Source organism: Miscanthus floridulus, chromosome 14 (assembly GCF_019320115.1).
Source record: "Miscanthus floridulus cultivar M001 chromosome 14, ASM1932011v1, whole genome shotgun sequence".
NCBI lineage: Eukaryota > Viridiplantae > Streptophyta > Magnoliopsida > Poales > Poaceae > Miscanthus > Miscanthus floridulus.
Genome location: NC_089593.1, coordinates 73191341 through 73263086, shown reverse-complemented (window position 1 = coordinate 73263086; position 71746 = coordinate 73191341). Strand labels below are relative to the sequence as shown.

Below are 71746 nucleotides of genomic sequence, written 5' to 3'. Positions count from 1 at the left end.
TTCTTGATTTGCTCAAATGTTCTCTCATCAATTGCATCATGAATGGCACTTAGAGCAATGTTATTATTTTGGAGAAGCACTTCTTCGGCCATGGTGGGATTTTCTGGATCACCATTCTCAATTTTGGTTTCTACCACCTTCCACACTTTTCTATTGATTGACTTGATATGTGTGGTCATCTTTGATTTCCAATACGGATAATTTGTGCCATCAAATTGGGGTGGCTTCTTGGTGTTGTTGATTTGAGCCATTTTTACACCAAAGGTTGTTAAGCCTCAAATCACGGTGACCTCGGCTCCGATTCCACTTGAAAGGTCCTAATTGCTAGAGGGGGGGGTGAATAGCCTATTAAAAATTTCTACAACAATACTTAACAAACCGGTTAGACAATTATGAGGCGAAGCAAGTGTTGCGCTAGCCTACTAAAATAGCAAGCCACCTACCACAATTCTAGTTTATATAGTTTCTATCCACACAATAGCTATGACACTACACTAAGTTAGTGTGCTCTCAAAAGCTAACTAAAGAGCCACACTAACCAAACTAACAAGCTCTCACAACTAGCTACACTAAAGAGCTTGATAACTAGTTTGCGGTAATGTAATGAGAGTGAGCAAGAAGGTTATACCGCCATGTCGAGGAAGGAGCCAATCAATCACAAGAATGAATAACAATGAAGACCAATCACCTCGGAATCAAATGATGAACACAATGATTTTTTACCGAGGTTCACTTGCTTGCCAGCAAGCTAGTCCTCGTTGTGGCGATTCACTCGCTTGGAGGTTCACGAGCTAATTGGCATCACACGCCAAACCCTCAATAGGGTGCCGCACAACCAATACAAGATGAGGATCACACAAGCCACGAGCAATCCACTAGAGTACCTTTTGGCTGTCCGCCGGGGAAAAGGTCAAGAAACCCTCACAATCACCACGATCGGAGCCAAAGACAATCACCACTCTCCACTCGATGATCCTCGCTGCTCCAAGCCATCTAGGTGATGGCAACCACCAAGAGTAACAAGTGAATCCCGCAGCAAAACATGAACACCAAGTGCCTCTAGATGTAGACACTCAAGCAATGCACTTGGATTCTCTCCCAATCTCACAAAGATGATGAATCAATGATGGAGATGAGTGGGAGGGCTTTGGCTAAGCTCACAAGGTTGCTATGTCAATGCAAATGGCCAAGAGAGGGAGCTTGAGCCGGCCATGGGGCTTAAATAGAAGCCCCCCATGAAATAGAGCTGTTGTACCCCTTCACTGGGCACAACACGGGGTGACCGGACGCTCTGGTCATATCGACCGAACGCTGGACCTCAGCGTCTGGTCATGCGATGCGTGCCACGTGTCCCCTCTCTTCAAATGTTTATTGCCCGATCTCAACGGTCAAGTGATGACTGGACGCTGTGGCTCAAAGTGACCGGACGCTGAACCCCAGCGTCCGGTAATTTCTAGTAAGCATCCAGAGATGACTTTTCACGACCGGACGCGTTTGGTCATGCTCGACCGGACACACCCAGCGTTCGGTCACTTGGTGACTCCTCTGTGCATGACCATGTCAGTGTGACTAGGCGCAGCCAGCCAGCGTCCAGTCGTTTCAGCGCCAGTGTCCGATCAATGACCGACGCTGCGCTTCTTCAGCTGCTACTGACTAGACACGCTGGTCCTACAGAGACTAGCATTCAGTCACTTACAGTGACCTCCGTCTTTTCTATCTAGGGTGCTGGTGGCACTATCAGACTATCCGCACTCTATGGGTGGAGACTCCGCCAGTGAAGTTCCTAACCCTTGCTCAAATGTGCCAACCACCAAGTGTATCACCTTGTGCACATATGTTAGCATATTTTCATAAACATTTTCAAGGGTGTTAGCACTCCACTAGATCCTAAATGCATATGCAATGAGTTAGAGCATCTAGTGGCACTTTGATAATTGCATTTCGATATGAGTTTCACCCCTCTTAATAGTATGGCTATCAAACCTAAATGTGATCACACTCTCTAAGTGTCTTGATCACCAAAACAAAATAGCTCCTACTATTTATACCTTTGCCTTCAGCCTTTTGTTTTTCTCCTTCTTCTTTTCAAGTCCAAGCACTTGATCATCACCATGGCATCACCATCATCATGTCATGATCTTCATTTGCTTCACCACTTGGAATGTGCTACCTATCTCATGATCACTTGATAAACTAGGTTAGCACTTAGGGTTTCATCAATTCACCAAAACCAAACTAGAGCTTTCATCCACCCATGATTTAGAGCTGGCTGGTGTGGTCCACGCTCTAAAAATTTGGAGGCACTACCTGTTGGGAAACAAAGTACACATTTTTATAGATCATAAGAGCCTCAAATATATTTTTACTCAATCGGAGTTAAATATGAGGCAAAGGAGATGGTTGGAATTGATCAAGGATTATAACTTGGAGGTACATTATCACCCCAAAAAGGCCAACGTGGTAGCTGATGCCTTGAGCCGAAAGTCTTATCAGGTTGAAGAAATACCTTTGTCTCTCAACCATGCTGAGGTGCTAGCTCACATTGCCTTAGTCTTAGAATTGCTTGATTAGATTATTATGGAGCAAAGGCAAGATACTTTAGAAATTCCTCACATCAAGAAATTAATTGCCGAAGGGCATGGTGCTCAGTTTAGTATTGATGAGCAAGGTGTAGTGAGGTACAAGGATAGATTGGTGGTCCCATCAAATGAGGAGCTGAGAAGGAAGATTTTGAATGAAGCCCATCATTCCAAGTTGTCTATTCATCCTGGCAGTAACAAGATGTACCATGATTTGCACCACTTGTATTGGTGGTCCAACATGAAGCAAGACATCACCCAGTATGTCGCGGAGTGCGACACTTGTGGGAGAGTTAAAGCAGATCATATGCGTACCTTAGGATATTTGCAGCCCTTGCCCATTCCTATTTGGAAATGGGAAGATATGTCCATGAACTTTGTGGTGGGTTTGCCCCCACACATCCAAGGGCTATGATTCTATTTGGGTCATTGTGGGCTGTCTCACTAAGTCTGCTCATTTTATCCTGGTGGACACCAGATATGCAGCCAGGAAGTTTGCTCAGATATATTTTGACTAGATTGTAACCTTGCATGGAGTTCCCCTTACTATCATCTTTGATAGAGGGTCAGTTTTTATCTCTCGCTTCTAGGAGCAACTTCAGCAATGTCTTGGTACTTGTCTCCTTAGAAGCTCAGCATATCATCCACAAACTGATGGCCAAATAGAAAGGGTGAACCAGGTACTCAAGGACATGTTGAGAGCTTGTGCCATTTCTTTTCCTGAGAAGTGGGATGAATGCCTAAAGTTAGCTAAGTTTTCTTATAACAACAGCTATCAGGAGAGCATTCAAAAGGCACCATTTGAAGCTTTATATGGAAAGAAATGTAGGACACCAACTAACTGGGTTGAAGTAGGAGACCGTGGATACTTTGGGCCTGATTTCATCAAAGAGGTTGTGCATCAAAAAGGTGTCTCCTTTGAGAGGGGTGCATTGGTTTGGTGTCTGTGGCAAGCTAGCCCCTCGATATGTGGGTCCTTATAAGGTTTTGGAGCAGTGTGGCCCAGTGGTTTATCGTCTCTAGCTTCCTGATATTTTATCTATGGTACACGATGTGTTCCACGTATCTCAGTTGAAGAAATGTTTGCGGGTCCCTGATGAAGCCGTGGAAATTGAAGGACTTCCTCTCCAGCCTGATTTAACTTATATTGAGCACCCTGTCAAAATCCTAGATGAAAAGGAAAGACTGACAAGGAACAATGTGGTGAAGTTCTACAAAGTGTAGTGGCAGAACCACGCAGAGGATGAAGCAATGTGGGAACAAGAGAGCTATATATTGAAGCATTACCCCCATCTTCTTTCTGGTCATTGAGGTAGTTGCTTGCATTAAAATATATCCCTATCTCCTTTCCCACACTAGGCACAAGAAATCTCGGGTTGAGATTTTGTTTTGAGGGGGTATATTTGTAACACCTCGGTGTTACACTATAAATCTTTTGCTAAAACACTGTGTGTGCATCATGTTTATGTGATAGTGTATGAAATATAGTGTGTAAATCAATTTCTGTGACTCGAAACGTTCATCGGAAACGCGAAACGAATGTTATATTTCATGTCATGTTATATCACTTAGGGTTTTAAATGATTTTTTATGGAACAAAAATGTTATAGAACGCATGTACAAAACTTTAATATAGTTTGTGGTATAAGCTTCGTAGGTGCCGATGAAATACTTGAGGTCATGAAAGGAATTCACTAGCTAGCGTATCGAATAGCTTGGAAATCGAATTGAATGCAAAACCGATCAAGACGTAGTCACATTTCTTAAGTTAGAAAATGTTTGACAAAGCTAAGTTTGTCAATTTTCATAGAAGAATCGGGTTAAGTAGTGGTAGGGTCTTAGGGTTTGTTTTAGTAGCTTTACATGTCACCTCGAGTGTAAAATAGGTGGTTTAGCAATTGAAGCATTGAGTTGGATTTTTGGGGCACTTTAAAAATCATGCATGGCACGTTTCGGCCAGTGTCAGCGTCTGGACGCGGTCACTGTCTTGGATTAGCTCAGTGCTGCAGCACTAGTGAAAGCTCTAAGTTTGGTTTTGGTTAATTGATGAAACTCTAAGTGCTAACCTAGTTTATCAAAGTGGTTATGAGGTAGGTAGCACTATTCCAAGTGGTGAAGCAAATGAAGATCATGACATGACGATGGTGTTTCCATGGCGATGATCAAGTGCTTGGACTTGAAAAGAAGAAAGAGAAAAACAAAAGGCTCAAGGCAAAGGTATAAATTGTAGGAGCCATTTTGTTTTAGTGATTGAGACAATTAGTGAGTGTGATCACATTTAGGATCGATAGCCATACTATTAAGAGGGGTGAAACTCGTATCGAAATACGGTTATCAAAGTGCCACTAGATGCTCTAACTCATTGCATCTGCATTTAGGATCTAGTGGAGTGCTAACACCCTTGAAAACATTTTGTGAAAATATGCTAACACATGTGCACAAGGTGATACACTTGGTGGTTGGCACATTTAAGCAAGGGTTAGGAACTTCACCGGTGGAGTGTCTGGACGGTGCCACCGGCGCTCTATACAGAAAAGACAGAGGTCACTGTAAGTGACCGGACGCTGGTCTCGGTAGGACCGATGCGTCTGGTCAGTGGAAGCGTGAAGACGCTGATGTCAGTCTTCGACCGACCACTGGGTCACTTAGTGACCGGATGCTGAATGGGTGCGTCCGGTCCTGCTAATGTGGTAGCGCATAGAGGAGACGCCGAGTGACCGGACGCTGGGTGAGTCCAATCGAGCAGGACCGAACATGTCCGGTCGTGATTTTTTCGCAAATGGAAGCTTACTGGAAATGACCGGACGCTGAGGTCCTATGTCTAGTCACTTTTAAGTAGCACGTTCGGTCACAACTTAAATGTACTGATGACCATTGAGATCGGGCGATCAACATTTGAAGCAGGGGACACGTGGCACACATCATGTGACCGGACGCTGGGGTCCAGTGTCCGGTCGATCTAACCAGCGTGTCCGGTTGCCCCGTGTTCAGTGCAGTGAGGAGCCCAATGGCTCTATTCATGGGGGCTCTCTATTTAAGCCCCATGGCTGGCTCAAGCTCATTCTCTTGGCCATTTGCATTGACATAGCAACCTTGTGAGCTTAGCCAAAGCCCTCCCACTTATCTCCATCATTGATCTATCATCATTATGAGATTGGGAGAGAATCCAAGTGTATTGCTTGAGTGATTGCATCTAGAGGCACTTGGTATTCGTGTTTCGCTGCGGGATTCACTTGTTTCTCTTGGTGGTTGCCACCACCTAGATGGCTTGGAGCAGCGAGGATCATTGAGCGAAGGTTGGTGATTGTCTCTGGCTTCGATCATGGTGATTGTGAGGGGTCTTGTGCCTTCCCCAGCGGAGCACCAAAAGGTAACTCTAGTGGATTGCTCGTGTCATTGAGTTACCTCACTTGTGGATAGGATCTTGTGGTGTCCAATTGTGTGGACGAGGTTCGTGCAATACATCTTAGCCGCCAAACCACCAAGTGTTGGTCGACACAACGGGGACTAGCGTGCCGACAAGCACGTGAACCTTGGGAGAAAAATTGGTTGTCTCTTGCCCTTTGGTATTCTCCGGGTGATTGATTTAGTATTCATCTTGTGATTGGTTCACTCCTCTACACGGCGGTATAATCACCCTACTCACTCATTTATATTCTTGCAAACTAGTTGTAGCAAGCTCTTTAGTGTAATTAGAATTGAGAGCTTGCCTTATTGTTTTAAGTTCATCTAGTGGAGCTCTTTAGTGTACCAAGTGTGAGAGCTCTTAGTGAGTAGTGACATAGCAAATTGTGTGTCTAGAGTTCATAGCAACTAGAATTGTTGGATAGGTGGCTTGCAACCCTTGTAGAGCTAGAGCAAGTTTACATTTCGCTGTTTGTTGTACTAATCAAATTGCTCTAGTTGATTTGTAGATTCTTAAATAGGCTATTCACCCCCCCCTCTAGCCATATTAGGACCTTTTAATTGGCTTGCCCAAGCACGCATTGCCGTGTAGGCCACACCGCCGTTGCCATGCCCTAGCACGCGCTCGTGCACACGCACGCACGTGCACGCCATGCCCGACGAGCCTGGCCCCTCTGCCACCTTGCGCTCACCTACTTGGGACCGTGCACACATGGCCGAACTCGGCCTACTACGGCCGACACATGGCCCTGCCCGCATCGTCGCATTACTGCACGTGGGCTTGCCCCTCCTACCTTGCCATCACATATGTGCTCAATGTGACACTACGCTGCTGCCTCTCCCTTGGTCAGCGCCGTCCACTGCCGCACAAAGGGCTGAGCCACCGTTGGCTTGCTAATTATTGCAATGTGGCCAACCATCTAGAGCATGTTTCACTATTTCCCCATCGCCCTATAGCACGTGCATGATTGTGCACCGAGTTGATAACCACGTCCTGCCACGCCAGCAACGAGCCAAGCCATGCCTGCCTTCCCTTGTTCCTCTGTTCACCATGGTCGCCAGACCTGCACCTTTCAATTCAGCCTGGTGGAGCCACCTCGGTCCAATTAGCTTTGTCCATGGCTTCATGGTGTAGTTAGCCAGCCACCCGACCCCATCAGGGGGTGTTACTTGCTAAGCCATGCTCCAATTTGGAGCTTTCCTCCCACCGGGTCGTTAAGACCGTCGTGGCACACATCGATGGCAAGGTCCTATCGACACAGAATTTTGTCCTGTGCCTAGGACACACGAGCAAGCTAGAAGGGTCCGCTCGATGGAGCTGGAGATCCGTCTAGCTTCAGTGTAGGGATGGTCGATCCTACGCACTCCTCCCGAGACGTGCCAATCAATTTGACCCTACAATTGATAAGGAGAGAAAAGTTTATCAATAATTAAGGGCGGAACAAGTTGGTGTTGCCAGACAGTCCTGAATGTGTGGCACTAAGAGCCGATATGAAAGGAGATCGACTAAATAGTCAATTCCAGCATATTCATAAGAATAAATCGGTTAAAGCTCATGGGGTTGTGTAAGAAGAATCGGTTATCATTCAGGATGAATATCATTCTTTAAACAAGTATTGGTCAATGGCAATAAGATATTAACAATAATTAGTTTATACTGAGCCAATGACTGCAAGTAACTGAACTCCTTTATAAAAGAAATAGTTCATCATTATTCAATCATTTAATAGAGATAAATCTAATGAACATATTAGATCTCATCTATCGCTATAATCAATGGGGCATGAGGCAGAATCATGCAGGCCGTAGAAACAACAATAGACACGACGACCCTAACTTATTACTAATATCAGTGGGGCATGAGGCAGAATCATGCATGTCGTAATACAATAATAAGATCATGGGGCTAACACATCTTTCAACCTATCGCTACTTCAATGATCTTGTGATGCGAACTGTTCGTGAAAGCGCTCGATATCAGCTAAAATAGCCGATTTAGGCATAGCGCACAGTTAAGGTTATGTCCTCTCAAGAATAGATCTACCAAATAACGATCCCCACTCCACGGTGCTAATAGTGGGGTGTGAAGTAGAATCACACAAGCCATGATAACGGGCCATGGAACAGTTTTCGCTAGCCAATAGATCTACTCAAGATCAAACATGCCTTAACCGCACGCTATGCACGATCAAGATTGATATAAAACAGCCGATAAAACATAACTCATCGTTTAAAGTACAGATTAGATCAGTTTAGATTAACAAACGATGGGTTAAAAAAGATATAAGGCCGATCTAGATCAATCCCAATCGAGTGAAGTGATATTGCTATAATTAAATAAATAATGAAAACAATAAGCAATATCAGTAACCTAATGAATCTATCTGAAGGAGCGCCACCCTTAGATAGAGCTGATAACTTGATCTTGATCTAGTTCATGCAGTGGGGGTCGACCGGATCGATACAGCCATACTTGAACTAGGTAAGAATTGATAACTAACTTATACCAGAGTCGCAGTGGAGGTCGACCGGATCGATGCAGCCGTACGAACAGAGGTATAAGCCATGATGGTACTTACAAACAAACAGTGGAGGTCGACCGGATCGATGCAGTTGTACTTGCTGAAGAACTCGCCGAGATCTACTCTACTCCTACTCCTAAGGGGTGGCTAGAGCCAAAAAAAGTAAATAACTTGTATTGGATTGATTGTGTGTCTTTTACAATAGCCGGGGTTTGATATTTATACCTGGGACCTACACATGACTCCTATCTAAGCATGACTCATCACAATCTTTGGCCCTAAGAGAAAACATTCCTAATTTAAGATAACTTGGACTCTAATCTTTCCCTTTTTATAGAGTCCTACATGTCCTATCCCGGCGCCGATTGTAGCTTTTGTCGTTATCTGCAGGCGCTGCCTGAAGAAAGCCGATTCCAGTGCTACATTTGAATCCACTGGTTCTGATCTACACATAATTGATTCCTTGATGACATGATCTTAGGAGCTTTTGAGTCCCTACGACTCTTCTTCCAAATTTTGGTGTAAACAGGTCCCCACTCTAGTGTTGTTCGTGTTCATTTCGTTGCACTGCCAACTTTGCCTCCATCTACTCATCACCCTGTGCACCCTTGCCAAGTTGATACCACCACCTAGCCACCCCAAACATAGTCTTGCCACCATGGCGCACCACTGCACCATCCATGCACACGCGGCCAGCTTGGCTCGGGCTGCCTCCAGTCAAACCACCACCTCATTTGGGTCCATGGTGAGTGCTTGGAGCTCACTCGCTGCACTATTTACCCTGACGTTGTTGTAACTCACTGGAACGCCACCACCGTGTTGCAGGAGCTATGCTGCCGTGGTCTGGCTTTACTACAGCGTCCTGGCTCACAATTTCTTCGCCCAGTGCTTCGTGTTCGCACCTAGGCAGCTATCAACTCGCTATTAGGGGTGGGAAGGGGCTGGTCTGGCCGGCGTGACCGCCCTGTGCCAGCGCCGCCGTGCCGGTGCACATGCGGGTGCCTAAGGGTATCGCCGTTGCGAAGACAGAGTGTTTCGAGGGCTTATCTGCAAAGTAGATGACTATAGAAATAGTGCCGTAGGCCTTAGGATGATTCGTAAAATGGCCATAGCGCGCGGGCCTCCCCGTCATGGGTCGTCATCGTGCGTGGGGACCGTGATCGCGTGGGTCACACAGGCGCGTGCGCTACGCGGGAGTGGGCCGAGCCGCTCGCACGATGGGCCGCGTGGGTGGAATTCGGTTTTTCAATTTCAAGTGAATTAGTAAAGGTTTATTCAATTTGGTTTTAAGCAGAACTTTGAAAAAAATTATAGTAAATTCTATAGATGTCCAAAAATAGTGAAACAAAATTTGTTAGGTTCACAAAAATGCTATATATCTGTTGGTGTAGTTAGTTTACAGTTATTTGTGGTAATAATAGATTCATAAATTCAATTTAGAAAGCTTAGTATTAGTTAGCTTAATATTTGTAGGAATTTTTGTGGAAAATTGATGATAGCTTTAGTCATGAAATTTTAACAGTAGGCTCATTAGATTATTATGCACTCACTGTAATTTTTGTAGCCCTAGAGTAGGTTGATAAATAGAGTAGCTAGTACTCCTTGTTTTATCATATATAGAGTAAATCAGTATTAAGAGTAAGAATGCCTTTAGTTGCTAAGATAGTACATGCCATGTTTCATACTTGTTGGTGGTAACAATAGGTAGCGTAGCACCTTAGTCGGTAGAACTAGCTTATTAGATTACCAGATGTATTCATACTTGTTGTATTATTAAGTGTTGCATCATCATTTCATGCATGTAGATCACGAGTTGGTAGAGTTCGTGCATGTGGACAAACATGACTATGAGGAGATTATTTAGGAGTATGAGGAGGAGGTTCTCATATAGGAGGGCACCCTGGAGCCGTTCGTTGCTGACTTTGTTGACACACCGTCTACCCAAGGCAAGCCCCGGTGCATAACCCCTATTTTTGAATGATTATTGAATATATATGATGTGCATTTATGTTACAGGCATTTTATATAAACTACATATATAGATATATCTACCTATGAGTCCTACTAGTATAGGTCGAGTAGCTGCTATGCTCAGGATTTTGGTAGCGTGAGTAACCTGTCGTTACTCACAATAGGCGATTATTATCACTCATGGTAAAATGGTGGAAAGGAAAAATAGTAACCGGGCAGGGATATGGTTTGGATATTGGTGGATGTAAGAGGTTGTGTACTACGGCCAACAGGGCATAGCTTGGTTACACTTTTTCCTTGTATGTGTCGGTTAAGGACTGGCCGTTGCATTAGGTTCTAGGCAAGTCACAGACTTATTATCCCGAGCACATACTTGGGTATGGGTGCAGGGAAGACTTGTTGCTCTCTTGTCATGGGTTCTGGCTCTTTCTAGACCGACTGATTGGAGGCGGGGATGGTGGAAGTCTGTCGATGTTTTACCACCGATAGCCTGCCACGGGGGTCCCCGGGGCAGTATTGTTCGGGCTTCAGCGTATGCAGAACTCGATGGTGAACACAACACAAGAGACAAACGACTTATCCTGGTTCGGACCCTCGATCATTGATCGAGTAACAGTCCTACGTCCAGCCGGCGTTAGCCTCTACGTTGGATTGATTATGAAGCATCGTACAATTATTGTTCTATTGTTTTTTCCCCAGGAGCCCTGCCCTTCTTTATATAGTCAGGAGGCCAGAGTCCTAGTCGGTTTACAATGAGAGTTCCTAGTAGGATTACTAAATAGTACTACTACTAAGATTACATGGGAAGAATCCTAGTTAGACTAGATCTTCTTTCTCTCTTGTGGGGTATCCTGTGGGTCCCGCATCAACAAGCCCCCGAGCACTTCATGGTTGAGCTCTGAAAGTCTCATTTTGCTCCTTCAGGTCTTGTTGAGTAGGAACAAACGTCATCCGAGTGCTTTCTAGAGTGAAACTTTGTAGCGCTTCTTGGGATCTTCGAGTGGTGAGTGCTTTTTAAAGAAAAAGTACATCCATCTGGTTGTAGCACCCGAGCCTCTTGCTATTTGGAACAAGGAGCTGGAGGATCTTGTCTTGAAGTTGCTCTGATTGTTCGTTGAAGTTTTATCAAAAAGAACTCGAATATGGCTCGTTCCGGGTTCTTTTTGTCGTAATGTCTTGAAGTGGTCTGCGTTGAGGAAGTCTTTTGGTGACGTGTGCTTTTTTGAAGAAAAAGTGCACTCACTAAGTGTAGCCCCCGAGCCTCTTGCTATTTGGAACAAAAAGTTGGAGGGTCTTGAATCTTTATGTTGTTTGAAAATTTGTGTTCTGAAGTAGTCCCCGAGACTTGGGTTATGTCATCGTCTGAGTAGTTTTGCGGCATCTTTCCGAAGCAGCCCTTTAGTCTTAGATTAAACCATCATCCGAGTAGTTTTGCGGCATGCAACCTCCGAGCTTATGTTCGGGTTCTCTTTTTTTTTGGAAAGAACTCGGTTACATGTCCTTGGCATACTCTCCGCTAGTCTTCTGTTGTCGGATGTAGTTGTGTGGAGTTGGTTGGGTGTAAATGCTGTTTGTTGACGGGTTGTACCATGGTGGTATATCCTTCCGAATATGCTTGTCCTTGGTCACTGTTCCTTCACGCCTGAGTCCTTTTTCATTGAGTTCTATCTTTTCACTATTTCCTTTGTCAGGTCTTTACCTTTGGTACTCCCAGTTCATGTGCACCGCTCTTTTGGTCTATAAATACCCTCCTGTGGTGCTTGTTCTTGAATCATTGAGCATTCTGTTGTGTGGCCTGAAGTCTTTGTAGTCATGGATATGGTAGTTTGTGAAGTTGAGCAGCCCCCGGGCATATTTTGTAGTTCCTATGTGTCTTGTCGTAGCTGGAGGAAGTCTTGTGATAGGGATTAGAGGTAGGCTAATCCCGTGACAGCATTGTACCAGGACGTACATGGCGGTAGTTGGAGGAAGTCATGTGATGTGGGCTTCATTCCTTCATCTGGCAGTTCTGGGTTGATCCTCATCGCTTGTCCTGAGACTGTCCGGTGTAGATCAACACCATATCTAGCATCACATCGGTCTTGGGTAGACAGATGCCCGTCGGCCTTCTCTGCTCCATGTTATCCTGCCGTGCTACTGATTTCTGCCTTGGATGCACTGCGTCCATCCTTTGAAGAAAACAGTGTAGCTAACGGTGGTTTGTCCTTCCGAGTAGCAATTTGGGACACGTAGTCATTCCAGAGCCTAGTCGTGTCCGTGTTCCTCTTTGCTACTTTGCTTTTCGTGGTACCGAGTTCGTTGGGTCTTGTAAGATTTGTAATCTTCTATTTTTGAAGTCGCTTGTAATGGAATGAATCTTGTCTTCTGAGTTGTCCTTTACTTTTCTGTTGTGATCCCTATCGTTCATGAGATTACCGAGTTCTTTCTTAAATAACCGGGTTCTTTTGTTCCTTGCAAGGTAGCCCTTTCTTTCTTCTTGGTTGACGGGTTGTTATTGTAGTGATCTGATAACCCTGTCGTGGTGTTGGACGGATAAGTCTAAAATCTGCCCGTTAAATTGTACCGTTGTGTGGATTTGTGCCGTTCGTCATTTTAGCTGTATCAGTAAATGGACCGTTGCGTTCCCATACCGTGCTTTAACGGGCCTTGTGGGCCGTTTTCATCACTGAAAAATCTATTTAAAGACCTTTTATCTTCCTTTCCTTTGCTGCCCAGCTCTTGCCTTTAAACCCTAGCTTTCATAAATCCATCACCGTCATCGTCACCATCACCCGAGCACCACCATCCTAGCTTCATCTTCCCCAGTACCTTTTTGCTTCCGCTAGTTCTTGGGTAAGAAGAAAACCACGAGCAAGTCCTAGGCAACCTTCGTGGACGAGGAGTCATCCCTTTCTTTGATCGAGAACCAAGAGTTCATGGCCATGAGGGCTGCTCAGAAGGTTTGGCCGGCTCCAACAACAAGCGAAGACCAACTGCGCGAGCTTGTCAGCGATGGCTTGATCCAAAGCAAAGACATTGCTGAATGGAGAGTTCTGGGCGAGCATCGGGTTCCTGCTCCGGGTCCTGGTGAGATTGTCCTTTTCGTTTCCTTTGTCCGCGCCGGACTTTGCCTTCCTGCTTCTGCCTTCCTTCACTAGTTTCTTGGTTATTTTGGGGTTAGTCTGAACCATCTAACCCCTAATGCCATTCTCTATCTTTCCGTTTTCGTTCATCTCTATGAAGCTTTCCTTGGAATCCCTCCTTCTCTATCTCTTTTTTGCTACTTCTTTCGTCTGAAGCCTCAACCCCGTCGCGAAGAGACCAATGTTCTCAGTGGCTGTGGGATCTAGTTTCGCCAGGGTCTTAAAAGCAAGTTCTTTGACTATGACCTGGTTGATTCTGTGAGGGATTGGCGTGCTGATTGGTTTTATGCTGCAAATTTGATTCCTTCTCTTTCCGTACATTCTGGGTCCGGTCCCTTGGTTAATGACCGGTGGGATAAGAACCCCATGTCGCCCACTGAAATCTAGGCAATCTAGCCACTCCTTAATAGGATTAGTATGCTGAAGCAACAGGGTTTAACTGGTTTTGGGATTGTTTCGAGTTTCCTTCGTCGCCGAGTTTCGCCTTTGAAGGAGCGTGAGCATTTTGGCTTCGAGTACTCTGGGGCTAAGGATCCTTCACGTATGGTCCTAGCTCTTGAGTTGACCGATGAGGAGGTACTTGAGCATCTCTAGAAGATGTTGAAAGGAGCGAGCGTTGTCCCGCTTACTATCTCCGAGTTCTCTGCTAACAACTCCCCTCCAACTGTAAGTCGTTTATCTCTTTGTCCGGGTACTTTGTGTACTCTTGTTGTATCCATTTTTGCTTAACTTTTCTCTGTCTTGTTGTATAGGAGCTTGGGCGCAACTTTGTTGACCCGATCCCCCTAGATGCTCTCCCTATTTTGGCGAAAGCTAGGGAGAAACTTGCTGGAGCTTCCGTGACTAGTAAGTTCCCATTTTCCACAGTGCTTCCTGGAGTTTCTTCTGGATTTGTCGACATATATGAAGAATATGTTCCTCGTCTAGTCTCTCACGGTCCTCGTAGTGTCCCGAAGAGGGGGCAAACGGATGGGTCTTCATCTGGCCTGCCTATTTCCAAGAAGTCTCACAAGCCAAGTACTCTTCTAGGTACTCCAGTTGTAGCTAGCATGCTCTTAGGTGAGCATATTTAATACTCTTTGTCTCTTTGTCTTCTCCTTTCTTTTTATCCTGAACCGGGTACTTTTATCCTTCCTTCAGCGGGCGGTCTGGTGGTCTTGGTTGAAACCAAGGAAGAAGATGATGAAGTTCCCCTCATCGTGCGGCGGTGAGTTGCTTTTATATTTCCCTTCTATTGCATTCCTCCTCTTTGTCTTGATTTTTAGTCTTGATCTTTTTGAAGGAAACGGGCGTCGGGTACGAGTTCTTCTGAGGTCTCTGTGCCGGCTTCTTCTGAAGCTCCAGTGTTGAGTTCCTTGGTACCGAGCTCCTCCGCACTTCCGATGCCTAGCTCTTTTGTGGCCTTAGCTCCGGCTTCTTCTGAAGCCCTGGTATCAGCTACACCGCTCCTGTCGCCAAGTGGTGGGAACGTTTTCGCCACCGTTATTCCCCCTGCGAAGCCTTCTTTGTGTTTTACGAAGAAGAAGATAGTCGGGTGAGTAACTTCTAGCTTTGTCTTTTTGCATCTGCTTCCCTTTTCCTTTGTTCTTATTGGTAAGTTTATCTGTCAACTTTTTAGGCCTTCATTTTCTCTTGTCCCTCTGTCGACTTCTTGCTAGTTTTCTGGTGTGCTACCGAGTACCGAGCCTCAGGGTTCGGAGCGCTCGGTAGGCGAAGCAGTTGCTGAGGAGACAAGGTTTCCTGGTGAAGGCACTGCTGTTGGCTTGGTTGCTTCTGAAGTGACCACGGCTATGGTGGCAGGTTCATCTGAGGGATTGGTCTTGACTTCCCGTGAGATTGCTCTGGTCGTGCCTTCTTCGCCTCGACCAGCTTCTCCTTCTCCTTCTCCTTCTCTTACCTCCGGTGGTCTGCCCTTTACCGATGAGGTGGTGCAGCAGTTTGATGCCACCCATCGACTATCGGAGTTAACCGCTGCCTGGGGGAGCTAATCGACCCTCGCGACTTCTTTTGGTGAAAAGCTCCAGGTAAGTTTTACTGCCACTCCTCCTTTGTATGCTCGTTTTTCTTCTGTCCTTATGCCTTGTTTTTCTTTGTCTCTTCTTGCTCAATCTTTCTCTCATGATCATTCTGGCTTCTTTTTCTCATCTGAAAATGAGAAAAAGTTGTCTTCTGAGGTGAACGCTCTGAAAGCCGATCTTGACCTCCTCCGAGCTGAGTTGGAGATAGAGCGTCAAATGCACCAAAAGGAGGAGAAGACCCTTCGTGCCTAGGTAGTAGAGATGGAGAAGCAGAAGGATGCCGCGGTGGAGTCTGCGAAGAACAAATGCAAAGGTGCCGCGGGTTCTGCTTGTTTCTTCTTGTATTTTGACTTCTTTTTTTCGCTGACTTGTTTTTCAGTGCCTTGTCTAGTTCTCTGAGTTGAAAAGCAGAAGCTCTTGGAAAGTATCAATGAAATGAAGGCTCTTGTCCGCTCTAGTCATAACAAGGCTGAGGAGGTAATTACTCATGCTGAGGAAGAACTTGCCCTTGCTAAGCTGATTAGGTGTGGAGCTGATAGAGATCTTATGCAGGCTCAAAGAACTATCGAAGACTTATCTGGCAAGTTGGCGACGGCTACCGAGAACTGGAAAGCTTTATGGAAATCCTTTTGTTCAGTAGCCGACGCACTCCGAACTCCAGTGGACGATGGGCAATCTTGGGCTCAGTTTATTCCTCGAATTCTGACTCATTTTCAAGAGTTCGTGAAGAGGTGCGCCCAACTGTGTACCAAGAATGTCTTGGCTCAGGTCTGGGTTCTTGCTCTAGAGGTGCCTCTGTCCAGGATAGCGGAGGAAGCCGATAGTCAAGAGTACATTGACGCCATTGAGCGGATGGAGCCTGAGGTCGAAGACTTAGCCAGTAGAGTTGTAGATAATCTTAATGTTGTTATCCCCTCTCCTGATGATGATGTTTGAACATAATCGACCTCTGTACTTTTGATTTTTTATAGTAGAGTAGTTATATTCCTTTTTGAATGAAGATACTTTGTTGATACTTCCTCTGCTTGGTTGCCTTGTTTATTCCTTGGATGAGTTGTCCATGTGATCAGAATTGTTCGACTCGCCGAGTACTTGGTCTTGCCTTCGTCTTTGCCTTGTAAACAACCCTGCATGTTGACAACCTTCTTTGATCTGTTGAGTTCTTGTCTGGCTTTTGCCTTTGCCATAAAAAACAACTCGATGTAGACCATTGCTTTGATAGACTTTGTGATCTCAAGTATCCTCAGTGTAGCCCCCGAGCCTCTTGCTTTTCGGAACAAAGAGCTGGAGGGTCTTTTTTAAGCTTAATTTCGGTCGACTAGTTTTAGGTGTTAGCTTTTAGCTACCCTCATCGGCGGGCTCAAGCGTCTTTTCAGCTATTTTGCTCTCGGCCAGGATGCTCAGGCATGTTTTCAGCCATTTTGCTTTTTGTTTCGGGTGTTAGCTTTTTAGCTACCCTCATCGGCGGGCTCAAGCATCTTTTCAGCTATTTTGCTCTTGGCCGGTAGGCTCAGGCATGTTTCAGCCATTTTGCTCTTTTGTTCGGGTGTTAGCTTATTAGCTACCCTCATCGGCGGGCTCAAGCATCTTTTTAGCTATTTTGCTCTCGGCCGGTAGGCTCAGGCATGTTTTAGCCATTTTGCTCTTTTGTTCAGGTGTTAGCTTATTAGCTACCCTCATCGGCAGGCTCAAGCATCTTTTCAGCTATTTTGCTCTTGGCCGGTAGGCTCAGGCATGTTTCAGCCATTTTGCTCTTTTGGAAACAACTCGGGGTTTAGCCATCATAAGACATAAGTTGTCGAAAAACCATCTTTATTGATTATGATCGTTTGATAAGTCATAATACACATTTTGTCGAGGGACAACATCTTTATAGGTCATGAACGTTGATCTCTTGTGTTTTGTACATGTACTCTCTTTGAGTTGTTTTCATGCATAGAATCTTCTGAGTTGGCTGATGTGCCATGTATTACTGACTTCTTTCTCATCTTCAGCCATTAACTTGTAGGTTCCTGGTCCGATGACTTTTGAGACAATAAAAGGACCTTCCCATGGACTGAGTAGTTTATGGCGTCTATCAGTTTTTTGTATTCTTCTTAGCACTAGGTCCCTGACTTGTAGTGATCGAGGCTGTGTACTCTTGTTGTAGTGGCATCTTAATCCTTGGAGGTATCTTGCTGATTGAAGGGTAGCATTTACCCTGACTTCTTCTATAGTGTCAAGTTCTAATCTTCTGGTGTGTTCTGCTTCTCCTTCGTCATACTGTTCTATCCTTGGTGATGTCCAAATCAAGTCGGCAGGTAGCACAGCTTCTGATCCGTAAACTAAGAAGAAAGGCGAGTATTTAGTAGCTCTGCTTATTTGGGTCCGTAGTCCCCACACTACTTTGGGTAAATCTTCAATCCATTTTGATCCATAGTTTGCTAGTTCTTCATATAGTCTTGGTTTCAACCCGGCTAGTATGAGTCCATTAGCCCTTTCTACTTGTCCGTTGGCTTCCGGATGTGCAACAGACGCATAGTCTATACTAAAACCACAGTCTTGTGCCTAGCTTTTGAATTCTATAGCTGTGAAGGGGGAGCCTAGATCTGTGATGATTCGATTGGGCATGCCGAAGCGGTGCATAATGTCTTGGATGAACTCGACTGCTTTGGCTACGCTGTATTTCGCGAGTGGTTTGTATTCAATCCACTTGGTGAACTTGTCGATTGTTACAAAGATGTACTCGAAGCCGCCTTTTGCTTTCTTCAGAAGTCCTACTTGATCTAGCCCCCAGCAGGAAAAAAGTCCAAGCGGGTGGGATGCAGATAAGATTGTGAGCTGGCACATGGGCTTGTCTTGCAAACATTTGGCAACCTTTGCATTTTCTGACAAGTTCTTCTACGTCTTTCAAAGCGGTTGGCCAGTAGAATCCGGTGCGAAATGCTTTGCCAACCAGTGTTCTTGAAGCGGCATGATTTCCACAGCAACCTGAGTGTATTTTGTCTAGGATCTCTTTGCCTTCTTCAAATGAGACACATTTTAGGAGTACTCCTGATGATGTTGCGCTTCTGTAGAGTCTATCTCCTACTAGAACATAGTTTTTGCTTCTACGAACAACTTGGGTGGCTTCTGCTTTATCTGCTAGCAATTTATTTTCTTTGATATAGTCGATGAAAACTTGGCTCCATGAAGTGTTGATTACCAAGATCTGAACGCCTTTAGCCTAAATTTCATGGGTTGTTTCACCGGGTTGTTTGATAGAGGGAACTGATAGCTCTTCTATGAATACACCGGGTGGAACCTTCGCTCTGTCTGATCCGAGCTTGGTGAGGACATCTGCTGCAATGTTGGAATCGCGGAGGACGTGTAGAATTTCTAATCCTTGGAAATGTTTTTCAAGTTTCTGTATTTCAGCACAGTAAGCACCCATGTTTTCTTTGGTGCAATCCCAGTCTTTGTTGACTTGGTTGATGACTACTACTGAATCACTGTATATGAGTAGTCTCTTTATTTCGAGGGTAATTGCCACTCGTAGCCCATGGATGAGGGCTTCATATTCTGCTTCGTTATTTGTAGCTTGCCATAATATCTAAAGGACATATTTAAGTTGTTTTCCGTCCAAAGAAATTAGGAGAATGCCTGCACCGGCTCCTCCTAGCTTGAGTGACCCATCAAAGTATATCTTCCAGTGGTCAAGGATTGTATCTAATAAAGGCTGTTGAATCTCTGTCCACTCGGCCACAAAATCGGCAAGGGCTTGAGATTTGATTGCTTTCCGCGGGGTGAAATTGATGTTAAGAGCTCCGAGTTCAACTGCCCACTTTGATATGCGTCCCATCACATCTCTGTTGTGTAAGATGTCTCTAAGCGGGAAGTCTATCACCACTGTGATCTGGTGGCTTTCAAAATAGTGGCGAAGCTTGCGTGAAGTGATCAATAGGGCGTAGAGTAGTTTTTGCACATGCGGGTACCATATTTTTGATTCAGATAATACTTCGCTGATGTAGTATATGGGTCATTGTACTTTATACACGTGTCCTTCTTCTTCTCTTTCTATGACTATTGACGTGCTGACCACAGCAGTAGTCACCACAATGTATAGCATCATATCTTCATCTTTCCTTGGGGGTGTGAGAATTGGTGAGGATGTGAGGTATGCCTTAAGTTTCTTGAAAGCTTCATTGGCTTCTTCTGTCCATTCGAACTTATCTATCTTCTTTAGTAGTTTAAAGAAAGGTAGTCCTTTTTCACCGAGTCTTGATATGAAACGGTTGAGGGCCGCCATGCATCCTGTTAGTTTCTGCACATCTTTGATACTTCTAGGTGGGCTCATTTCTGTTATAGCTCGAATTTGCTTGGTGCTGGCTTCAATCCCACACTGACTGATAAAAAATCCAAGTAGTTGTCCTAAGGGAACTCCGAATACACATTTATTTGGGTTCAACTTCCATCTCCATCTCTTCAAGTTTTCGAAGGTTTGCTTTAAATCTTCAATCAGAGTGTCTGGGTTCTTTGTTTTCACCACTACATCATCCATGTATGCCTTCATATTTTCACCAATTTGATCCCCAAGGCAAGTTTGGATAGCTCTTTGGTATGTGGCGCTAGCGTTCTTTAGTCCAAACGACATGGTCTTGTAATAGTAAGCACCGAACGGAGTAATGAAAGACGTCTTGCTCTGGTCTTGCTCTTTTAATGCTATCTGGTGATACCCTAAATAGCAATCAAGAAAGGATAATAGAGCGGATCCTGCTGTTGAATCAACTATCTGATCAATGCGTGGCAGCCCAAACAGATCTTTCGGACAGTGCTTGTTGAGATCTATGTAATCAACACACATGCGCCATTCGTCCGTGTTCTTTTTCTGTACTAGAACTGGGTTTACTAGCCAATCTGGATGAAGGATTTCTCTAATGAATCCGGCCGCCATTAGCTTTGTGATTTCTTTTTTAATTGCTGCCTTCTTGTCAGGTGAGAATCATCGTAGCCGTTGCTTTACAGGCTTGGAGCTTTCATTAACATCAATTATGTGCTCAGCCAACTCTCTTGGGACACCCAGCATGTCGGCCGGCTTCCAAGCGAAGATATCTTTGTTGTCCCAAAGAAAGTTGGTGAGCGCGAGTTCCTATTTTGCCGAGAGGTGAGCACTGATGGTTGCTGTCTTGGAGGTATCGCTAGTGCCTAAGTCGATTTGCTTGACGTCAGCTTCTTTTGGTGGTGCGATGATGCTGGGCTTTTTAGCCGGTATTTCTAATTCTTCTTGGCTCATCTCTGCAGCAATTGTGGCTATTTCTTTTCTTCCATTGTTGGCTTGTGCTTTGGCTGCGATTTGGATTGCCTGAACGTCGCAGTCAAAAGCACGCTTCAAATCACTTTGAAGAGAAAGGACACCATTGGGTCCTGGCATCTTAAGCAGTAAGTACGGATAATGTGGTATTGCCATGAATTTTGCCAGTGCTGGGCGTCTGAGGATTGCATGGTACGATGACTCAAAGTCCGCCACCTCAAATTTGATGAATTATGTACGGTAGTTCGAGGGTGTTCCAAAAATGACTGGCAGAGTAATTTGTCCGAGCGGCATGCCTGCTTTGCCGGGTACTATTCCATAAAAAGGTGTGCTTGTTGGTGTGATCATCCCGGCGAGTTGTAGTCCCATCTTCCTTAGTGTTTCTAAAAAGATGATGTTGAGTCCGGCTCCCCCATCGATTAGTACTTTGGTGACAGTCATACCAGCAATAGTTGAATCTAGAACCAGCGGATAATGGCCTGTGTTTCCCACGCTAGTCTATTGGTCTTCTCTGGTAAATTGGATACGATACTGTGACCAATTGAGATATCTTGGTGTAGCCGGTTCTGCTGTCATGATAGTCCGTAGTGTTAGTTTTTCTTGATGTTTGCTTCTGCAATCCGGAGCCCCTGAGAAGATCACTGCTACCGTTCCCCAAGGTTTTTGGAATCCTTTGTCCTCATGGTTGTCTTCATCTTTTTTCTGATTGTCCTCTTTGGTGTTCTCCTTACTATCTTTTCTTGTATATTGATCATTGAAAGTGTAGCAATTTCCGATGGTGTGCCTCCCATTAGGGTGCAATGGGCAACATATGTTTTCAATGTCATCATATCTTCTGGGTTTGGAAAACTTCTTTGATTTGTCGACCATTGCCACGGTATTGTCTGGTCTACGTTTTCTTTCTTGATGTCTGCTATTTCGATGATTTTGCTTGTCCGGGTTGTCCTGGTTGCTTCTATCCAGGAACCTCTCTCATGTTTTTTCTTCTGCAGTAATCATCTTTTCTACTGTTCGTCTAAATTCTTCATTGTTTCTCGGATTTTCTTTGCAGAAGTCTTAAAATTGCCACCTAGCCATGATTCCATGAGAGAAAGCATCAATTACTTCTCGTTCGGTGATGTCATGCACTTGAGCTCGTAGTTCACCGAATCATCGATAGTAATTTCTGAGACTTTTGCCTCCCTTTTGCTTGAGTCCTTTTAGTTCAGCAGGAGTGATTGGGTGTGTAATGATTCCTATGAAATTTTCACAAAAAGCTCTTTGCAAGTCCTCCCAATTTCTGATAGATCCTGGATTTAGTTTGTCGAACCATTGGAGGGGCATGGCTTCTAGTGCCATGGGAAAGAACAGGGTCTTGATATCGTCGTCTCCTCCGGCTAGTTCAATTGATTGTGAATATATTCTGAGCCATTGCCTTGGTTCAGTTTTGCCATCATACTTGGAGTGGTTAGACGGTTTGAACTTGCGAGGTAATCGCACCGATGCAAGCCTATTCGCGAAACAGGGGAATCTGTCATGTATTCCGGCTTCTTTGAATTCGGATTCGGCACCTCCTTCTGGCCAACTGTTGTTTTGATGGGAATAATTCTGCGAGGCTGTCTGGGTAGGCACCCTACTCCTGGTCTTTCTTGGTTGTTCAAATTGGTGGCCTTGATTATATTCCTTCCTACTTTCTCCGTTATGGCTTCCACCTGGCCCAAGTCTTTCAAAAGCGGACTTCCTTTGATTTTGATGTTCTTGCCTGTGGGTTGTTGATTTGGCGGGTAGTCTTGATTGGGCTCTCTCTTCATGCGTTCTCGGGATCGTCGACCGGAGCAAGTCCTGGAGCTGTTCATACTTCTCTCCGGGATGTGAAGTTGCTCTGAGTTCTTCTAATGCTTCTCAAATCTTATCGTAAGGCGTATTTGCTGTGTGTCTTCCTTCGACTTCTCGTTGTGATTTTCTTCTGTCGTATTCAGCCAACTCTAACTCGTATCTGATCCAGGCTTCCCTACGCTGCCTAGCACGGTGTTGGCGCCCTTGCTTCAACTTGTTTTTTCTTTCTCTAGCTTGTTTCTGACTCTCGGTTTCTCCATCGTAGCCCTGGGCAAAGGGTGATATGTTGGATTCTGATTCATCTGATGACCTAACATCGGGTGCTTCTGGGGAATTTAATGGTGATCGAGGACGTCGAACCATGAGTACTTCCCGTGCGTGAGCCGTTCTGTTATTGGCGTTGGTTTTCATACTGTAAGAGTTGCTGATGACTTTAGTAGATGCCTCGATGTCGCAAATTGAGTCTCCTTCTTGGTAGGGTAGAATAGCCATCGTCGTCGTGTTGTCCAGTCGGGTACTGTTATCCTCAGGAACAGAGTCCAGCCAGTGAACGATGCAGTCTTGAGATGTTACAGTCAGGACGAGACCTTCCTAAGCTCCCTTCAGTGGCATTCTTAGTACTAGATCGAGGACTTCTCTGAGCTGTGCCTGATAAGATGTTGCCATGTTTAGGAGTCCAAGTAGAGGAAGATCCGACTTCTTGAAGGGATTCTACGCGTACTCCGAGTTGTATTCTTGATAGGTTAGGGCCGCGTTCATAAGTCCCATCAGAAAAGAACTCGATTTCCCGAAAGGACTCGGATAAGACTCCAACTCGAATGCGGAGCTCGAATTCGAGTCGGATGCGCAAAGCTGCGGAACCTAAGTTGAATCAGACACTATGAGCTGCGCGAATCTTCCGGAGATTTGATCTATCATGGTCATCGGAATAGAATCGTCTTCATGGTGTTTCGAATCTTCGAGGAGACGACTTTGGAGCTTGCCATTGTTGTCCACCTCGCAGATCCATGAGCCGAAGATGAAAGTTGATCCCGTTGAGAAGATCATGCTGTTGAGGTCTATCGAGCTCTCGGATGCAAATTCGCCGAAAGCCCCTACCTGGCGCGCTAGCTGTCGATGTTTTACCACCGATAGCCTGCCACGGGGGTCCCCGGGGCAGTATTGTTCGGGCTTCAGCGTATGCAGAACTCGATGGTGAATGCAACGCAAGAGACAAACAACTTATCCTAGTTCGGACCCTCAATCGTTGATCGAGTAACAGTCCTACGTCCAGTCGGCGTTAGCCTCTACGTTGGATTGATTATGAAGCGTCGTACAATTATTGTTCTGTTGTTTTTTTCCCCAGGAGCCCTACCCTTCTTTATATAGTCAGGAGGCCAGAGTCCTAGTCGGTTTACAATGAGAGTTCCTAGTAGAATTACTGAATAGTACTACTACTACTAAGATTATATGGGAAGAATCCTAGTTAGACTAGATCTTCTTTCTCCCTTGCGGGGTATCCTGTGGGTCCCGCATCGACAAGGTCCTTGTACCGCACTAAGTCCAGGACTTAGGAGCGGAGGCTTGGAGTCCAAGTTTGGACGAGGACCTGGACCCCAAGACAGGAGGGTGATGGGTTGGTCCTGCTTGTGCCTGGGGTACAATCGAGGCGTGAATTTTTGGGGTACCTAGCTCGGGGCATTGATTCACGAATCATCGGGCAATCTATTATGGCTTGTCTACAGTCTAGCACCGTAGTAAAAACTGAAAGAGGAAAGGTGATGAAATGGAACTGATTGCTCAACCCTTGCTTGAAAGTAGAATAGGTGCTTACATAGAATGGCTAGGTAATAAATTAATCATGACTGCTAATAATAACATAAGGATTCACTACTAGAATTGCTTTCTGCAAAAAGAAACCTAGCAAACCATAAAGCTTTGCATATCCCTTGGAGTCAGGAAATTATTCCCACTAGTCGGATAAGTCTTGCGAGTACATTTGTGTACTCAGGGTTTATTTACCCCTATTGCAGGTTCAACTTGAGGAGTACCCGTTGTGTGAAGGATCCTTCTGGTGGGCACAGATGGATCCTTGTTCATTATCGATAGATGTTTATTATCATTCCGCTGTTTAATATTTCGCACTCTGAATTTGGCAATGTAATAATGAATTTCTAAGAACTCTGGATGTCTAAAATGGACTAAGTATTATAACTTATTCTCATTATTGGATCCTTGGAAAAAATATGGACTATTCGGGCTCTCCCTTGGGGTGTGCCCGACAAAATCTGCCCGCTGTAGCTAGTTTTCAGGGTGCTTAGTATCTGGTGGAAGACGAGCGGCTCTATAAGTGCGTTATTTCGGACGGTTCTGCCACATCTTTCAACAACCATATATTTGCTGCAATTAGCTCACTAAAATATCACTCCATCATCTTAAAATAAATATAACAAAAGACACATATGGCTTCCATGCCAACTTATTCGTACAAGCAATGACTTCACATATGGAACAATAACACGCAAGAATGTGTCTTTATCAACATATAGCAAGAGAATTAACAAGTCCAGCAGAGAGGACACCAAGATTTATATGGAAAACTCCTTATATTACGAAAAAAACATAGGCGACAATGAACAATCCACTATGAGATGAAGAAATACCATGGGAAGCTTCAACTCCACCAAAGATTTAACTTCCTATTTGATGAATCAAAACCTCTAACCCTAACCCTCAACCAAAATAACACAATACTCTATTCTAGGTCAAGTTTGTCAAAGGGACTTATATTGGTAATTTTCATATGGCCTTCTAAGCTCTGAATTATCACAAGATGCCTCGATTCTAGCATATAATATGTATAGCCAATGTTTTTCATAACAAATAAGCTACAAATCACACACATTACTATATTTTTGTTTGCCCCCTTTTTAAAATAAAAGTAAAAAAATATATTCATGTTTGTTGTGTTGTTGGCCCAAATCCTACGGTATAAACATGGCCTTAGGGAAAATTATAAAAGAAAATTCTAACCGTTACTTGCTAGCAGCCTAAAATTATCTTCGTGTTGTCGGTCAATTCTATGTTTGGTCAGCATGCTGCCAAACATGTTTCAGTTTGCACAAGAAATTCGATATTGTTTTTGCCTTGATTAGTTAAGGTCATTCGAGCACAAATATAAAATCCATTTGTATTTGTCCTTGTTGAATGTAACCCTGAGTCCTTGACTGTTAGTATCTAAAAATTCCATATACATTGACAACACAAAATTGGCATTACTAAATATATCGTCTTAGCCTCTTTCTATTAATAGAAATTAGCACAACCAATGCTGGTTCGTTAGAAAAAAAGGTATGCTGTCTTAGCCAACAAAAGATAACTCCATGCAAGCTACAATTCAGTCTTCTTGTGATGCAAAACATAAGGAAAAAAACATATATAGTTGAATATCATGTACATATAGGAAAGTACTACTTTAGCAATCAATTTTACCACCTAACCTCCTGCTCCAACAGTTCGGCTCAATTTGCTCCCGCATACTAACTCAATGGTCCAACATATAGCTTATGAGATTTGCTTTTTTTTTGTTTCTTCTCATTAGGACAAGTCTTATGTCCAAAATAATGGATGGTAGAGGACATGATCTTCTATGTTAAATAAATATCTTAAGAATTTTTCATACTATTTTGCTCCTAACCCATGAAAATAATGATAACAATTGTTAATATATTTTTATCATATAATCAATTATGTAATCTATCAACCCCAAAAAATTCAAGCTATATGATGAGAAAAAGGAAAACTTTACATGGGTAGATTGGACCAGTTGAAATAGTTTAGGGAAGTAAATTAAACCAAAGTTTTGTTAAGGGGTTAGGCTTAGGCAGAAAAATTGAAGTGACTGTTCGATGTAGTAAAGCTAACATATAAACATAGAAAAAAGTAAAAGAAGATAAGACCTCATATAGAAGAAAAAAAACTAGCGTACCCTCTACATGTTGATATACTGCTGAATACCATCATTCACAAAAAATTAAAAGAAAAATACTCTTTCAGACATGTTTCTCTATTACCTACGCGTATACCATTACTAAAGAATTATCCACCACCACCATTGCACAAAAGTTAACCAAAAAATACGGTTATACTTGTTATGTTTTTGGGGTTGAGGGTCCTATCCTCTTGCTTTTTGCCGGATGGGAGCGACATCCCTTCATTTCCCCCAATGAAGTTGCGGTAGGCCTTGCAGACCCTGATTCGTTCTAGGTCACTTACCACTTGCTCGATGGTTATAATCAGCACTATGAGAGCCCTCTCGTAGTAGCGTCATGTAATTCTTTTTCTGTTAATGAAACATGTGGTAAGGGACAAGCGCAAAAAAAAAGGTTATACTTGTCTCTCTATTATCTACCTAAAAGGATCAAGATGCTGAAAAGAGGAGGTTGAATTGGGCTAATCTAAAATTCTCGCAAAATTTAAATCTACCACTTAGCCCATTTCATCCTCATGTCCAAACCGTGTTTCTAGCCTATCGCACAAAATTTTACATCCTAGTTTCAACCCTAGTCTAGCATGACACTGTAGAAATGTAAACACATGAGTGTAAATTACACAAATGTAGAAGAGAAGGGTTAGGAACACATCGATGTTTTCCCGAGTTATTGGAGAGTCGACACTCTCCACTAGTCCTTATTGGAGCACTTGCACAAGGGTATTGCATTGCTCCCCTTGATCCACGCAAGGACCAAGTGCTCTCTATGGGTTAATTCTTTGCCACTCTGGCATGGTGAATCACCCACAGCCGTTTATTACACCATCTTGGGCGTCCCACAAGCTCCTCTGGGAGATCACCAAGACATCGATTGCCACCGAGCCGTCTAGGCGAATCTGATCACCAAGAGTACCAAATACAAACTCTCTTTTGATCGACCTAACCAAGACTAATGAGAAGAGTGGATGTATACTTGCTACTCCCTAAACACCAATGGAGTCCTTAATCTTGAATTAGTGAATCCAAATCTCCACTAGCCTCAACCTCTCTCTTGAACACCAATAAGTGTACGTGAAACTTCAAAATGCCAAGAGAGCCTCCATGCCTGAGATGGTGGGGTATATATAGGGCCAATCTAAAAAACTAGCTGTTGCTCATCCACTTAGAAAAAAAAACATATACGCCGGATATGTCCAGTGCCCCCTAGTCTTCACACTGGATAGGTCCAGTGAGGCTCCAATGACTAGTTCAAAAACTATCTGTTTACAGGCAGTCCGGTGCACAGCTCCGGTGTGCGCTGGACAAAACCAGTGCAGGCCTTTCAGCGCACAATTTCGGACCTCTCTCGTGCATTCCGGTGCATATGACGTGATTAGTTGCAACCAAAGGGAAAAAACTATATACTAAAACAAATTATTGAACAATAGGTTGCGTGAAGAAATTACGTTTTCAAGTAAGACTCCATTTGGTTAAAAAAGTAAAAATTGAATGGATAAAGGACGGTAATGAGAATGCAACATGTCCTACCTTATTTTGTTTGGTTGAGCAACCGTTCGTTGCTGGAATCCTTAACCGTCCAAATCAAGCGGGAACAGGTTTGTGAAGGCGCGCTTTTGTTGCCCCGGCATCAGGTTACGTTGAACATTAAACAAACTGAAAGTAATGTAACTAGTTGACGCTGTGATGGGGTTACCTGCGAAGCCACTGAACCAAACAACTCCTAAGTTATTCATGTAATCATCTAATTCAAAATACATACGATGGGTAAATTAGTTAATGGAATGTACATAGATTTGTCTATGGTGACAGTGAATCCACTTTTCAACTGTTGAACGGCAGGTTTCTTGCTATGATACATCACTATGAATGTTGCTCTGTATAATTTATTGAGTTATGAATGTTGCTCTGTATAATTTATTGAGTATCAGTTGTAATGTAGTGGTGGTTGATTCGAAGAATACACCTTCGGTCAAAAATTTTTTATTGCATTTCGATTTGCACGGTTTTTTATGTATATTTTAAGCACTGGTTATTTGTAGAATATTTTATTAAAAATCTTTCAAATTTATGAGATTTTACAAGTATTTTTAAAAGAAATGAAATCAGCACTTATGACTTGTTATTGATATTTTTAGTTTGAAGGTTCGATCAAATATTAACTATAACATGTTCTTTTTTACCAATGAAGTAACTAAAAACTTTTGTGCATGACTAGGACTCGGTTGGTCATAAATTTACTTCACCACTTTTACCCTTACAGCATGTTTGATGGAGATGAGGATAGGACAAGAATAAAGAATATTATATTATAACCATTCACAACTCATTTAATCCTATCAGTTCATTTATTTTTCTTTTCGTATCCCACCTCTCATGCACTTTCTTCCTCGGTACTCACACACTCACTCCTGCAGCATCCGGAAATTGGGCCACCAGCTACCTCTTCGGTAGCTCAATCTCCTACTCCTAGCTCTATGACGCGTGGGCCCTACGCCTGTTAAAAGGTTGAGCCAGTTTTGGCTACAACTGGAAGGTGCTCACTGGGAAAGCAGAGCAGCCCCTGCTCACTCACTCTCTCACTGGGGTTAGCTTCATTTTCCTTCTGTATACTGAGTAGTGAGTACTGACTACCGGTGGCGGTGGTACTTGTGGGCGGCAAGCGGCTGCACCCGGAGCTCCAGCTCCCGGATCCTCGCCGCCCACTCGGGTGGTAGCCATTTTCTTGAGAGCGCAGATCTTCCGCAATGCTGTGGTTCTTGGATGTTTTTGTTTCAATCAGTCAAAGGTAACCATTTCTTGAGAGCGCAGATCTTCCCCAATGCTGTGATTCAAACTTTTCCCCGGGCTGTGTTTAGTTGGCGAAATTTGGAAATTTGACTACTGTAGCACTTTTGTTTTTATTTGACAATTAGTATTCAATCATGGACTAATTAGGCTCAAAACGTTGGTCTCGCGATTTTTAATCAAACTGTGCAATTAGTTTTTTTTTTTGTCTATATTTAATGCTCTATGTATCGCAAGATTCGATGAGATGAATACCGTAATATTTTTTGAAAAAACTTTTTGGAACAAGGCTCCAGTTATTTACTTTCTACAGTTCGTCTTTGGTGAAAAATATATAAAAAAATCTTGTCTCCCCCCTTTCATTGCAGTTCTATCTCTTTCTCTGATCTTCTGCACATGATTTGATCTGATCTTGTTGATTTGTATTGCCAAAAAAAAAAGAACACCTTCAATTTCACCTGGGCTAGATATAGGTACATAATCTAGTTAGGCTGGCATGTTTATTAGATTACTTCCCAATTTTTTAAGATTTGAGCACGCACATCTCATTGCAGCAAACAGATAGGGACAAGACATTGTATGCTTTTCTATCTTATTAATCCACTTGTGGAAATGTAGGGAGAAAAACCAAGGTCACATGATGTTCAGAGAAGGTAACTATGACATGAGCACTACTGGCCTGAACAATTGTAGGATGCGAAGGGTTTCTAGGGTCTTGTTTTTTCAAGTTTTTTCACTCTCTCTCCATCACATCAATTTTTGGACGTATGCATGGAGCATTAAATATAGGTAAAAAAAATAACTAATTGCACAGTTTGGTTGTAAATCACGAGATGAATCTTTTGAGCATAGTTAGTCCATGATCGGACAAAGTTTGTCAAATACAAACGAAACGTGCTACAGTGTCTAGATTGCAAAAATTTGCAATCTAAACAAAGCCTAGAGTTCTAACATGTGTTTACCTAGTGATTACAAAGGCAATCAACACCAAGATTCTAGCACAAACAAAATGCAATCCAGCAAAAATGGCAATCAATCTGGGCATGGCGTTGTAGCAAAACCTCACCTTAGAAGAGGGGCAACAGGAACTAGCAGCGACCAATTCGTTGCCTACACCCCCAGCCAACTATCAGCAGTCCTCCAGTCGACCTGCAGAGGAAATAATCGGGTAGGTGAGTAAGGGCATTTAGCATCACATAAACCAATCTGTAGCTGTAATCTGCAAGTGAAGATATTGAATAGTGCGAATCCCTCACTGAACCCAAAGCGAACAAATGAAGGGCATTCAGAATGGCTGAGGCTCCGATGAACAAAATAAAAAAGGGTGTACCTAGTGCAGAGAGCTCCCGCTTTATACGGGGTCTGGGAAGGGTGTTAGTGGCAAGCCTTATCCTCGCCTGTGCAATGCGAGGAGATCGCGACTCGAACCCAGGACCTTTTTTTTTTTTGAAATTCTGAATGGTCTAAAGTGAAGGTGTACCATATGACTATTGTTCGCTGAACTTACTATAGCATACTCTTGGTTCATTTAGTGACATCTAAACTACCAAATCGCATGAGATTTGGCTCACAGAATCTGTTTGTTTGTAGAAGGGAAAAAACAGTACAAAGCAAAGCAAAACAAAGGAAAGCAGGGGGGCTCAAGAAACAAAAAAGAGACAAAAAAAAGATGAACAGCATGGAGAATAGTGCGAGAGACGACGACGCAGGCGATGTGTTCGACGACATGGGTGAGCGCATGAAGCTGATTACATCCAAGGTGGACTCCAAGATCTACTTCCACAAGGACGTTGCGCTTGAGTACATGGAGATTAAGCGCTTGATCAGAGACCTTGCCGAGGAGAAGAAGAAGGTGGAGCGGGAGCGCCACGGGGGTGTCGCCTTGGCACCACCTGGAGGTTCTGACAGCAGCGGCGACAGGGGAGCTCAGGGCGGCGAGGGAGAAGCTTGCACAAAGGAACCAACAACTAGATGAAAAAGAAGAGGAGCTCGCGACGGCGAGGCAGCAGCTTGCACAAAGGAATCACGAGTTGGATGAGAAGAACGAGGAGCTCAAGGCTTTGAGGCTGAAGCTTCAGGAGATGGAAACCAGGAACTATCAGGCTGAACAGCTGGATGGCAATGCAGCTGATCCTGGTCCCAGCCAAGTTCAGACCACCAGGGTAAAATTCTATAAAATGTCTGTCTGTCTCACTAGCACACTAGTCTAGTGTATAAGCAATTTTGTCTCGCAAATCTTTGTTTCAGCAGAAGCAAGGAACCTTTGCAAGCAACATGAATTTCTTCTCTTTAGCATAGTGCTCATTCTGACGCCACACTTTTCAGTCATTGTAGCACAGTACATTTCTGTTCAAACTTTTCTTCTTTTCTTGTTGGGTTAAATTGTGCTTATAAAGTTTCATTGTGAAAGCAGCGGCAGACAAGATCCATGCAGCAGAAGAAACGGAAGTTCGGTGGCCATTGCGCAAGCAAGGATGATAACTTGGAGGTGCTGAGAGAAAAACTTATCAAGGTTTGCCCATGGTCTATTGACTTGCATTACTAAGACCCTGATTGGATCCATTAACTGCTAATAGTTAGCTAACTAATAGCTCATAGCTAATATTAGTCGTGTCCATGACCAGATGAACTGATGATACATTGATATATGGTTTCTGTATGTTAGGGATTCATGGAACTTGCGGGTCCATGTAATCTTGGGGTGAAAGAAATTGGGAAATTAAATCAGAAGGCATTCCAAGCTGCTTGCGCTGCAAAGCTGCCTCCTAAAGAAGCTGAAGTGGTAGCTGTTGGATTGATCTCCCACGCCATTAGGCCCAACGGCCTTTGGGCCTTGTTCTCGCGCTCTGATCGGGGGCGTCCAACCCTACATGGTTGGTGGACCCCCGTCGCACAGCGCTATAAAGGAAAGGTGGGGGCCGGGGCTCGTAGTACGAGGTTCACCGCGCCGCCAGACACCCCACCGACATCCTAACCCTAACCCGATCTTGAGAAGGGGCGCTGCCAGCGACGAGAAGCACCACCGACGCCGGCAACGCCACCCCGACGCATACGCCGCCGCCAAGGACGTCACTGCACCGACTCCTCTCTCCACCGAACGTCGCTGCCGGCGTGCAGATGGCATCAGCGAACAAGATCCCGACCGGCGCTTCCACCACTCCGACTGCTTCGACCACTACGGCCTTTGATGGTCTGCAACCTCTCACTCCCCTTCTCTCTACCTCTCTGTAGATCGTGTATTAGGATCTTTGATTACTGGGATTTTGACTCGATTGAGTCCTACCAAATTTAACAATGGCATCAGAGCCAGGTGGCCTCTATGTATCCCTAACCGGGTAAAAGAAGAAAAGAGAACAGATCCATTCGGATCAGAGAAGAGATAGGTCCCTCAGCTCACGAAGCCGAACCCTAACCCAAGAACAAAACAGATCTAATTCGGATTTGGCCGAACCCTAAGACCTAACCCTAATTCCCCACATCAAAAGAAGAAGGGGAAAGGGGAAAGAAGGGGAAGAAGAAAGAAAAGAAGGGTCGGAACCCTAATCCTAACCCTAGTTTCCCATTCGGATGAACGAAACAAAAGAAAGAAGATAGAAAACGAATCCGAAGGGAGAAGAAAACTACCTCGTCGTGCGTCGGGATGGCCCTTCGCCAGCGCGGGAGAAGAAGGGCCGAGCCGAGGGCAGCTGCTCGCCGGGCTCGACCAAGAGGGCACCGTGGCCAGGCCGCTCGACGGCGGCGTGCTCACCCGTTGGGGAGCACGCGCGCTGACGAGGGGGGCAGCGACGGCGCCATGGCTGCCCGCTCTGCCGTCCTCGCTCGCGGCTGCTCGGTGGCTGCTGTCATCGTTGCGGCTGAGAAGAGAGAGCGAAGAGAGAGAAAGGGCAGGGGGCGAATCAGCTAGGGTTCCGGGGCACCGGCCGCGGCGATGTTTTTGACCGGCCGAAACGAACGCTCGGCCATCCGATTCGATCCGACGGTGGAGCACGACTGGACCGCCGGCTAGCCCAGGCGGGCGCGCGCGGCAGCGCGACTTTGCCGGCCCAGGCCCAGGTTGCAGCCTGGGTGCGGCCTGCGCGCGCGCGGAGAGCTGGGCCGAGCTGGTTTTTGCCGTCTTGGGCCGCGCGCATGGGCGAGCTGGGCTGAAGTGAAAAGAAAATCTTTTGTTATTATTTTCCAGGAGCAATTTTAATGCATATTTTTTGATGAATTTGAATGATTTTGATACAATTTTTTTTTCTGTGCAAATTTTATCTAACGATATTTTGCCAGAAAACAGTAAAGTACTTAGTGCTTCTGGAAAAATAATAATATGAAAAGATTATTAATGTTTCCGCTGTGCATGATAATTATTGTTCTCTTTGATTAAATTTGAACCAACGGGATAATTTAATTTTAAGAGAAGTGATGAATTTCTGATAATTTTGATGAGATTATGATGTTATTTTCTGACCAATGTTGTTAATAACAATATTATAATTTTGATCCATGAGAAATTATGCAATAATTTTACTTCTGCCCAACGGTGATGTAAAATGTTTTGCATGAATGAATTATAAGTTTTAATTTGACCAACGTTGAGTTAAAGCATGAAATTTTATATATAAATGTTTCTTACTTACTCTGGTGTGGTTTCAGGAGGCAAATGCATTATGAACATTGCCAACATCCCGACACTCAACGGGACCAATCACCGTGTGTGGCGGGAGAAGTATGAATTGGAACTTGCGTTGGGATAGGTCGATTTTGCCATCACCTCACCGTGTCCTACTGAACCAGAGGACCCAGTGAGAGGTGAAAATGAATCTGACGCAGATTTCGCTGCTCAAAAGCGTGATCATGCTGAAATAAGAATGAAATATGACCTTCAACATAGGCAATGGACTCTCTCCAACTGCAAGTGCCTGTTGGTGGCCAAGGCCACCATAGAAGAACATATAAGGGGCTCAATCCCTGAGTGTGCTACTGCTACAGAATATCTTGAGAAAATCAAGAGTCAGTTTACTGGGTCTACCAAGGCCACAGCAAGTTCACTGATTAAGAAACTTGTGAATGAGAAATTCACTGGTGGTAGCATAAGAGAACACATTTTGAAGATGAACACTACGTCATCTAAGCTAAAGGAAATGAATTTGAAGGAGGATGATTTCTTGATTCATTTGACTTTTGCTTCTTTGCCAAAAGAATATGACACTTTCATTGGGAACTACAATATGCAGCCTGAAAGATGGGACATAGAAAGACTCATCTCAATGTGTGCTCAAGAAGAGGAGAGGATAAAGTCCTCACAGGGTGAATTCGCTCATTTTGTGAAGGATAACAAAAGAAAGAACTTTAATGGCAAGAATTCTAAACCACAAGGGAAACCTAAGTGGGATAAGGCCTCTTCCTCCAATTCACAGGGAAAGAAACCTCAGGATTCTGAGAATCAGCAATATGGTGGAGCTAAAAAAGATCAGTGCAAGCACTGCTTCAAGAAGGGACACTACAAGAGGGATTGTCCAGACTTCCTGAAATCTCTGCTAAAGAAAGATGATGAATTTATTACATTTGTAGATGAATCCCTGTATTTATGTTATGATAAATCCACTTGGTGGGTTGATTCAGGAGCAACTACTCATGTTGCAAATTCTTTACAGGGGTTAAGTGGGACGAGAACCTTGCGAAGAGGAGAAAGAACGATTAAAGTTGCAAATGGAGCGCAAGCCAATGTTGAAGCCATTGGAGTTTTTTCTTTAGAATTGAATAATGGTTTTGTATTTAGACTTAAAGAAGTACTTTATGTTCTCTCTTTGCGTAGAAATTTGATAAGCGTTTCGAAACTTGATGATGATGGAATTGATTGCCACTTTGGTGGTGGCAAGTGTAAGATACTGGTTAATAATAAATGTGTTGGTCTTGTCTTCCGACAAGACAAGCTTTATTTATTATCTCTTGCTGAGAATACGAACAATGCATGCGATGAGAATGTGAATGATTCCCCATCTGCGAATGTAACTAAGAAGCGGAAGAGAATTGATAATGTCTCTTCGAAATTATGGCATTGTCGCTTGCGCCATATTTCGAGGGGGAGAATAGAACGATTGGTTAAGGAATCAATTCTCCTGCACTTAGAATTTTTAGATTTAGAACAATGTATTGATTGCATCAAAGGAAAGTATGTTAAGAAAATTAAGAAAGATGTCAAACGAAGCACAGGAATTTTAGAAATAATCCACACAGACATATGTGGTCCTTTTACTGTGAAAAGTGTGGATGGTTATGATTCGTTTATAACATTCACAGACGACTACTCTCGTTATGGCAATATTTATCCAATTAAAGAAAGATCGGAAGCGTTGGATAAATTCAAGATATTTAAAGCTGAGGTTGAAAATCAGCACAATAAGAAAATCAAGATAGTACGATCAGACCGAGGTGGAGAGTACTATGGGCAACATACGCCATATGGCCAAATTCCTGGACCGTTTGCAAAGTTCCTACAGGAAAATGGCATAGTTGCTCAGTACTCCACACCGGGGGAGCCTCAGCAGAATGGAGTAGCTGAAAGACGTAACTGTACCTTAATGTATATGGTAAGAAGCATGATAAGTTACTCCACATTACCGATTAGTTTATGGATGGAGGCGCTGAAAACCGCCATTCACATACTTAATCGTGTACCAAGCAAGTCAGTGCCTAAAACACCATATGAATTGTGGACAGGAAGGGAACCCTCACTCAACCATTTGCGTGTATGGGGCTGTCCAGCTGAGGTAAAAGTTTTCAACCCGAATATAGGAAAGTTAGACTCCAAGACAGTCAGCTGCCATTTTATTGGCTATCCAGAAAGATCGAAAGGATATCGCTTCTATTGTCCTGACAGACATACGAAGATTGTAGAAACAAGACATGCTGTGTTCTTGGAGGATAACATGATCAGGAGGAGAATGGTAGCACGAGAAATAAGCCTACAGGAAAAGTGGGTACATGTACCCACTTCGATGGTTGAAGAACCATTCTTCACGCTACCCGCTGCTGTTGCACCGACAGTGCAGGACACTGTAGTGCCAACACCTATTACAAGTTCTCCCGTGACGATAATGAATGAACATGAGGAACCTGTCCTTGAAGAACCTATCCTTGAGAAACCTATAGAACCAAATGTTGCACATGAGGAAGAACAACAACAGCCCAATGTGGAACAAGTACCGGAGGCACCTAGAAGGTCTCAAAGAATAAGAAGATCACCTATTACTGATGACTATGAAGTTTATGAAACAGAAGAATGTCAGATGGAGGATGATCCCACCTCATTTGAAGAAGCCATGAGAAGCGACCACTCATCAAAGTGGCTTAAGGCCATGGAAGATGAATTGAAATCAATGAGTACCAATAAAGTTTGGGACTTATAAAATATTTCTAAAGTAGCCAAAACAGTAGGCTATAAATGGGTCTACAAAACGAAATATGACTCCAAAGGGAATATAGAAAGATTTAAAGTGCGACTTATGGCGAAAGGCTCCACGCAAAGAGAAAGGATTGATTACAATGAGACGTTTTCTCCAGTCTCATGTAAAGATTCCTTCAGAATTATAATGGCACTTGTGGCCCACTATGATTTGGAGTTACATCAAATAGATGTAAAGACGGCTTTCATAAACGGGGATTTAGAAGAAAATGTTTATATGGCACAACCGAAAGGTTTTGTCGTAAAAGGAAAGGAAAATATAGGATGCCGCCTGAAGAAATCAATCTACGGATTGAAGCAAGCTTCAAGACAGTGGTATTTGAAGTTTGATAGAACGATAAAAGGTTTTGGGTTTAAAGAAAATATTGAGGACAATTGCGTTTATGCAAAGTTCAAGAATGGAAAGTACATATTCCTAATTTTGTATGTGGATGATATCTTACTTGCTAGTAGTGATATCAATCTACTAATGGAAATGAAGAAATTCTTGTCCTCAAACTTTGATATGAAAGATCTCGGTGAGGCCTCATTCGTTTTGGGAGTAGAGATTCACCGAGACAGGAGAAAAGGGGTTCTAGGATTATCGCAAAAGATATACATAAAAAAGGTCCTGAAAAAATTTAGTATGCATGCGTGCAGTCTTTTACCTGCTCCTATAGTCAAGGGCGATAGATTTAGGGAACATCAGTGTCCCAAGAACCAATATAAAATTGACCGAATGAAAGCGGTACCGTATGCTTCAGCTGTTGAAAGTTTATAATATGCTCAAGTGTGTACACGCCCTGACCTAGCTTTTGTTACCGGGTTACTTGGCAGATATCAAAAGAATCCAGGAATTGAACATTAGAATTTAGTAAAGAAAGTCCTGCGTTATTTGCAGGGTACGAAAGGCCTCATGCTTACGTATAGAAGATCTGATTCCCTGCAGATAGAGGGGTATTCAGATTCTGATTATGCGGGAGAAGAAAGAAAATCGACGTCAGGATATATATTTACTCTCGTAGGAGGGGCTATATCGTGGAAAAGCTCCAAACAAACCGTAACTGTATCCTCGACAATGTATGCCGAGTTTGTAGCATGCTATGAGGCAACGGGGCAGGTGAATTGGCTGAAGAAATTCATACCTGGATTGAAAGTGATTGATAATATAAATGAACCACTGAGATTGTATTGTGATAACAATCCAGCGGTACAGTATGCTCACAACAATAGGTCAAGTGGTGCTGCCAAACACATTGACATAAAGTAATATGTTGTGAAAGATAAAGTTCGGGATCATATAATAAATCTTGAGCATATAAGTACAGAGAAAATGCTCGCGGATCCGCTCACAAAGGGCTTACCACCCAACGTGTTCAGAGAACACGTAGCCGGCATGGGTTTAAGGGAAAGCCTATGATTCCTGAACATACGAAGGGCCCAAAGAAAGTTTACATTTCAAAACGGAGAAGTGTATTGTGGCTGTTAGTCTAACAGCACTAATTGCTGTGACGATGGGACAGTTCTATGCACTAATCTGTGATGAAATAGGATGGAAGCAAGAAAAATATGAATCGAAAGTTTGAGTAAGAATTAAAGAACGAAGAAAGTGATGAGAGATCAAGGGGGAGAATGTTGGATTGATCTCCCACGCCATTAGGCCCAACGGCCTTTGGGCCTTGTTCTCGCGCCCTGATCGGGGGCGCCCAACCCTACATGGTTGGTGGGCCCCCGTCGCACAGCGCTATAAAGGAAAGGTGGGGGCCGGGGCTCGTAGTACAAGGTTCACCGCGCCGCCAGACACCCCACCGACATCCTAACCCTAACCCGATCTTGAAAAGGGGCGCTGCCAGTGACGGGAAGCACCACCGACGCCGGCAACGCCACCCCGACACATACGCCGCCGCCAAGGACGTCACTGCACCGACTCCTCTCTCCACCGAACGTCGCTGCCGGCGTGCAGATGGCATCAGCGAACGAGATCCCGACCGGCGCTTCCACCACTCCGACTGCTTCGACCACTACGGCCTTCGATGGTCTGCAACCTCTCACTCCCCTTCTCTCTGCCTCTCTATAGATCGTGTATTAGGATCTTTGATTACTGGGATTTTGACTCGATTGAGTCCTACGAAATTTAACAGCAGCCTCTAAATTGTACTCCGCATGGGAGAAACTGCTCGATGACCCAAGCTGGAAGCCCTCCATGATAGGTGCAGTTGGCAGCGATTATCAGGTAGGTCATTTGTCAATAGCATCTGTTACTTTGTAGCTTGTGACCTTGTGTAGTTATGTGTTGACAATCCTTATAAGATACACTTACCCACCTTTTTTGTGATTAGGATGAGGTAATATGTGTTAATGATGAGAAGCTGCAAAAGTTGAGGAGGGAATGGGGGGAAGGCCCCTACAAGTCTGTTGTAGATACACTGGTGGAGAGGAAAGAGTATGACTTTGATGGGACATTAGCCTGTGATCTTTGGAACTACAAGGAAGGGAGGAAGGCTATTCTTGGAGAATGCATTGACTACCTTCTTGATCAAGTGAAACAACTCACCATCATCCGCCACCGCAAGTCTCGCAGGTTAGGTATAATGTCAAGAATTATATGGGCACATATTACTAACTATTATTTGGTATGAGCATTGTCACGAACTCACGGCTTAATAAATAATAATCTTAACATATTTTCATTATGGGAATGACATTTGTTAGTGTATGGCTGCTTCTGACTCAAGCATTAGCTTGTCCTCAACCATTTTAGAATCAAGATGGAATTTCATTTGATTTATTGATTCATATGCAATTTAGTTTGTTTGACACTCAGTACATATATGTTAGGTATTCAATTCAGCAGAGATGCTAGTTTTTGTGTGACTAGTTTTCGGATCATTGAAAATAATTCTAGGGAGTGGCAGAACTGGAATCTATATGATTTGAATGTCACATGTTATCTGCCACATGGTTGTTAAGACTCTTAAGAGTCGCACAGCTCCCATGGATAGCCTTTTAGTTTTCGTATTAGTCAACAATGTTGAACATTTTCTTGGTTGCATCTTGAGTTGCAGTTTTTGAGCTGATGCCTCTTTTTTTAAGAGGTATGAAGCCGAAACTTTTCCTTTGTCCAAAGCAAAATGAGTCACGCAGAAAATCATGTTTCCTTCTCTGTAAGATGCAGAACCCCTGGGTCCACCGTTAAGTCTATTTTCTCTGAAAAAAAAGTTTATTTAATTTTAAAATAAATTTTCAAGAATCATGTGCTGTTATGATGCTGTACATTTTTCTGCATCTGAGCTCATGCTTCTCTCTTAATGTGCAGGATGAATGGCAGTTCGTGTGCTGCTGCTCATTAACCCTAGGATTTAACAAATAACTGGGAATGAAGTTCTGAGCTTCTTTTGGTTCTATATAAATATGTCATGATAACTAGCAGCAGCATGACTAGTGTGTTACTCACATGAACTCCACGCTTATTAGAACTTACTCTGACGCTTATTAGAACTTACTCTGATGTTTCGGGGTCTGAATCTCTTGTCGTTTTGTACTTTTGTTTGATGACTGACGACTGAAGATTGAAGCAATATCGAACTCATGCCTGAATTATTCATTCAGTTCCAAAATGCCTGTGTTGCATGTTAATTCAGTTCCAAAATGCCTGTGTTGCATGTTCTGCGCTCCTGCTGTTGTGTGGCACTACGAAAATACTCCACCCTTTGAATTCAGCTGCACAAGCAGGTTCTGAAGCCACCAGGTGTGTATCATCAGATATGGTCCATTCCAAATTGTTGTATCTTTTTTTTGAGGGGAGGGGGGGGGGGGGGGGGGGGGGGGGGGGGGATCTTTTAAAAAACAAGACTCAGCAGCCGAACTTTGGTAGTTGAAACTAAGAAGTGCTTTTGACAGATTCTGAAATTCAGAATGAACAGATGGACTGCTTTGTTTCACACTGAAGTAAAGCTGGGAAACCTCTGTTTTCTAACAACAAGAATGATGAACAGATTCGGAAACAATCAAAACCAAAGAATGATGAACAGATTCAGAAACAATCAAAACCACAATCAGGCATAATCTTAGGGGAAAACAGCACGAGTTGTCGAGTTGTATTGCATGCACGAGATTCAATTAGATTCCATAATTAGCAGTGCCGGCCACGCGCCTAATTAACCGCCGTGGCAAATTAAGCCGCCGGAGCGTCTGTGGATGGAAATAGAGAAGATGGAAACATCCCTGGCAGAATCACAATCATCAAGAATGCAAACGAATCGAGGCGGATCCGCGTCGCCGATCCAGTATCAGCGGCGATCGCGCGATGCGCTGGTGGCGATCGGCAGCCAGCGGCGCCATGGATTGAAGTTGGAGCGGCCGCCGCGGATCCACGTTCGGCAACGTGTAGTAAGCGTTCGTTCTGCACCTTCTCCGGCGGCTCGACGGTGAGGTCACGCGCGATGGCGGGCGTGCAAGCATCGGCGGTGCTGCGGGCCGGCAGGTGGCTCCTGCCGCTCACCATCCCAGCGTGCTGCGTCGTGTGGATGCTCCTCGTCTTCTCGCCTCCGACGCCCGAGCTCGATGCGGGCCACCGCCAGAGTTTCCACGTGAGCGTTGGGAAGACCGTTGCCGCGATGGACCGACGGGGCACACCGCCGGTGCCCGAGCGTGAAGATGTCGTACACGCGTCACCGCCGCCGCCGGACAGTCTAGCGAGAACAGAAACCCCACCGTTGTCACCGCCACCGGCGCCGGAGAACGAAGAGACCATTGACACGTCTCTGCCGCCTCCGGAACGCCGACCAGGAGCACGACCCTCGCAACCGCTGCCGCCGGAGCGTGAACGGATCCTTGACGCGTCGTCACAGCCGCCGCCAGTGCGGCAATCAAGAACAGAGATTCCAGCTTCGCCACCGCCACCGGAGCCGTCTCATCAACGTTTGGCGAGGGCGCAGAAGAAGCCGGCAGCCGTGGGCGACCGGTGCGCCGGCCGGTACATCTACGTCCAGGACCTGCCAAGCCGGTTCAATGCCGACCTGCTCCGCGACTGCCGGTCACTCTCGGAGTGGACGGACATGTGCAGGCACGTCGCCAACGCCGGCATGGGCCCGCGACTGACGCGCACCGGCGGCGTGCTCCCGCCCACGGGCTGGTACGACACGAACCAGTTCACCCTCGAGGTCATCTTCCACAACCGGATGCGGCAGTACGGCTGCCTCACCACCGACGCCTCCCGCGCCGCCGCGGTCTACGTGCCCTACTACGCGGGGCTCGACGTGGGCCGGCACCTGTGGGGGTTCAGCAACGACGTGCGCGACACCCTCGCCGAGGACCTCGTGGGCTGGCTCCGGTCGTCGCCGGCGTGGGCAGCGCACGGCGGGCGGGACCACTTCCTCGTCGGCGGCCGCATCGCGTGGGACTTCCGGCGCGAGGACGGCGGCGAGTGGGGCAGCCGCCTGCTCTTCCTCCCGGGGGCGAGGAACATGACGGCGCTCGTGCTCGAGTCCGGCCCGTGGCACGTGGGCGACGTGGGCGTGCCGTACCCGACCTACTTCCACCCGTCGCGCGCCGCCGAGGTGGCCTCCTGGCAGCGGACGCTCCGGCGCGCGCGGCGGCCCTGGCTGTTCGCGTTCGTCGGCGCGCGGCGGCCCGGCGAGGGCGGCGGCGGCACCCTGCGCGACAGCGTGATCGACCAGTGCGCGTGGTCCCGGCGGTGCGGGCTGCTGCAGTGCGGCCGCGGGAGGCGCAGGGACTGCTACGCCCCCGGCAACGTCATGCGCCATCTCAAGAGCGCGGCCTTCTGCCTGCAGCCGCCGGGGGACTCGTACACGCGGCGGTCGGCGTTCGACGCCATGCTCGCCGGCTGCGTGCCGGTGTTCTTCCACCCGGGCTCAGCTTACACGCAGTACAGGTGGCATCTGCCCGCCGACCACACCAGGTACTCGGTGTTCGTGCCGGGGGACAGCGTGCGCAACGGCACCGTGCGCGTGGAGGACGTGCTCCGGCGGTTCGGCCGGGAAGAAGTGGCGGCGATGAGGGAGCAGGTGATCCGGATGATACCCGGCATCGTGTACAGGGACCCGAGGGCTCCCTCCGTGGAGTTCAGGGACGCCTTTGATGTGGCGATCGACGGCTTAATAAAGAGGGTCAGCCGGATCAAGCGGGGGCTGCCTCCACGGCAGGACGACGACGACCAGCGACGATGGGATGGCTACTTCGACATGCGGTGATCTTGTGCTGCTCGCTCAATCGCTCATGCACACTGCTCTTGCTTTTGGACTGCACATACCTAGGCAAAGAGACGAAGTTACTTTGGCCCGCTGTATACTGTTTACCATCATCAAGTTACTGTTGACCGTCACCATTTTCGTTTTAGCTCATACGGAGTCCTAGATAGAAACAGAACCATCACTTCCTTTTATCCATTGGACTTGCTAGCGCTCGGACGTCCAATCCGGGACACTAGTGTCCGGACGGTACCGCACAGCGAGCCAGCACCCCTAGCGCGTCGAGCTCGCGAGCGAGCGCCGCAGCAATGGACCCACGCTGCTCCGAACATCGCTCGCGCCACCCCGGACGTCATCCACGCCGCCAGCCACTTCCCACATGCATTCCATATGTAACATCCGATCTACTTTTGAAATATCCTGCTGCAACAGTTGCAACATACCCAAAAAAAAGACAGATGAAACACTTGAAACAAGCGTCCAAAACACTTGAAAACCACAACAAACATATACAACATCCAGATAAACACTCGCAAACATACGTATGAAACACCTAAAACACTTGAAAACATATGTTTGCAACATACATGTATATGCAACATCTAGATTTAATTTTACAGCATCCAGATAAAACACTTGCAACATACGTCTGGAACAGATGAAACATTTTGAACATACACTTGAAACATACATGTATAGCCATTACAACATGTGCAACATCCCGATCTACTTTTGCAACATCGATATACAACGCTTGCAACATACGTCTGAAACATCTGAAACACTTAAAGCATACTCTTGCAACATGCGCTTTCAGCGTAGCATCTATTTACTGCTTGGACGAACGGAGGCTCGTCAATGCGGAGCTCGCCGCTCCGGTGGAGAAAGACCATGGTGGGTCGCTCCGGTGGAGAAGGCGGACCGCGCGCTGGAGAAGGCCGCGAGGTGGAGTGGGGCGCGCGGCTGGAGAAGGCCGCGGCGGGTCGCTTCGGTGGATGAGGTAGGGCGCGGCAACGACGATGATGCAGAGGGTGGGTGAGGGCTGGAACAAGAAGCTTGGATGGGAGGGGATCTATGGCTGCCTAGATTTTGTGCTGCCCAGCACGGGCCCAAGTGGACATCATGACTGGAGGCGGAGGGGCGGACAGCGCGGTGAACACAGTGAAGGGTGGATTGGGGGAAGTTATTGGTCGCAAAGATGGGGGAGTAGGGGAGCATGCCGGTCGGGCCGGTTCACTGCGCAGGCCCAGGGAGACAGCATCCGACCATCCGGGCGCCCTGAAGGAAGCATTTCCATTTATCCATAGACAAAGCTTCTCTGATTTCACCATAAACTAGAAAAAAACAAAGTTTTCAACTTTTCGTAGATCTCTCTTTGCAACTTCCAACAGAAAGTACAAATAATAGTAACATGTTGAAACTCTTCTTCCCAAAGAGTCCACATCACATTCTGTTAATGTTCACAAAACTGAAAATCGAAGTCACTCAAATATAGCTTCGTAGCTTCAACCATTATTAAAGCATCATAACCAATTGATGAAAATGAAAAATGGTTGCACAAAAAAAGTGAACCGTATAAACAATTATGATTCTGAAGCATAAGTGATACAGCGCAACACAGACCAAACATACTGAACAAAATGCAGATTTTAAATCGCCGGATAACTGGAACTAGCTGGGTGCATTTTGAAAATGCAACATACTATAAATGTCATCCAGCAACAAATTTTGATTCAACTTAACCATAAGAAAAAGAAGAGCCAAACATACCAAATGTAGACATCAGGGACATATTAAAAGGAGGGAATTGTAAGCACCGCAACCCCAGAATTGAAGCAGGAAGAGGCATAAATACCAAATTTAGACATCAGGAACATATTATAAAGAGGGTATTGTAAGCATTAAGCACCGCAACCCCAGAGGTGAAGCTTAAAAGATCCATCTTAGATACTAGTAGTACTTAGAAAAGTGCCAATATTAGTACAACATTATGTTGGTTAAGCATTTCCGTTTATCCATCTTACATACTAGTAGTACTTACACAGGTTTACTGAGAAAAGTGCCATTACAGAGACGAGGGGCTTTACATGGTATATTACTGAGAGCTTGCCAGTGTTAGACCATAACAAGCTCACAGAAGCAGAACTAGCAATAGCAGACAAATCGAGCATGTCTGACAAGGTGTTTCTAAGAAAGAACAGAATGGAGCAAAAGAGAGCACCTCAGGCTCACAAAGAGCGAGGGCGCCTATACTAGCCAAAATAGCCTGTTAGCGCATCCCACAAAGTGTGGCAAAACCGAACGAGAGCAAATCAGATCTCTCCTTCAGGTTGTAGGACTGCTTGCTTTATTCTATACCTTAGTTTGCTTAGTAATACTACTGTGTTTTAGGGAGGTAAGTGTTGTCAAACGATCTTGAAGTGCTCAACCATGAAGCCACAGGTGGTGCAGGACTTCAGTAGTGTCACTGAGGCAAGGAAGCATCCCCGGCAAGCGATGGTGTGCATACATGGTGAGCATCTGACGATTGCCTCAGCTCCACGGCAGACAACCATCAACTGGCACCTTTGATCTAAAGCACGCTCCGTGAGTCCCTGCAAATTCATCAACTGGTCAGACCAATCCAACTCATGTAGAAACAAATTTTCAAACAGTCCACAAATGATATAAACTATTTCTTGACAAGAGGGCGTCAAAGGCAATTCTAATTGTTTCAAGAGTATTCATTACCATGTATCTGTATGTTGCATCCACTGCAGGGGATGACTTAACTCCACTTACAGAAGTGCCACAAACCATGCATGCTCTGACATTGCACCTCATCATGCAGGCAACACAGATCTTATGAAGGCAGGGGACAAGCTGCATCCCAGCTTCACAAGATCGACATATGATGCAGCAGTCACTCCTGGGATATGGAGTCTGAAGTACAAACAACAATATTAGTACAACATTACTCTGAGCTTAACCAACATAACAAACATTGTAAGTTTGCAGGCAGGCAGCCCTTACCAGGTACTTGTCCCACTGAGACTGGAAGAAAGAGAATCTCATTTCACCCTCGCAGCTGCTGGGAGTAACTGCTGGCCTTTCAAAAGGACGATCAATGAAGCATGCTGAAGGCCTGGACTCAATCAACTCAAGCTTTCTTGAAGGTCCAAACTCAAGCAAATTAGGCTTCGGTATAGGTCCAGAATCATTCTTTTGAGGAAGAAACCCAGACTCAATCAATCTGGGCCTTGCAGGTACACACTCAACCAAATCAGGCTTTCTTGGAGGTACAGATTCAATTAGATCAGGCTTTCTTGGAGGTACAGATTCAATCAGAGCAGGCTTTACTGAAGTTACAGATTCAATCAGATCAAGCTTTGTAGTACTGACAGGAATATCGTCCAGTAAGCTACCATTGTCAGAGGAACTTCCATCCTGCAGGCTTTCAGCACTGCTCCTGCTGCTCTCATGGCCATGCTGACTCTGAACACAAGTCTCACTGCATGCATCATCAACTTGCTGGATCTGAACATTGGTCTCACTGCATGCATCATTACCCTGCTGGCTGTCAGAGTTATGTGGGGAGTCATCCGCGATGTTGGCATTAAGCGGTGATCTTGGGGAGTGATGATCTGACACTGATTCTGCAAGCTCGTCATGATCAAAGGAGCAAGGCTCTAGCAAGGGTACATACTTCGGTCGTGAGAGTGGTGGAAGGAGGACCATGTGCGTTGCAGGTCCACTTCCAACAGGAACAACACACATTCTGCAGATGCCAGGGAGGGAGCGCATAAAGTCACTTAGCTTAGGATAACCAAGTGCGGTGTGATCAAGCTCCATCCTGCAAGTTGCTCTGAAATCACCCTTCAGAGAGCTCAACGGATACCTCTCTCCTCCAAGTCGTGCTGTTTCATCCTCAAGAAATCCTGGCAACCACTTCCTGAATATAAAGAACCAAGATGGAAGGCATTTTTCTGGCAATGGTCGTCGCTTCTGGAGGTTGTGTTCCTCAGTCAGTTCACCATCCAGCACCCTGTGGACCATTGGGCGCTCCTTGGTGAATTGCCTCAAAGAAGTATATCTTTGGTCTTCTAAAGGCAAGTATGCTCTAGCAACAGCATCCTTTACCTCTACTCTCTTCCCAAGCATGTAAACATGATGAGCTTCCTTTGCACTTATCATATCCTCCTCTCTCTCAAATTTTACAAAGCCAAAACCTCGAGACTGAACTCGGTTGCCAATGGGTATCCCGATGACTACTGCTTCCTCCACAGGACCAAATTCAGCATTGAAGAATTCAATAAGGTACTCTGTCAAAAAGGAACAACAAAGAAAGTTAGAAGTGTGTGTTGGTTTAAATTTGTTAGCCACCAAGCAGTGCAGCATTTATGAAGTTTTACCAGAGTCTACTGAAGGTGGGAGGCCCCCAACAAAAATTTTGCGAGTGTAGTCATGCTTGGGCCAATGATTGTTCTAAAAAAGAATGTAATGTAAGAAGCAAACTGAACAAAAAAAAAGTAAGTATTGACAGATATAGGGATGTATGCTTAACTTACCCGAGGCGCAAACTTTGAACCTTGTGCTTGTTTTGGAACATATTGGCTCTTACTCTTAGGTCCTTGTGCAGAACGATTACTGGACCGGAAATCACGTTGGCCTACTGATGTCTTAAGCCCAGTGTAGCTGCAGCAAAATTCAAAGAAATTACAGGTGAGAAGTAAAGATGTTATAATTCAAGTAATCATGTAGAGTTATAAAGTAATATCATGTAGTGTATACCAGACATACCTTTCATCACAGTAATCCATAACAAGATCATCAAATTCATCCCCAAGAAGCTCTTTGTAAATTTCCTTTCTCATTACACGATTCTTTTGAGGTGAGCTATGGTTCCCTGAAGCTAGAACACATTTCTGTTAAAATGGAAATTTCTAGATGTCCACAGTTATTTAGTAATACCAACAGAAATGTAACCTGTTAATATGGAAATTTCTAGATGTCCACAGTTATTTAGTAATACCAACAGAAATGTAACCAATCTATATGTAGAACACATTTCTGTTAAAATGGAAATTTCTAGATGTCCAAAGTTATTTAGTAATACCAACAGAAATGTAACCTGTTAAAATGGAAATTTCTAGATGTCCACAGTTATTTAGTAATACCAACAGAAATGTAACCAATCTATATGCAAAAAATGTAACCAATCTATATGCACAAAAAAAGGGCAGACCCAGTGCCGGAGGCTCCCACATGAGTGGGGTCTGGGGAAGGGATAAAGCGAGACAAGCCTTTCCCCCGCAAAATCTACGGAGAGGTTGCTTCAAACCCACGACCTGGTGACTCAGTGAGACAGCTCTCACCACTGCACCAGGCCTGCCCTTCTGTAACCAATCTATATGCAATTTAATTAATAAACTACAAGAATAAACTCTGGGCTTGTCCATTACAGCTGCAGAGATCAAATAAACTACAAGAAAGAAATGGAAGTAGATGTCGGTATATAACTTACATGGTAACACATTTGCAGAGCTAAGAATGAAACGCATGTCCTAGGATGTTGCCACGTCAATTGGTCTTTGCTTTCTGTTCATGTCAAATAATTGCAGAATGTTAAGTGCATCAGATTATAAACTAAATCATTCTTTCTATTGTCATTTTGCAACTCATTCTTTGTAATTCGATTACTTGACTGTCCTCTGAAGATTTATGCACCTCAGGTTCCGGGCTTTGGTATCAGCCCCAAAACGCAAAAGAAGTTTTGCACAATCCACATAACCATTCTTCACTGCAAAGAATAATGGGGTTTCTTTGGTCTTGGTAGGTATATCAACACAATCTTGGGCATGAAGCAGAAGTGACTTTCGAAGCAAAGAAAAATAAAACCAATTAGTCACTTTCATAACTCACAACAGAGTAATTAGAAAAGTAAGTAGCAAGAGGATACCTGAAGAGCTTTGTAATTGCCCTTAGCTGCAGCGCTGTGTACTGGTGTGAGTCCTAATTTGTTCCCCTGGAAAACTCTTGCGCCATTCTTGAGCAGAAGCCACACAATCCTGCACAATGACAGAAAAACTAAGATGTAAGAAAGCAACTATCTTATGATACAATGGATAGGAATATGTAATTTCTAAGATGTGCACCTTGGCTCCTTGGTACATGAAGCACCACTAAGGCACCAGTGAAGTGCTGTGTTCCCTTCAGAGTCGGCTTCATTGACATCAACATTCCCCATCAGGAGCATCTTTATGACATTCATATCTCCAACCTATACAAGAAAGGCTGATCAGCAGAAGTCTCTGTAGAGATACAGCTGTAGCCTTAAAAACTTCAGCATGTGATGCATAGCACAATTAGCGTACTATAGAATCAACCTCACTTCAGAAAAAAAAGTCAGTTTCATTTTTCATGAAAATCAGTTTAGACCCGCAAACACACATTGGATACACAATTCACATTCTAGTTATAGTAGTAACTAAGAGCGCATTTGTATTTTATAGAAATACGTAGTTCAGTCAGATATCATGAAAAAGCGACATAAAGAGGAGCCTCACATATAGGATTTGGAAATAGCTATCCTACTGACAAAGGCATTTATGTGTTACTAAATGAACAGTGGTGAGTGGTACCTTAGCAGCTCTCAGTAGAGGGGGTAATGTTCTCCTGTCATTGTGGTCCCTCCATGATGCCGATCCAAATTGGTTAAGCAGCTGAATCTCACAGAGCAGGGCCTTTCTCCTTTCATTTCCATCACGAGCTGAAGCATCTCCCATTGATAAAGCCTCATCCACAATGGAGTTGTAGATTGAGCGCTTTGTTCTGACGCCCTCTATCACCACACTCACTTGTGACGATATCTTCTCTTCAACCACCAGAAGCAGCATTGCCAATGCAGGGACACTTCCTTCCATGGCGTATCTGTAAGCAAGCTCCCCAACCACTCTGGTTTTCTCTGCCAGGAGCCTTATTGCATTGAGATCCTACACACAGAGAAAGGTGTCAAGCTTGGTTAAAAAGAATAGCTATGAATGAACAATTCAGACAATGCACAAGTGTAATAATGAGGATACGAACCCTTTGTTTAAGAAACGACAGAAGATCCTCAATTGGGTTGTCCACCGACCAGTTAGTTTGAACTCTGAACAAAACGAGGAAACACATCTTATCTTACAGTACAGTTAATTGCAGCAAATTTGGGGACTGAAGTCAGTCAAAGGCATGCATTACTAGCAATGGAATACATTCACATACCTCCTACTCATTAGCGCGATCTCAAGTGGGAGAAGTGGTCTCCCGTCAACCACCCTGAGATCAGTGCGGGCGTTCTTGGAGAGTAACAGCTCTATGCACCTGGCCGAGTGGGTCTCAGCTGCGACGTGGAGCGGCGTCCGCGTAAGCTGGTCCCTTGCGTCAATGGGGGCCGCCGTGATCCCGCTGCCGCCCTCTAGGAGCAGCCTCGCGCACTCCACCGCGTCGTGCTTGCAGGCGAGGTGGAGTAGCCTCGCGGACATCTCCTGGTCCAGCACCCTCGAGGCGTCGGAGCCCTTGCGGATGCGGCACATGGCCTCCTTCCTGAAGTTCCCCACCGCCGAGAGGAGGAGCGCTGTGTTGTCCTCCGCGACGGCGCGGCAAAAGTTCTCGTGCTTCACGCGCTCCATGCTGCCTCTGGTTCCTGCCCCGCTGGTTACTTCGCTTGAGTTCTGCGAATTCAAAAGAGAACAGGCTGTATTAGAACAAAACAATGACCAAATTGCTCGACTTGCTTTAATTGGAACTTGTACAATCATAATAGGCGAACTCTTATTGCAGTACCCTCAAGCAACTCATGATCGAAACTTCAACTATCACTGCATTCTATGAACAGTGGCAATCAAAAGCACAAGGTCTGGAAACAGCAAGCTAAAAAAGATAGGCCAGAGTGGAATCTGTCAACAAAATTCAAGTTTGCATGCTATCCTTGGGTTGCCACTACAAAGACAAGTCAGAATGGAATCCGAGAAAGGCATCAGCCACCTTGCGGCGAATTGCTACTGCTAGTGAATTTAATGCACTACCCAAGCAACTCACGAAAAAGGTTTAAAACGACCTTCCAAAATTAACTCAACTTCAAGCAAGCACAGCACGGAACTGAAAAGGAATCCGAGATCACGAAAAGAAAACAAAAATGCAGCCAGTCAAGATGCTCCATAGATCACGGAATGCTATATAAGCATCCATTTGACGACCATGTAAGAACAAGCAGAAGAGACAAGACTTCACACCAAGCCTGTGCCATGTTCAGACCATGGTCAAATCATAAGGACACCACGGCCTTGTTTACTTTGCAAATTTTTTTAAACCTGATGAATAGTACCATTTTCGTCTTATTTGACAAATATTGTCTAATCGTGGACCAACTAGGCTCAAAAGATTCATCTAGTGATTTCCAACTAAACTGTATAATTAATTATTTTTTTACCTACATTTAATACTCCATGTAAGTGACTAAAAATTAATGTGACGAAGAGAGAGCGAAAAAACTTGGATGGCATCTAAACAAAACCCACATAGAGCTCGGTCACATCAGCAATACTAGATGGCCACTAGTCAGGTCTACGTACTGTAGATGCGAATGACACGACACGGACTGTACCGGATACGAAGCTACCCAGCCACGCAAGAGATTTGTGCGAAAGATTTTCTTGTGAGGGTGTGTTTAGTTCCACCGTATTTCTAACTTTGATACGGTGTAAAAAGAAGATTTTTCGTTATATTAAATTTATGGTATATATATGAAGTACTAAATGTTGACGAAATCAAAAACTAATTGCATAATTTAGTTATACTTTGAGAGACGAATGTTTTGAACCTAATTAATCAATAATTGGACAATTATTACTAAATAAAAACAAAACGTCACCATAACTACAGTGTAGCAACGGTGAATCTGCCGCCATCGAATCGGCCTAGCTAAACGAGGGCTGAATCCACACCACCTAGGAAAGAGTAGTAAGCTGTGTTTAGTTCCACCCAAAATCTCAAAAAGTGCTACAGTATCTATCATATCGAATGTTTGTGGTCCGTGCATAAAGCATTAAATGTAGATAATAAAAAACTAATTACACAGTTTGGTAGGAAATTGCGAGACGAACATTTTAAGCCTAATTAGTCTATATTTAAACACTAATTGCCAAATAAAAACGAAAATGCTACATTAACCCAAAATTCCAACTTATGCAACTAAACACGCGCGTAGCTGGCAGCAAGTCCTCAGAACTGTGAAGCATACGAAACGTCCCAACCCCCGAAGGAATCCCAAAAATAGCATGGACGATGGTGGGATCGCATCGAACCGCACCGAAACGTCATTAGCGCCAGCGCGTGAATCTGCCAAGTAAAACTCAACAAGCCATGGAAAACACACAAAACCCAAACCGAAAGGCAAAGCTAGAAATAGAATGTGATGGAATGGGCGGCACATGGAGGGGACGATCAGAGAGCTGGAATTTCATCTGCCCGGCGCTCCCGAGGCTCCCACATTGTTGCGCAGAAATTTCATCCCCTCCGTCAACACGGCTGCAAAAGCAAACCAGCACCACCGAAATCCATCGGAGTAAACCGCGTCACTGGAAAAGGCAAACAGCCAGAGCCAGCAATGGCGACGAGTTTTCGATCGAAACCAAACCGCGTCACAGGAAAAGGCCGCAATGTCGACGAGCTCCGACCACCAAAAGGCGGGGAAAATGCGAAGGCGAAACAAAACCCTATGAGCAACAAACCACAAAACCACAACCGTCAGAATCCGCCGGGATGAGGCGCGGCGGAGGGTTGAAGAAGCACAAATTCGAGCGGAGTAGCAGAGAAAACTCAGCGAAATGGCCGGAATTCGTAACCGAAACCCGCCGGCGCTCACGCTGCATGCTGCGAGCTGGGAAACACACGGCGGCGGCGGAACTCGCGAGCGAAGAAGCCGAGCAGAACCGCAGGAGAGTCCCCCCCAGAAAACCCCAAATCCCGCTGAAGCCCCGCGGAATCGCAGCATGGAAGAGCGGAACACAAACGCGCACGGCGCACGCACTCGATCGTCGTCCACGATCTCAACTCCAAACCAAACAAACAAAAAACGAAGAAAAAGGAGGGTGAAATCCCAGCTGATATGATCCACGGCCGCTCGCCTCGGCGAACCATCATCGGCGGCGTCAGGCAACAGAAGCGCGCACCACATTCGCGAGGAAAACCACCCGGAAAGACGCACGCCAGGAGACGAAACCAGACGCCACGCACGCACACCAAGCCACGACGAAATCACATGAGAACAGCAGGGAACCGCAGAAAGGCAGAAACCCCCAGCGGCTTGCGCATGCGTGCTGCGACGAACAAGGTGAGACGAACACAGCCGAGCGCGGACGCGCCATTGGTGTAGCTAGCTAGCTCTCGCGACTCGCGAGCACCCAACGCAACAAGGAGGAGCTCACCTCTCCCATGCGCGCTCCCGGCGCGGCGCGGCTCATCCGTCCTCGCACCACACGGGCGCTCGCCTCCCCCCTCCCGGAAGGATCTTCGTTCCTGCTCTTCCTTGTGCACCCCCACGCCCCTCCCAGCTTTATGCCAGCCCTCCCCTCCAAAAACCGCTTCACGAATCACGATCGTCTCTCTCTCTCTCTCTGTGTAGTACTGTACTCACTCGATCACCACGGGGGCAGCAGCGTCTCCCTGCCCTCTCTCTCTCTTATCTCTGGCAGGTTGATTCGCGCTCTACCCACTCCCCGTACCCGTCACAGCTTTTGCCCCCCTCTCTCTCTCCCCCCCGCTTTAAACCCTCCTCGTCGCCTTGCGCTTGCGCACGGCCAGCCGGGTCACCCGTTTCCTCTTTTGCCGTTTCGGGCAACCGGGCCGCTGCGACTGCGACCGGCCGCGCCACGGGAACCCACCCCAGCACAAAACCGGAACCAACCAGCCAGCAACCCCCGCCCCCACCACCCCACCGCGTCCGCCCGGTGGGGCACGTGGCGGACTGGCGAGCCTCCGGCAGCCGGGATTGAGAAGCTGCTGGGAAGGTGCCGGTGAGAGGCGGGCGGGCGGGCGGGCGGGCGGACGGACCGACGGGTTCTGGAGGAGGATGCGTGGGCCGGAGACGGACTTCGCGGGACGGACCGACGGTTCTGTAGCGCGGAGCCAGAGGAGCTCAAGACCGTGGCTTCACCGGCTCCGGCTTCCTCAGTTCATTTTCTGCCTCGATTTCCGAAACGGTCCTGCTACAGTGCAGCTACAGTGCCGCGAGGCGAGGAGCGAGAGCCCCCACGAGCTGCGCCAAAGAGGGCCTAAATTGTGCCTTCTCTTCTTGGCTGTGGAAGACGGTGATCATGAGGGTGAATGTAATTAAGCTGACGACGGGAATTAAACAATGTGGTGAGTTTACCGTCGCCATCGCCCATCGGATGGTAAGTTTCACCAGAAGAGAACGGTTTGGGGGTGACCACCCAAAAAGCGGTCGAAATGGCCGTCCGTGTTGCTTATGAGGTGAGTCGACCCGGGCCTAAACTTCCACATTTTATATTATATTATATTAATAAACGACCCAAGGCACGCGCACACGGCTGGCGCAGTGGAGAACTGGAGATCAACGTGCAAGCTGGCTCCGTTCCGTGATTCCGTCGTCCAAGCATCTGCATGCCCGCGCGTAACGGCCGGGGGCGTTGGCGTGCGTGCCGCCGGGGAGACAAAAGCTGCGCCCGGCGTTGCAGTGCCAGCAGTACACGCCGCATGTCAGTAGGACAGGGGGCAAGCAGCCCGCAGCTGCTCCAGCCAACGGCAGGCGGGCACGGATACTAGTACTCTTCTCTCCCACGCACGTCCTCCTCTTGAGTCCTGACCTCCTCCCACCCATTTGATTCGTTTCCACTTTCCACTTCCGATCACCTCTCCGGCTCTCCCGAAAGAAAAAAGTGGTGGATCGGACGTGCCGTAGCCGTACGTCAACCGCGAGCATTTTGCAGGCCCAGTGAACCCTTGAATCAAATTTTAGTACTCGGCCCGATTCAAATTTTAGTACACGCATTTCGTTAGGAGAGAAAGATACAATATACAATAGTATCTATAAGGCTTCACCTCCTAAATCTAGTCGCTTTTTACTTAAACACTTTCACTAAATGGGACCAACGCCGGTCCAAAGATTTTGAGGGCCCTCTGACGAACTCGTCGCGACGGCCTCTCTAAACCATGTATAAAATCTTATAATATACTTATAGGCATAAATTTTACTTGCAAAGTGAAAACAAATTCAATAATATATTTTTTATTTAACCAGTCTGATAATTATCTTTTTCGTTTTCTTTTCTCAGCCCCTGATAAATGTTTCTTAGGTAACATTCTAAAATCCTAACACCTAAATTAGAGAAAAATCATGACTATATGAATACAAAGTACTAGAAATCTGGAATACTATACAAATAATTAATTTGGATTAAAGAAAACAAGGAAAAAATACCTAGGGCCTGGACATGTACAAGAACAACGCATCGGCGATCGCAATTCACAAGAAGGCAACAACCAAGATGTCGTCGACGTGGAGCCCTACCTAGTTGCCGCCGTCGTGCGCCGTTCTCCGACAAACGACAGTCTAGCTCTCCATGCCGCGCGTGTGTGTGAGTGCGTCGGGTGTCACCGCATCGGCACGACTGGAACTCACGAGTCGCGATCGTGATCAGACTACGGCGCCCTCGCCTACTCTCTGCTCGAGGGCCACGACGAAAACTGGGAAAGAACGACAGAGAGGCCGACTCTTCTCATTAGTTTGCTGATATCTAATGGACTATAGGCGCCTCGGGGTTTGTATACCTGGACTTGGGCCCCTCCCCTGCCTGGGGCCTCGGCCGTCGCACCCCATGCCTACCCCCTAGGGCCGGCACTGAATGGGACTAAATGAGCTTTAGCCAACTAGTCACTCAAATATTGCTAAATGGAACTAAACCTCACCTTTTAGTCAGGCTGTCTCACCTTTTACTCACTTTGGAGCCAAACACATGGACTAAAAGACCTCTTTTAGTCTCTTTTAGTCCACCAAACCAAACAGAGGGTAACTAAAGTTTAGAAGTGGGTCTTTAGGAGGTGCAAACCAAACGCGCCCTAAAAACATTGTACTCCCTCCGTACCAGGAAGGAAGTCGTTTTGGCTCTGTTAACACTCTTTTGGACACGTTTGCCCCCGTCTCCTTGTTCCCTGTGCTCCATTAATCGCGACGCCGCGGCCGCAGTCAGTGACTCAGTGCGTCGCTCGATCGCTCGTCTCCCCTTCCTGCTTCCTTGCCTTCTTCCCTCGCTCGCGCTATGGAGTCCACGGAGATATTTCGTCGCCCATGGCTGGTGCCGCCGCCGCCGCAAGCCTACCCGTACGCTGGCTCTGCTGGCGTGCTGCTGTGGTGACGACCGTGAAGTAGTAGATGAAAAAGAAAGATACCAAGACAGAGCACTAGAACACATCGGTAAAGTTGAGAGCAGAAATCACGCATCAGGCAAAATCACAAACGGTCGCAAAAAAAGAGAGGTAAAATCACGAACGGCAAAAACCGGAGCGCCCATTTGCACAGTGCCATGCACATGCAAAATCACGCATCAGGCAGGAAAAAATTGGGCCAAACAGGACTCGAACCTTGCTACTCCAGTCTCAAGCCACAGCGCACTAACCAATCTATCTGCCAACAATTGTTGCAGTGGAAATACCTGTAGCCCTATTTAATCAGGACAAACAGAGAAAAATATATCTTAATTAACCAATCATTGGTATGCTAAATGCTGTCCTAAACGACTTTCTTTACCAGTATGGAGGGAGTATTCATCCTTCACTGTCACACTACTCCTGCAAAGCTAAAAGGTTGTAACTACTGTAACTTTTTCCCATCTCTCTGCTCCCAATAAGCCGCTCTCTAGCCACAACACGCTCTCCTAGAACTACTTCGCATTTGTGTCAGCCAAGGTCACCGGCGCTTCTGCATTCCACTTAGCTCCTCTGTGAGGCCACTGTTCTTCATGACTTGGAAACTCAACGCATACGTGGAGGTTGGGTAGCACTCCACAGTGGTGCATTAGGGAGCCCTAAAGGGAACAACAACTAAAGATGATTAGTATATCCAACAAGCATCCACTGTTTGGTTTCTTGGATATCCTTAGAACCAGCATTAGAGCGATACAACAGGTGCAGGGACTAATGCATGAATCCTTTTTCCATATGCCATTCACCAATCCACAAAAGCAGGGCGACTGTCCCGATGAAGTAAAAAACTAGACCATCTGTGTCGGCGGAGGGCATGTACCACTATAGCAGACGCTTGCTTTGCTGAGTACAATTACACTCGATAAAAAAGGTTTTGCACTCGGAAAAGTTTTTATCGAGTGCTGCACTCAATAAAGAGATATCAGCATATCCCTTCACGGCAAAGGCTTCTTTGCCGAGTGCCGCATGTCGGGCACTCGGCAAAGGATTTCCCGAGTGCCATGACGGCACTCGGCAAAGAAAAGCCGCCGTGATGGCCAAGTCACAGTGACAGCCCCTTTGCCAAGTGCTACGCGTCGGCACTCGGCAAAGAAATGTGTTTTTTATTTTTTTTAAAAAAATGCTTTGCCGAGTGCCTGAATCTGGCACTCGGTAAAGCTTGTTTTCTTTTTTTTGGATTTTCTTTGCCGAGTGCTGTAGGTAGGCACTCGGCAAAGCTGGGAAGCTTAGTGTCCTAGATCCCCAGCTTTGTCGAGTGTCATGGTCATGACACTCGGCAAAGAAGTGAAAAAATTCAATTTTTTTGGTTTTTAGTCTTTCATCGTTGCAAACAAGATATACATCATATATATATATATATAACACAACTATATATCACACAAATATATACAAATATATATCACAATCCACCACAAACACAAACATAGCATACAAGTATCACAATCTCGACTCCCAAGTCCAAAGTCCAAACAAACAAGCATAGTTCACAAAGTTTACAAGTGCATTATATCACAACGGCTGCCATTTGAAGCTCACGACGACGGTCTGGGTTGGGATGGCCCAAAGTGCGATCCCGGCGACCCTCCGAGGTGATTCGACGCCGCCCTCGATTGATGCTGCACAAAATAGAAGAGATTGCACGTGAGCAACAAGAGAATAGATAAATATGCAAGATAAATATCCGCCACTACGACCACCACCACCACATCACCGCCATCACCAACACTTCACCACCAACACTACACCACCACCACCACCACACCACCATCACCACATCACCATCATGACCACCACCACCACCACACCACCACCACCACCACCATGAGCACCACAACACCGTGACCACCACCACCAACACCACACCACCACCACCACCATGACAACCACCACACCACCACCACCACTAGGTTTCTCTAGGTTTCACTAGGTTTCTCTAAGTTTTAGCATAGAAAGTAAAACTTCGTACTTATACTCACTGGGGTAGAATCAAGACGTTGTGGAGGTGGATCTGGAGCAAGCAGCGTCTGTGGAATCGCCCAACCTTGTTGCTGGCCAATTTGCTGCATGAACTTGATCATCTCGGCCATCTGCCGCTGATCTTGCTCCCGCTGGGCCTCCAAAGCCTGTAGCCTTTGCCGCTTGACCTCCCGCTCGACCTGCAGTTCCTGCACCTGGGCCTGCAGCATTTCACCCTAATGTTTCAATAATACATAGGTAAGGTATGTAAAAGTCAAAGAACAATGAATGAAACAGGAATGCTTACCTGGAGTGCCGACACCGCAGTCGGCCGTTGGCGTATGGGCACGCTTGAGCTCGTGCTCGATGCTCGGAGCTGGTGGAGAGGAGGAGTAGAGGCCGTGTCGAGGACGCCGTCGCCAATCCAGAACCGCCCATACTTTTTGCCTTGCCCCACCCTCATCACGAGCTGAGGATCAAAGCGCTCCTCGGTTCTCAGATCGTAGCCCAGCCCATGGACTGACCTTGCCGCTTCCATGTACGAAGAGAGGCGGGTGTGGACGCTGGAGTTGGTGTATGCCTGAACTGGGGCATCTGGGTCGTACTCGATGTCGGTCGTTGCCTTGCCCATGTGAGCCAGAGCATATGCCTTGAGTTGACCAACTGGCTGGCCACCGTGTGCATCCAACTACGAGAAAGACAACAACATGTGGTTAGAAATGATGCAGAATTGAGCGCAGCTAGATTAGAGCAATGGCGGAGACTTACATATGCCTTTGCATATTTGCTGAGGCTGCAGCTGCCCTGATGGTGAGGTACACCTGGCATCTACAAACGCCTGTCGTAGGCCTCCTCGTGCTTCTTCTGCCAGTCCCCATCCAACCAGGTGTCCACAATATATTCCTAGCAATCGGGGTGGGTGGCGCACCAGCTTGGAATCGCCTACATGACATCTAGTAGACGACATATCAGAAGATCAAATTAGGCATACTTAATCTCAAAAGAAATAAATATTCATGTTTTGTATTTACCTGTATGTACTGCTCCCTTGTCAGCGTCATCCGTCTTGCCTCCTCTTTGTTGACACACCTAAGTAGGAACTTGGCGTTGTAGTCTATGTGGGCCTAGATGCGGGACTCGTAGTGCAAGTCCGTGACACGCCTTTTACAGGAAGCGTAAGCCACCTGATACGCACTTTCCTCCTGTCCCTCCTAGATTCTGAAGAAGTCCTACATAAAGACATGAGGTATCCATTATTTTATTTCAAGAATGTCTAATGAATGCGAGGAATTGAGGAATGTAGTGCAAGAAAGACTTACCCACAACTCCCTAATCACCCGATCTGCCTTGTTTCTACAATGGATGCCATTATGATCTGGAGCATCCTGCACGAGGGCATAGTGGTCGAACGTCCAGGCCGGCTCCCAATCCTAATCTCCTTTCCTAACCAGGCCAAGGAAGTGTTCCTTGCACAGAAGTCCCAGGATGCCATTCACATTGTGTGCCGGGGCCGCCTAGTCCACAAGCACCCAGTTCCTGCATAAGTGGTCCACAATAGTTATTAGTTGTTATTATGATTTTTCAACATATCAAATGAAGAACATATGAAGTTACTTACTTATCGCCCTCGGGTGCAATCAGTGGGCGCCTCTCAACAGGTATCGGTCGCTTCGGGAGCTTTGTGGGACCTCGCTAGTAGGGCTTCGATGTACCAGAGGAAGTGGACCCCCCTACCGTCGCCGCCTCCTCGTCCTCCGTCGCTAGAACCGCCTCCTCATCCTCTGTCCGTGGATCCCCGTCCCCGTCCACCGTGTGCTGAAGGTCGTCGTCGTGCATAGGGTCGCGTGAGGAGCTACGCCCATGGTCAGTCAACAGCTTCCGCCTAGGCTTGCCTCTCGGCCTCCTCGGCCTCTCTGACGCCTCCGCCTCCTCAGCCGCCGCCATGTCCCTCCGGTTGGCGTAAATCAAGGGGCAGCTCCTCCTAGTGTGCCCCATCACCTGCAATTAAAAAGAGTAAACCAATAAGTACAGATAAACGAGACGTACTTAGTAAGAGATGCAAAATAAAGAAAATGTAATTACAAAATAACATAGTATTACATGTATTTCTAATATTATTCATGATCGGGATTATCTGGATGATGGGTATCGTCATCACTATCAAGATTGTCCAAATCCTCAACAGCCTCATCCTCATCGTTGTCATTGCCTAGTCATAGTCCGTCAAGCATTTCCAAGTCCTTCGGATCATGCACCTCATTTGCAGCGTCCTCATCAACAACCCATTCCTCGTCTGCTTCCATTTCGATCTCTCCGGTTAAGTCTATCTCAAGCATCCCTGGTAGCCCCTCTTCTTGTTGATAGAACTCTCCATCATGCGTGTTTGGGTTCAAGTTGTAATCATTAGGGTTTGGGTGAGGTAATCTACCGTGTGGTGATACCTTGTGCACAATGTACCAACTCTGAAGATGTGGGTCGGTTTTGCAAGTATATGGACAATAATAAACTTGTGTGGCTTGTTGAGCCACAATATAGACATCTTCTCCTGGATAGAAGAAATCCTGTCGAGTTTCGACTATCCAAAGTTGATGGGACTTTCTCGATACTGTAGGATCAAACCACTAGATTTGAATATGATAGGATTAAGTGCTTTGGAACCATGGTAGTCAAGCTCGTATATTTCTTCAACTATCCCATAATACTCCTCCTGATCAGTGCCCAGCGTAAATACTCCGGTATTCGTGGTCCTTGGATTGGGACGACTCTGCTCGTACCTTGTTGTGTGGAAGCGATATCCATTCACGTCATAAGCGTTAAATGACAAGACCTTATAGTCAAAGCCATTGGTCACCTGTCGTAATTCAGCACTTATAGACACATCTCTTTGGCACTGCAAGTTCAAGCAGGAGAGAAATGAAATCAGGCAACTTGGAACGTCAAACTTAGTAAGAGCTAAGTTGGCCGGTACCTTTTTTTGGAACCATGTAATGAAATTAGGTGAACCATGTTGAAGAAGGGTCTCTCGTTCATGGTCAGAAGGTGGCCTTGAATGGTGCCAGGATTCATAAAAAAAACTCTCTACACCGACAAGGAACAATGTTGTTGGATGTACAAAAGTTACAGAGTATGTAAGAAGTTCATTGAGAACTTACCCTAGATACGTTTCCACTTCGTCAAGGTTGGTCAACACGTAGAGCATGATCATGCGCCACTCTTCATAGCTCAAGGTCTTTGTGGTCGCTCCACTTGCTCTCCCACGTGGCCCTTTGAAAAGGCTAAGGGTCGATTCATTTTCATCCTTGTTGTACCGAGCGGGTGGATTATGCACGCTAGGAAGGTTCTCATTATAGTATGTTGTTGTGAAGTTTGACACCTCCTCATGAATGAATGCCTCAGTAATGGAAGCCTCAATCCTGTCTTTGTTTCCACATTTCTTGCAAATAGTCTTTAGACATCTCTCGATTGGATAGCACCAACGGTTCTGCACGCCCCCCCATTCGTGCCTCGGATAGGAGGTGCAAAATCAAATGCTGCATCGACAAGAAAAAGCTAGGTGGAAAGATCTTCTCCAACTTATAGAGCAACAGAGGTGCCGCTTTTTCCATCTTCTCAACCACTTTCACAGATACCTCCTTGGCACAAAGCTGGCAGAAGAAAAAGCTCAACTCTACCAGCACCTTCTAGACATTCTCAGGGACATAGCCTCGAACCATCGACAGAAGAAGCCGCTCAATCCATATGTGGTAGTCATGACTCTTCATCCCTAAGACTCAGCCAGTCTCTGGGTTCGCTCCCCTCCTTAGATTCGCTGCATACCCATCTGGGAACTTTAATGTCTGCATCCATTGTATCACTTCCGTCCTGTACTTCTTTTCTAAGATGTAATCAGCCTTAGGCCTTTTCCATGGCTTGCCATCTCTTGGAGGCAGCATCTCTAGCTTTGGTCTATCGCATAGCGTTGCCAGGTCCACTCTGGCCCTAGGGTTGTCCTTTGTCTTGTCAGGAATGTCCATGAGTGTTGCCCAAAGTGCTTCGACGACATTCTTCTTAGTGTGCATTACATCTATATTATGTGGAAGGAGAAGGTCATCAAAATAGGGAAGCCTATCCAAGCCTGACTTATGAGTCCACATATGTTCGACACCATATCCCACAAAGCAATCTTTCTTTGGATTATCTTTCTTTTGACTATCTTTCTGTGGATTGACCACAAGAGCATCTCTCTAAGCATGAACCTGGGCACCAGTCATCTTCTGAGGCTCAGGGTCGGTCACCTTGACACCTTTCATGAAGTTCTTGGTGTCTTGTCTAAATGCATGGTTAAGAGGGAGGAACTGTCGATGCTTGTCGAACGACGAAAACTTGCCACCCTTCTTCAACCAAATGAACTCTAGTGTTGTCTTGCATACCGGGCATAGGAACTTCCCATGGACACACCAGGCGCTGAATATCCCATACGCTAGGAAGTCATGTATGGAGTACTAGTACCAAACATACATTTTGAAGTTTTTCTTTGTAGCTCGGTCGTAAGTCCATACCCCTTCATTCCAAGCACTGATCAATTCATCATAAACAGGCTCCATGTATACACCCATTTTGTTTCCCGGGTGCCCAGGAATTATCAACGTCAAGAATATGTTTTGCCATTGAAGGAGGACCCTGGGGGGGAGATTGAGGGGGATAGCGAACATGGGCCAACAAGTGTATGGGGCTGACATCATTCCATAAGGATTGAACCCATCCATTGCTAGCGCAACACGTACATTACATGCCTCAAAATCTTTGTCACGATGCTTGCGATTAAAGTTTTTCCATGCTTCACCATCAATTGTATCAAATGCCATTCTTGTGCCATGTCATCTGTTTCGCGGACTGTGCCGTAGGACTTTCATGGGGATCTCAAGCTGCTCCTTCTGGCCATCACCTTTGTCTACCTCCACATACCTAGAGGATTTACACTTTGAATAGTACTTTACATCCTTGTGATCTTTCCTAAATAGGATGCACCCCTTCGGACAACAATGTATCTGCTCATACGACATCTTAAGTGCATGAAGGAGTCTCTGTGACTCGTAGAAGCTGCTCGACAGAATATGACCCTCCAGAAGCAACCCACCAATAACTACCAACATACCATCGAAGCAGGCTCGACTCATGTTGTACTAGGACTTCAACCCCATTAGGCGTCCAATGGCATCCAGTTGACAAACCGTTTCCTTCTCATGTAGGAGCTTCTATGCCGAAGACAACGTTTGGTAGAACGCCTTTCCGGTTGGCTCTAGCTCCTCCTCATCCTCCTCCTCCATAGGTCTTTCAGCGAACGTTGCTTCGTGAAAGTCACCTAACCATCCTGCTACCCCGCCATCAGCATCAAATGCCTCCAAGCGTGGTCTCACCACCTCCTCTCTAGTACGATGGGCTTCACCATGGAACACCCACCGGGTATAGTTTGACGTAAATCCATACTTGCAAAGATGTTCCCCCATGATCTTCCTTGTTTTTCTTTTCCTATTTCTGCATTCGCTACAGGGACATAATGTGTCTCTCACTCCATTAGCTGCCTTGCCAAATGCTTTGTTCAAGAAACCCTCAGTTTTGTCCATCCATTCAGGGGTGATTTCAGCCTGACTTGGGCGGCCCGTGTACATCCACTCACAGTTATCCATCCTCTAGCATATACATGAGCGAGTAATATAACCACCAATTGCATCTGAATGATGTGCCTACTGTCTAATGGGTGAGGATAGGTCCTAATCCCACCCATGAATGCGTAGATGAGGTTAGTTTACATGCTCTACTTCGATCCAAGACAAAATTTCGGCAGCACCTCCCCACTGTTCTCCCAATACACGTCCTAGAAGGGAGAGTGTGTATCCAGAGAACAACAGAGAGGTGGTGCCGAAACTCTATCTTGGATCGAAGTAGAACATGAAAACTACCCCATCTATGCATCCGTGGGCTGTCCAAAAAAGTGGACAATCTAAAACAGATACGGTCTTAGATATGCGAAGATCCGCATACCTCCAACCGTACCTGTTTTGAATGGGAGACGCCTAACTAGGTTACACCAATCTACAACAATGATAAGGAAGAGAGATTATTCATACCTAGGGTGGTGGTGGAGTCAGGCTAGCAGGGCAGTGGCGAAGCGACGCTGTGCAAGCAGGATCGCAGCGCCAACGAAGATGATTTGGGTCGCCTACGTACTCCGGGTCCCCTCCGACGGGTCCTGCTCGGCAAAAGAAGAATTATAATACTATAAGTTAAAAATTTCGGCAGAACCTCCCCTATATGGGGAGGTTTCCAAAGCCTGCAAGAAAAAAGCCGGCACGATGGCCGACAGCATATATACGGCACGAAGGCCCACACATCCACATACGGCGCGAAGGCCGTCAATGACATAGAAGGCACAAAGGCCAACAACCGGGGGGGCTTTGTACCTTGGGTGGCGGTGGAGTCAGGCGACGTGGTGCCGGGGTCACCTTCGTCTCCAACGAGGGGTGGGGACGATGGCGGGGACGAACGGCGAGGGGCGTGGCCGACGGTCAAGGCTCTTCCTCCTCCCTTCTCCTTCCTCCTCCCTTCTCCTTCTCCTCCCTTCTCCTTCTTCCTTCTCCCTTCTCTCCTCCACCTCCCTTCTCTCCTCTGCTCCCCTGCTCCTCCTCTCCTCCACTCCAGCGGGTCAGGGGCAGGGGGTAGCTGGGCAGGGCACCACCGGTGGCGGAGCATGGCCGGGGCGGGGCCGGCTGCAGTGGCCGAGCGACGCTAGGTCGGGGCCGGGGCGGGGCTGGCTGGCTGCGGTGGCGGAGCGGTGCCGGGGCTGCGGCGGCGGTCCGACGGCGGGGCGGGGCCGGGGCGGGGCCGGTTGGCTTTGGCGGCGGAGCGGGGCCGGGTCGGGGCCAAGGCCGCGGCCGGCCCTGTAACACCCACAAATTTCATACTTTTCAAAATAAGTAAATTTGATTTAATTATGTTACTATGTGTGCATTCAAATATAGGAAATTAATAATTTTTGGGAAATTAAAAATCAAATATAAGGTTAGTAACATGTTGATGCATTCATGCTATTGCACATTGTTTTTGTAATGATTAGCTTTGACTAGAATTTGAATTGAATTCGTCACACCTAATTTTAAGGGTAAAATTGAATGCACTAACTCATGTGTGCCTAGGGATCAGTCACACACACAAGCTGATAAATTATAAAAGAGTATCATCATAGTGTATCTTACATCACGATAATAACATAACTTAGTCTTACACATCACAGCGGAAAATAAAAGATAACTCTCTCTCACAGAATACCATCATAGGGAAGGTCAACTAGATGACCACAAGCCTAATAATCCTCAGAAAACTCCTCATACACATTATCATCTGTTACCCATCCGAGATTTTTATCCAAATAAAGAAAGTAAACAAGCGTAAGTACTTCCCATAATTAACAAGATAACATGGGGTTATAAAGCTCAAAAAGGGATGACACAGGTTTACTGCAGTTAGCACTTTTAGTAAGTCAAAATTTTATTATCAAGTATTATCAAGTTATGCTTAAGCTCCCATTTATACCCACATAATCAGATATCAGAATCATTTGCATCAGATTATCATCATATGCCATCATAAATGAACCACAATGAGTAACCAATTATTCTGTGAGTTTTCTAGGCCGCTTGTGACTGTGAGCACGGTTGTTATAACAGTTTGTAACCCTCTGTAGAGGTGGTGCACATTCACCGCGAGTTGTGATTCCCATATGTTTGGGTTAATTACTCCCATGTCACTGTCAAGGTGAGCGGGTAGGGTACACTATGAAGCCATTTCATAGGTTTCTCTAACAAGTTAGGGCCGCTAGGTTTCCTCGGCAGGCAGATGTAGGAACCCCCTTTCCTATGGCACATATCCATCATGGCTATACACATAGGAACAGAGGCAGTCCTATACCCAACGTGGCAAGCCCCTCTTGCGCCCTAAAGGTAACCTCTAACAAGCTAGAAAAGGTCCTATTACTGAGCTAAAGTCAGAGCCATATGACTCTCATGGTTGCACTAGCAGTCCCAGCTTTTGCCGACAGATAAGTCCTTATGGAGGGCCGGGAGCAACATGATCAAAAGTCTTTTGCTCCTTTGCCCTATGGATCAGATGTTATAAAGCATGTTTTACCTTTAGTTCCATAGAACCATTAACCAATGTATAGATCATGTTTAGTTAGAGCACTAGCAATCTACCCAAATGCAATTAACCCATAGGAGTCAAGGGAACAAGTCATCAAATGACTAGAATGTCCTTATGGTTATCAAAGTTAGACACATGCACATGAGTAAATGATTAAAGTGAATAGGACATCAAGGTAGGCCCATGCTATACTTGCCTTGGTTCACAAACTCTTGCTGGTCCTGCTAGTCGTCGAAGAACTCTAGATCTCCAACGTTCTCCTCACCGTCTAAACATGACCAACACGATAACACACAACATTCCAGGAACATTCATGCAAAGCAAACAATCCTACAATTAGAATAGTACACCAACAGTATAGAAAACAAGATAAAATGTTTATAAAAATAATCTACGTCTCGTTATGATCACGTCAACGCGAAGTTCACGAAAATCGGAGCTAAAACGCAAAAGTTATGAATTAAACGGGGTTTCCTATCACACTTTATTTAATTAAACCTAACCATGAAATTTAAAAGTTGCAAAATTGATTAACAGTGGTACTAACATGTAGATTATGAAATTACGAAGCTAACGCAATTTGAACGGATCAATTCGGAGCTAAAACGAAGTTTTTATGATCAAAACAAATCTAGTGGCATTTCTGTAAATACTGAAAATGTATTTTGGACTAAAACAGTGTACTTTACGTTTTGAAAATGAGAAAGCATACTTTGGAAACTACGCTAGGGACGGCGGGTTCAATTCATCTGAAACCAAGGGACTCTTTAGCAAATTTACACGCAAAAAGGTATCTTCTAATCCGGGCCACAGATCTGGAGATGGACGGCTTGGATCGGCTCTGGAGAAGGAAGAGAAGGAGGGAGGGTCTGGCCGGCACAGTGATACCGGCGGCAAGCTCCATGGCCGGCGGCGTGGAGGTCACCGGCACGCGCAGTTAGGGGCCTACGGGCCACGGTTTAAAGAACCGAGAGCACCAGGGAGTAACAGGGGTTATCGCGAACCCGTCCAGGCCGAGAAGGCGGCCGGAGGGTGCGGCTGGCGAGGTGACGGCCATGGCCAGCGGTGAGAGCACACGGGCGCACGCAGCTGAGGCTCTAGAAGCCATGAAATGTGAAATAAAATGCACAGGAGGAGAGAGGGGAGTACGGCGAAGCTCACAACGGGGAGAAACGGGGTCGACGGCGGCTCGGAGACGGCGGTTCACGCGGAGGGCGGACGGTGGATGCCGGTGACCTCGGCGCGGCGGTTTTCGGCGTCCACGGCTCGTGCGAGTGCGAAATGGGAGCGGGGATAGGCAGCAGGGGTGCGCGCGGGGGTTCGGCTCCTTTAAAACGAGGCCAAGGAGCGGGACGACGCGCCCACGTTGCGAGGAGAGCGGGCGTGGGGCGGCAGTTGCTGCCTTGCGGCTAGACTGGCGCGGGCGGTTGCGGGAGAATGAGGATGGTGCTGATGTGCGGGCCCAGTTTGTCAGCGGCTGTGAAGAGGGAAGGGCGACGCGGCAGCGGTTGCTGGCGATGCTGGGCTGCGGCGCGGCGGCTTCGCGCGAGCTGGGCCGGCCCAAGAATGGGAGAGAGAAGAGCGAGCAGTTGTAGGGGAGAGTTGGGCCGGCGGGGGAAAAGCTGGGCCAGCGGCCAAGCCAGGCCGGCGGGGAAGAGAAATGGCTAGCAGGCCAAAATGAGGAAGGGGAAAAGGAAAAATGAATTTTTTTTCCAAATACATTTTCCAATCTCATCTTCAAATTAAATTTGAATTCAATTCAAATTCTAGTCAAAGCTAATCATTACAAAAACAATGTGCAACAGCATGAATGCATCAACATGTTACTAACCTTATATTTGATTTTTAATTTCCCAAAAATTATTAATTTCCTATATTTAAATGCACACATAGTAACATAATTAAATCAAATTTACTTATTTTTAAAAGTATGAAATTTGTGGGTGTTACAGGCCCGCTAGGGTTAAGTGGGTCGGCTCTTTGCCGAGTGCCGAGATGCGGGCACTCGGCAAAGAAATTCAGCGTTCTTTTAATCGGAAAGAATAAAAAAAATTTCTGAAAAATCTTTGCCGAGTGCTGCAAGCCTAGCACTCGGCAAAGAGGTTCCTTTGCCGAGTGCCAATTGCGACACTCGGCAAAGTATTTTTATTTTTTTTATTTTTGTTTTTAAATTTTTTCTATGGCATTTATACAGTACCTAGAAGCACATGTTCCAATTTGGAACTTTTCTATGACTTTTTGGTATATATTTTTTTAATTTTTTATGTTTACTTAAATTTTTCTCGAAAAAGTAAATTTGAACTGCAGGTGCATGAAATATTAGAATTTAGCGATTCAAAAAATGGTATTCATGTTTTTTAGTGTATTTTAAGGTCGTGTGCAGGGACATTCGTGAAATTTTGAACATCTGTTTCACGAAACATGACCACCAACTTGTTAAAAAAGTGTTTTTAATTATATAAAATGCAAACAAAGTCCGAAAATCATAAAACTTATCGAGGTGTCGTGTCATCGCATGTAGAGGTTGTGGTAAAAAATTTAGAAGTTTCCGAGCAAGTTGTGACGTACGATGCCTAAAACCCAGACATCTCCACATGCCTCTCCTTAATAAAGTGATGATCGATCTCAATATGCTTGGTTCTATCATGATGAACAGGATTGTTAGCTATATCAATAGCCGCTTTGCTGTCACAGTATAGCATCAAGGGCCCACTCTCAAACAATTTCAATTCAGTTAGAAGAATCTGCAGCCACAACAGCTCACACACACCATGAGCCATAGCACGAAACTCTACCTCGGCCGTAGATCGTGCTACAACACTTTGCTTTTTACTTCACCATGCAACTAGATTACCTCCAACAAAGGTACAATACCTAGAAGTTGATCGTCTATCATCCAAAAAACCAGCCCAATCAACATCGGTATAACACTCAACTTGCAGGCTTCCTTGTTTAGTGTATAAAAGACCCCTCCCTGGGCTACTCTTAAGATACCTCAAAATGCGATAGACAACATCCATATGAGATGATCTAGGATCATGCATAAATTGACTCATCACACTTACAACAAAGGCAATATCAGGTCGTGTGTGAGAGAGATATATAAGCATTCCAACCAGTCTCTGATAACATTCTTTATCCACTGGAGTACCAACATCTTTACTTAAACGGCAATTTTGCTCAATAGGTGTGGCTGCAGGACGGGATCCAAGCATTCCAGTTTCCTTTAGTAGATCCAAAATATATTTTCTTTGAGATAGAAACATCCCCTTTGGTCCGTGGGAGATTTCAATTCCAAGAAAATATTTCAATTGCCCCAAATCCTTTACCTCAAACTCTTGAGCAAGATATTTCTTCAAATCGACAATCTCAGCAATGTCATTCCCAGTAATCACAATATCATCCACATATACTATTAGGATTGCTACCTTGCTTGTAGCATGTTTATAGAATAGTGTATGATCAGCATTACTTTGGATATTGCCTCTTTTGAGCATTGATTGCCTAAAGCGATCAAACTAAGCCCTTGGGGATTGCTTCAATCCATATAGAGATCGACATAAACGAAGCACTTTTCCATTTGTTTGACCTGTTTCAAAGCCGGGTGGTATGTGCATATATACTTCTTCGTGAAGATCACCATGAAGAAAAGCATTTTTTACATCCATTTGATATATTTCCCAATCCAAGTTGACAGCACAAGATATAAGAGTTCTTACCGAATTCATCTTGGCAACAGGTGCAAAGGTCTCATCATAGTCAATCCCATAAGTTTGGGTGTATCCTTTTGCCACAAGATGGGCTTTGTACCTTTCAACCTTCCCTTCAGGTGTGTGTTTAATGGTGAAAACCCACTTGCACCCAACATGTTGCTTACCTTGTGGTAGATCCACAAGCTCCCAAGTTCTATTCTTCTCCAAAGCTCTCATCTCTTCAAGCATTGCCTCCTTCCACTTAGGATCCTCTTTAGCTAATTTTCCAGTTAGTGGGTATGGATACAGAATCAAGAGATGCAACAAAACTCTAGAAGGATGGGCTACAACATTTATAGGAGATAAAATTGGAAATGTCATGTTTATAACCAACATAATCTTTAAAACGTGCTGGAACATTGGAAGATCTAGTTGACTTTCTTAGGGCTATAGGTAGATCATTTTCAGGAGGAGGTTGAGTAGATAGTTGATTATCTCCTTGCTCCAGAGTGCTAGATGGAGCATTAGGACTAAGAGAGTGTGAGTTGGTACCTGGGTCCTCGTACGTAAGAGACTCTATGTTTTGAAAATGCAAAGTACCCTGTATATCTCCATGGCAAGAATTATTACCCCCACTCTCGTTATCGTTATTAATTTCCTCCCCCCGACTATGAACCGAATTATTCCAATAGGAACCAACTAAAGGAGGAACAAGAACAGAGCCCATATGAATACCTCTACTGTTACTCTCCCCCTCTTGTTGTCCTTCAGGTGGAGAAAGAGTAATTCTAGTATCATTGGTTGGCTCATAATAAGGTTCATATTCATGAAATGTTACATCCCCGGTCCACTCCACCACCTTTTCCTTCACCTTTTGATCGACGCAGACCCCACCGGAGAACCAAGATACACAGTCACATAGCACGTTAGCGTTAAAGACGTGACAATCCTAGAATTGCACATATGCTTTTCTGCCACAGTGCCTCACTGCCTCTCCCAGCCACCACCGGCCACGGTGTTGGCCTAGCAAAAGCCGTTGTCTGACCCCGCGCACACTCTCGTGCTCCCTGGCCGCCCGATCGGCCGATCCCAGGGTCACGGGAAGCTGTGCGGCCTGGCAAGTGGCAAGGCCGCGATGATTTTGCGGACCACATCGCAAGACGAATTGACAATGCTAGATGCCATCCATCGCCCTTGAATCTCACATATCGACCAGAGTGGAGTGGCCGGCCACGCTAATAATAAGGGCCTGTTTGGCAGGGCTCTGGCTCCTCTGAAAATGGCTCCGGTTCTGGCTCCTCTGAAGGAGCAGCTCCTCTGGAGGAGCTAAAACCGTTCTGAAAAACGTTTGGCAAAACGGATCATTCGCACT

General features: G+C 45.7%; 3 protein-coding genes and 1 pseudogene across 4 annotated transcripts; 3 read left to right on the top strand and 1 right to left on the bottom strand.

Moving 5' to 3' along the window:
- The first annotated feature begins 31133 nt into the window (after nucleotides 1–31133).
- LOC136503743 (uncharacterized) lies at nucleotides 31134–32698 on the top strand. Its single transcript, XM_066498727.1, has 5 exons — nucleotides 31134–31185; nucleotides 31283–31617; nucleotides 31869–31967; nucleotides 32121–32237; nucleotides 32687–32698. The coding sequence occupies exons 1-5, from the start codon at nucleotides 31134–31136 to the stop codon at nucleotides 32696–32698; spliced, it is 615 nt and encodes a 204-aa protein (XP_066354824.1).
- A 5709-nt stretch (nucleotides 32699–38407) lies between these two features.
- On the top strand, nucleotides 38408–40392 carry LOC136502610 (factor of DNA methylation 1-like). 2 transcript variants are annotated; one of them, XM_066497861.1, is made up of 4 exons: nucleotides 38408–38920; nucleotides 39026–39117; nucleotides 39224–39465; nucleotides 40201–40392. In XM_066497861.1, the coding sequence occupies exons 1-4, from the start codon at nucleotides 38848–38850 to the stop codon at nucleotides 40232–40234; spliced, it is 441 nt and encodes a 146-aa protein (XP_066353958.1). In that variant the 5' UTR covers nucleotides 38408–38847; the 3' UTR covers nucleotides 40235–40392. The 2 variants fall into 2 exon arrangements, with proteins under 2 accessions (XP_066353958.1, XP_066353959.1); XM_066497862.1 differs by having other exon boundaries at nucleotides 39224–39470.
- A 591-nt stretch (nucleotides 40393–40983) lies between these two features.
- On the top strand, nucleotides 40984–43130 carry LOC136505991 (xyloglucan galactosyltransferase KATAMARI1 homolog). Its single transcript, XM_066501114.1, has one exon. It carries the CDS (start codon nucleotides 41327–41329, stop codon nucleotides 43094–43096), a length of 1770 nt encoding a protein of 589 aa, XP_066357211.1. The 5' UTR covers nucleotides 40984–41326; the 3' UTR covers nucleotides 43097–43130.
- Nucleotides 43131–45093: 1963 nt separating this feature from the next.
- Nucleotides 45094–53626, bottom strand: LOC136505165 (uncharacterized; annotated as a pseudogene).
- Between the last annotated feature and the right edge of the window lie 18120 nt (nucleotides 53627–71746).

Coding starts and splice junctions, on each gene's coding strand:
- LOC136502610 (XM_066497861.1), top strand. CDS start 38,848: ATGGCATCAGCGAACGAGATCCCGACCGGCGCTTCCACCACTCCGACT. Junction 38,921..39,025: donor GACCACTACGGCCTTCGATG/GTCTGCAACCTC, acceptor GAAATTTAACAG/CAGCCTCTAAATTGTACTCC. Junction 39,118..39,223: donor CAGTTGGCAGCGATTATCAG/GTAGGTCATTTG, acceptor TTTTGTGATTAG/GATGAGGTAATATGTGTTAA.
- LOC136503743 (XM_066498727.1), top strand. CDS start 31,134: ATGGAGAATAGTGCGAGAGACGACGACGCAGGCGATGTGTTCGACGAC. Junction 31,186..31,282: donor CGATGTGTTCGACGACATGG/GTGAGCGCATGA, acceptor GCGCTTGATCAG/AGACCTTGCCGAGGAGAAGA. Junction 31,618..31,868: donor GCCAAGTTCAGACCACCAGG/GTAAAATTCTAT, acceptor TTGTGAAAGCAG/CGGCAGACAAGATCCATGCA.
- LOC136505991 (XM_066501114.1), top strand. CDS start 41,327: ATGGCGGGCGTGCAAGCATCGGCGGTGCTGCGGGCCGGCAGGTGGCTC.